The sequence below is a fragment of the Culex quinquefasciatus genome, chromosome 2, assembly GCF_015732765.1.
Source record: "Culex quinquefasciatus strain JHB chromosome 2, VPISU_Cqui_1.0_pri_paternal, whole genome shotgun sequence".
In the NCBI taxonomy this organism is placed as follows: Eukaryota; Metazoa; Arthropoda; class Insecta; order Diptera; family Culicidae; genus Culex; species Culex quinquefasciatus.
Genome location: NC_051862.1, coordinates 111,228,021 through 111,300,109, shown reverse-complemented (window position 1 = coordinate 111,300,109; position 72,089 = coordinate 111,228,021). Strand labels below are relative to the sequence as shown.

The 72,089-nt window shown below is 37.9% G+C and overlaps 1 protein-coding gene and 1 pseudogene across 1 annotated transcript; both read left to right on the top strand.

Annotated features, from left to right (window-relative positions):
* Nucleotides 1-2,477: 2,477 nt before the first annotated feature.
* On the top strand, nucleotides 2,478-3,182 carry LOC119766246 (annotated as a pseudogene).
* Nucleotides 3,183-36,977: 33,795 nt separating this feature from the next.
* On the top strand, nucleotides 36,978-37,566 carry LOC119767583. Its single transcript, XM_038256489.1, has 2 exons — nucleotides 36,978-37,046; nucleotides 37,105-37,566. Exons 1-2 carry the CDS (start codon nucleotides 37,011-37,013, stop codon nucleotides 37,423-37,425), a joined length of 357 nt encoding a protein of 118 aa, XP_038112417.1. The 5' UTR covers nucleotides 36,978-37,010; the 3' UTR covers nucleotides 37,426-37,566.
* The last annotated feature ends 34,523 nt before the right edge of the window (nucleotides 37,567-72,089 follow it).

The following is a 72,089-nucleotide window of genomic DNA, read 5'->3' as shown; positions in this document are numbered from 1 at the left end:
ACGGAACATACCCGCATAGCTTCAGTGAGTGTGGTAGACTACTTTGCTAATGTGTTAGGATGTCCTGGGTCATCCAAGGACTCCCTGAAGTTATGATCTGTAGGTCTACGGCTGTTACAAGGACTCCCTGGAATGGTCCAGAACATCCCAACATAACAGCAATACAGTCTGCCATACTCACTGAATCTTTGCGGTTATGATGCGCGGTTAAAAATCATCGACCTTTTTCTTGTTACAGTGACCCAAATATCTAAACTCCAGGGAGTCCTAGGATGACCAAAGACATCCCAACACATTAACAAAGCAGTCTACCATTCTGTCTGAAGCTATGCTTGTATGTTCCGGGGTCAAAAACCGTCGACCTCTTGCTTGTTACGGCTGTAGCTCCACAGATCATAACTCCAGGGATTCCTTGGATGACCCAATGCATCCTAACACATTAGCAAAGTAGTCTACCACACTCACTGAAGCTATGCGGGTATGTTCCGTTGTCAAAACCGGTCGACATTTGGATTGTTACGGTAGTAGACCCACAGATCTTTACTCCAGGGAGTCCTAGGAGAACCCAGGACACTCCAACATATCAGCATAGTAGTCTACCATACTCACTGAAGCCATGCGGGTATGATCCGTGGTCAAAAACCGCCGACATCTTGCTTGTTACGGCGGTAGACTCACCGGTCTTAACTCCAAGGAGTTCTCGGATGACTCAGACCATCCCAATAAATTGTTACAACATTGCACTGAAGCCTTCCATACTCACTGAAGCAGTCTGGGTCGGATGCGGTTTCAAAACCTTGAAGTTTCGACTTGTTTCTATGGGATGCCTCTTGCACAAACGGTTCAAACGGATAAAAAACAAGAGAAATCATGTTTCAATCATGCTAAGACATATCAGAACTCATAGTTTTTGCTGAAACGCGTCGAATGAAGTCAAGAAAATCGAAATCCATAATGAAACAGAGATTTTATGAATGATTTTAGAAATAGCAAAAATACGATTTTTTGTACATTTTAACCCAAATTGTTCAAACTTCAACAACTTGTAACTTTTGAACCCCGGGGTTTAGAGAGTTGGTCCAGAAGACTTTTTTTCATGTCTCGGCGAGATCTTTCGAAAAAAGTTGGTCTCGTTCGTGTACATCCTTGGACCAGCTCCCATACAAATTTGCCCATTCTCCTTTGATCTGTAAATGGCATAAATTTGCGTGCTTACTCGAGGCAGTGCTGTTGCAGATAAGTTTATAGCCTAAATAGTATTTTTGGAGCTTTAATCGAGCGTCAAACTCTCCATATGACGAAGATAGATGTTTGATTAGAAAGGGTATATTTCCCCTATCTTTCGGTACCACCCGAGATAGCTCGTGTACCCCAGGTTGAGAACCGCTGATCAGTGCTGAAAATGTCAGGGGTTTGAAAATTTTGAGATCCAGTCACTGAACCGCAAAACCGTGACATAAACAAACCCGGCGCAGTCGTGAGTGCCCTAGCTAATTGAGCAGCTGCAATGCGAGGCAGTAGTCGACCAACGCTCATTCGACGTTGCGCACACACATAAAGAAACAAGTTTTTTTCACAAAAAGTTCGTATTTATGCGTGGAAATGTAATTTTGAATTAAAGTTATGGTTGTTTTAAGTGTTTTGTACAGTCTACAACCATTCAATTGTTTGAAAATAGTCAAAATAGTGTTTAAAGAGGATTTTACGAGTCAGTCATATGACACGAATTGAGTGAGTGTAGCTAATTTTTTCACGTCTCGTATTCTCCACTAGCCGACCGGCACAATTCAGGCGGCATTGGTTGAATAGACACAGTAGGCTTGCAGTTACATGCTAGCAGCGAACCGGCCTTTTTGGTTTGCTTCATGTGTACGCTGGGTTGGAAACTTTTTGCAGGCCTGCCGCTGATATCTATATACAAAATTTCGACGGTATATAAAAAATTTCGACGGTTTTGTTCGAACGCGAATCAGTTCAATACGGAGAGTCGGATCGAGGTGGTCTTTGTTGCGTTGGGTTCGTATAAGCCCAAGGAAGGTTCTTACGCCAAAAAGTAACAACTTTGGCCACTCTGGAACCGATTCCGGAAGGTCTGCAGATTGTATGGGAAAAGTAACGTAAAATCAAATTTTGATCACAGGAGGCTGAATTAGCAAACAAGCATTAAACCATAGACTAATTAAAGACTAAACACTCAGAACATTTTTTTCTAAAAAATATGACTCATAAGCTGTGAACCGAGTGAACCACGTTGAACCGCATCGGCTCGCCCCCCGTATGACAGATTTTATTGGCCGCACTGTTACTTTCGATTTTGCTTTGCGCTGATCTGCGCGCGCGAAACGAGTTTGTTTATGTTTTGATTTTGGAAAATCTGTTGACGAGTGGAATTCCGTAAAATTATTTATCAGCATCACGATTTAAGCAATCTTTTTGAAACTGGTGCGGCTTGTTGGAGTTGGAGTGCACCAGGAGACATGACTGTGTCGTTCAGTGAGCTTCGCGGCTTTACATCCAGCAGTTTGAAACGGAAGTGCACCGGGTCCTGACTATTAAGAAAGTTGCGTCGCTGGAGTGAGGAGAGTAAGAACAGGTTCTTGGTGGAAATTTCTGTTGTTTTAAAAACAATTGTTACTTTTAGGTTCACCTTTTCTTCTTTCGCAAAAATCAAGTGTAACATTACTATCACAAGAGGTGGGTAAAAGGCCGCCGTCCGCAAGAAAAGGAAGTGCGATTTGGTACGCCCGGCCACCAAAACCAAGATTGGTGCAAATCGTATCGAACCGCTGTGGAAACAGGAAGTTCCGTGCGCTATGTCTGGACACCGGCAACTTTGCCTGGACTTCAGAGGGGTGCACCCGCTAGAGACGTCATAATCGATTCCGCGCCGTTTCGTCAGTGGTACGAGAGCCACTACCTGCAGCCGCTGGGCAAGAAGCATGACCTGAAGGCCAGCTAGGAGGATGTGTTGGTCAAAAAGCATCTGCTCAAGAAGTACTCTAAGCGTCAGAAGACTGACAAGATCGCTTCCGCCCAGGATCAGCAGTTCAACGCTAGACGTCAGGTGCCCGTCATCGCACCGACCTGGACAGAGTGATCGTGTCGATGGTCCTGCACTTCGTTATGGTATTGTCTTTCGGATCGTCGAACATGTGCAGGTGCCGTATGCGCCGGTTAGATAAAGATTAACACCAGGAACAGCTCAGAGAGGATTCTGAGCGTGGCGAATCCAACACAGTTCTAGTCATCGCCAAACTTGGTTGAGTTCCGTTCGCCTTGGTCTGGCGCGAAGGCTGCAGCTGGACCACCTGATGTAGCGCAGGTCGTTCCAGCAGAACGAGAAGTGCTGGTTGATTACCACGCATGAAAGTTTTGAAAATCTGGAGGACATCATCGGAACGGTCGGTTCTGGTTGGCGCGGGCGATTGATCAGCGAAGAGTAGCGGAAGGAAGACATCTTGCCGGTGTACACGGCGAGCAGGTTCGGGACCTCCGATCACTACAATCCGCTCACTAAACGAAACCCGAAAGCTACGATAAGATGTGTTAAGGAAAAGGATGTGTTGTAATGTATGAAATAAAATTTGAAAATAAACAATAGTTATTTTATTACAAAAATGAAAACATTAAATCTAATGTTGTTCCAACATTAAGATCAAATCTAGAGTTTTTTTAAAAGCCACTTAAACTTTTTTTTGCTTTTTTTGACTTGAGTCAGGGAAGGGGGGTATACACCCAAAAAGCAAAAAAAAAAAACAAATAAATTTTTTGTTCATTGGAACTTTTTTTTTCAAACTCCAGATTTATAACTTAAAGTTATTTAACAATTAGCATATTTTTATTGATGATCTGCTTCGGCTGCGGCAGTCCTACTCGTCAAAGCAAGCTGAGTTATCCGATGCCGGTGCCAGCTCGCTCGCACGCGGTTAGAGATGGCCACCACCGGTAATATTTAGTCGCGACTTTTCGAAGTCCAACTCGCTCGTCGATGTGTTGGTGGCTTTGGAGACAATTTGGAACTGTAGCTAACTACGACAAGCGTCTTGATCGGAATCGTCGGGGTCATTCCTTTCGTTCACCTCCGGGATTGCCCTAATTTATTTCGCCAGGTTTCTTTTCGGCGCTTATTCCGCCAGCCTGTCCTGATCTGTCCGAGTCGGTTAGGGTTTGCGTCTCGAGACTACAGAATCAACCCCAGCACCTGTCGGTTCAATAACGTGCGATTTAACCGACAGGTCACTCACGCCGTGCACCTGTGTACCATGCACCGGTACCGGAAGTTACCACGCTGACCGCCATCGCGGTCAGTCCTAACTTGATTCCTTTTGCAACCGGTAGTCGGAAAAATTCAAGAATCAAAACAAAAACAAAAAAAGAAACGTCAAAAAAACGCCAGTGGAGCCAGTTCCTGACTTTTGATCTGTCATTTTTGACAGTGAACCGGCCGTGCCGAGGGGTCATAAAAAGGTTGAGTCATGGTTCAGATCCTACTGTATAGTCTTTTATTAGTCTATGATTAAACGTCAGGAAAATTAAAAAGGGCAAGACGAAGTTTGCCGGGAAGAGCTTGTAGTTGATAAATTAAAAGGAAAAATCTTCTTCGTGGTACTTACCTTTTTAATTTGAACCATTCTAACGTTGGTGTAATGGGCAAACACATCCTCCTGCAAAAAAAAATATCATTGTTTGAGGAATCATTCAAACATTAGGTAACCAAGGGGTTCAGAGTACAGATTGTCGAGGGAAACAGATTGTTCGATGCAAAATAAATCGGCGCTGGCAACGTATGTTTTGCGCTTGCAACACTGCCAGTTTTACTGGGCGTAAAGGGCGGTTGGTGTCCAGCGCGTTTGGATCTGTCAAACATTGGCCAATCTGTTTCCCTTGACAATCTGTAATACAGAGTGGATTCGCTAATTTGAATGGAACTGCATTCGAATGAGCGAATCCGAATTCCCTAAATGGAACGACTGACAGCTGTCAAATGCTTGAAACCACGTACTACGAAATCGTCGAACAATGGGGTTAAAATTAGAGATCCTTAATAGGGAGACTGGTCGAAGTGAATTTGACGTACCCAAACAGACACGAGTTTGACGTATCCAAACGAGCATTTCCCTTTACGCCCAGCAAAACTTATCAGTGTTGCCAAGCTCAAAACATACGTTGCCAGATCGATTTAGCCAGCTTAGACCAGTCTCCCTATTTAGGGTCTCTAGTTAAAATGTCAACATTAGTGTGACGTGGATGCGCTCGTTCATCAAATGCTTGCATTTCAGTTATTCTTTTCGCTTCTTCTCCTTATCCGCCAAAACCGTCCCCGAATCTTCCATCTTCGGAATTAGCTTGTAACTTATGGTCAGTTACGCCTGCTCATTCGCAAGGACTCCTAGAAATATCCCAAGGTCGGGGATCCTGAGTGCCGCACTCGTCGGTGCTAGTTTTGGTTCAAACGAACGGTCTAGTTTTGCTCTCAGTTTTTATGCTTGTGTGCGTGCGTGGTGTTTTGTTTTGGTTCAAAAAACGTCAGTCAAAATGAGATCGTTGTGGATTGGACGTACCTCTGCGCTGGTGTTAATAGCGTATGTCGTATCCTGTCTCAGGAACGGTCAATGGAACCCGGAAAGCGGTTCTTTGCGCTTAACACGCCAGAGTTAGCGAACCTGGAGCTTATTAGAGAATGGTCATCTCAAACCAAAAGAACCAATCGAAGCAATTTTGAGGCAGTTTTTATCCAAGCATTTGTTGTATATCAAATATTTAAACTGCATTATATTTCCAAATATATTTACATATTAAAACATGAAATTTCAGAGATTTTTATATATTTTTTTAATTTTTAAAAATTTGAATTTCTGGTATTACAGCATTAATTGAATTTTAAATTAAAAGATTCCAGTTAAGTAAAATTCCTTAAATTGTTTAACCCTTTTCACAAAATTCAATTCATTCTAATAATTGAACCAAGTTCAATAATTCCTTAAATCATTTAAATTAAAAAAATCCTAAAATCCCAGAAAAAACAGAAATTTTTTAAAATTTCAATATTGCATAAGTTTTTAAAATTCCAAAAAAATCTTTTTTTTTTGAATCTCTTAATTCCTAAAAATATCAAAATACTAAAAACATTCAGAAACTTGTAAAATAAAAAAAACTACAGACGTTGTTCGAGCCTGACAGGATCAGCTCGAAGAAAATTTGGAGTGGTTTTGGCAGCCCTGCGCTTGCTGCGATGACAGTCGTAGCGACGATGGCTGCACAGGCTGCTTTGCTGTCAAAGACGACGGAGAGCGCGCGAAACGGCGTATGGGAGACAGCAAGTGAGCCGAAGCAAGCAACGGCGCGTCGTTGACGACGGCGCAACAGCGAGAAAGAGAAAGAACGACGCACGACGACGGTCGTGCGAGAAAATTTTGGCGCGCAACGAAGGAGAAGAGGACGAGGAGAAGCCTGCGCGTCGGAACAAGACAAGTTCATCGCAAGCAGCCGAACCGGTCGGACGTCAAGTCGAGCGCGTCGCGATCGTCGGAGGAGACACTAGTTTTATTCACTTAATTTAGTTATAGTTATCAAATAGAAAGTAGTGAGAGAAATTCTAGTGTTTTCTGTTGCCTGCGATACTTCCGATCCTCCCAAAACTGGTTCCCCAAGTCCGCCGAAAGTTTGTGTGAAAAAATACAGTCCGCTCCGAACAGACATTCCTAAAATTATTTTTATTACTGAATATCCCAAAAGTTTCAGAAATGTTCAAGAATCCTCAAATACCAGATTTTTTAAGTTCTCAATTCCCACAAATTCCATAATTTCTAAATTTCCTAAAATCGCTAAAATTCCTTAAACTATTAAAAACTCCACAAATTAAAAAAAATGTATATTTTTTTTCAATTCTTAAATACAATAAAGTTCCTTAAATCATTAAAAATAAAAAATAATAAACTCTTAAAATCCCAGAAAGTAAGATAATTTTTAAAATTTCAATATTGCATAAGTTTTTAAAATTCCTGAATTTTTTTTAATCTCTTAAATTCCTAAAAACCTCAAAATACTGAAAACATTCAGAAACTTGTAAAATAAAAAAAACTACAGACATTCCTAAAATTACTTTTATTACTGAATATCAAAAAAGTTTCAGAAATGTTAAAAAATCCTAAAATTCCAGATTTTTTAAGATCTCAATTCCCACAAATTCCATAATTTCTAAATATCCTCAAATCACTAAAATTCCTAAAACTATTAAAAATCCACAAATTTAAAAAAAATAATTCTAAAATTCCAGAATCCTGAAGTTCTTCAAATATTCTTAAAATAATAAAATTAAAAAATATTTTTTTAAATAATTGTTTTTGGAATTATTCAAGAAATAGTAGGATTTTTAAATAATCAGAAGCTTTAGGTTTTTTTAATTCAAGGAATTTTAAGAACTTCAAAATTTTAGATACTGTAGGAATTTTAAGAACCTTATTTAGGTTTGAGGATTTTTTCGATTTTTTGAAAATCATTGAATTTTAGGAATGTTAAGGAATTGAAATTTTGGAAATTTCTGCTGAATTAATTTTTTTTGAACAATTTTTGTTTTTTTTAAATTATTAAAGTTTTATAATATATTATTAAAGACATTTTAGATTTATTTATAGTATTTTTTTCTATTCTTGATTTCTTTAGTGTAAGCGGTATAAGCAGCACCGACGGTAAAGCGCAGGCTGATAACCCCTCGTCACAATACAGCTAAATCTTCAGCCCTGGAGCTGACAAGCCGAGTCATCGACGATCGAATCGGCTAGCGAACGTCAGATGTCAGAAGTAACATCACTCAAAGTAGAACCCGAATCGGCACCTGGTACATGTGGCTTTCTCCTTAAGGGATTTTTTGTTTAATTTGGTTACCTTTGCAGCAATTAGGATTAACCCAGACCAGCTCAGGTTACAATTAAGGCCAGCGTGTTTAAGCGGTATACGCACTTCGGAAGGAACCGGTCAAGAAAAAAATCAAATGGGCAGCAGCGTAAGCGCAAGCAAGTCAGAGAGGGTGAAGAAAAGCCCCAAGAAATCGCTCCTTCTCCTTTGTTCTGCTGTTCGTAAAGCTGTTTCTTGACCCCTTTCCTTCCGAACTCCATACTAGCCTTTACCGGGCAATTCGAGGCGCGGATAGAAGAACCGCTCGCACGATAGGGTAAACTTTCTTACTCCAAGTACCCTATAAGATTATACCGAGGGGCGTGACAATGGCCTTAATATATTAAATACTCGCATTTAATACATTAAGAAATTAAATACCTCTTGCCATTTGACATTTGACCGCGCCACACCTGCTTTGTTAAAAACTTTGTTTTTGCTTTTGCGCGCTACTGTCAAAATTTGTGTTTATTTTTGTTTCAAACCCAAATTCACTTCCAAAAATACTTTTATCTTTTCTGGAATCTGGCCACTAGAAAAGCAATCGCCTACCAAAGAATCAAACTCAAGCATCACCTACGAGTGCATACAAATTAAGTCGTAGGGATCCAACTCGCCGGCGGAAGCAGCCAACACCCAAAGAGCATCGATCACGCAAAATATTCGACCCGCTGGAAGCGTCTTCGGTTCAAGTCCACAAACGGGCCATTGCACTATGAATGGCCACCGCAGTTACTATCTCCTCCGAACCAGAGTCCGGCCCGTCCGCGGCGGAGGCCATCTCCACGGAACACAAACCGAAACAAGCCCTCACGGAACACGCGCAAGACCAAGAAGCCGACATCGAGTTTCCTTTTACGGAGGATGATGTCCCCAAGTACGGCGGGGAAAGTTTTCTCCGGTGCGTCCGGAACGCTGTTGGTGAGGGCTTCTTCAACCCGCAGTTTGCCGTGAGTGTTTTATAGTTATTAAACAAACACAGTCAGAAAATTATTGTTTATTTCAGATCAACCAGGGACGCGTGCGCTTCACGACTGATCCATAACCTCGGAACGAGTGCCGCCAAGACCAGTCGAGACGAAGATGGATTCACCTGCAAAAATCACGCTGAATTCACTGGAATTGTTTCGACTCGAAGACCCGATGGTGATTCCATTCTGTTCGCGTTTCAAGTACACAGCAAAAAATTGTGTAAATTTTGAAGCTGTAATTTTGAAAGGTTGAATATTACCTCTTTAATGATGTAATTTTACCTCAATTTAGACTGAAAAAGCGACATTACACCAGAATAGTGGTAAAATTACACATTTTCAGAGGTAAAATTACACATTTTTTCTGACATAAAAGATGTACTCCTTCCCAGATGTAATATTACCATGATTTTTTTTTCTGTGTACCGCGACAAAAGCCGTCCCGACAAGCATGCTCAATTTAATTTAAGTTGCCTATGCCCTTGGCAGTTGTTTATTGTTTTCAATTCATTTATTTATTTGATTAATTTATGATGGAATCCATTTAAATAAATAAATCAAATTTGCTTTTTAACTGTCTAACAAATGTTGCTGCACCGCCGGGCTCTAGGTCGTACCGGTGATGGTGGTCGTCACGGAGCCAAAAGACGTCACGGATTGAGCGGGCACGAGGTGTTGTACGGCTAGCTTGCTCGACGGTGGACCCGACTACTGTGGAGGTATGATGACCTTTTACTCATTTGGCGACAGGTACGGCCCGGTCTGAGATTGCTGCTGGTGTTGTTGTTGCATCTGTGGCTGCATATGGCCAATGCTTCTCGTTCGAGTTCCTCCAATCAGTTGACACTGCTGAGCAATTCTCTGAGATTTCGGTCATTCGATTTTTTTTTGTATTTTTTAATCCGGCTGAAACTTTTTTGGTGCCTTCGGTATGCCCAAAGAAGCCATTTTGCATCATTAGTTTGTCCATATAATTTTCCATACAAAATTGGCAGCTGTCCATACAAAAATGATATGTGAAAATTCAAAAATCAGTATCTTTTGAAGGAATTTTTTGATCGATTTGGTGCCTTCGGCAAAGTTGTAGGTATGAATATGGACTACACTGAAAAAAAATAATGCACAGTAAAAATTTTTTTGATGATTTTTTATTTAACTTTTTGTCACTAAAATTTGATTTGCAAAAAAACACTATTTTTAATTTTTTTTATTTTTGATATGTTTTAGAGGACATAAAATGCCAACTTTTCAGAAATTTCCAGAATGGGCAAAAAATCTTGGACCGAGTTATGATTTTTTGAATCAATACAGATTTTTTCAAAAAATCGAAATATTGGTCGCAAAAATTTTTCAACTTCATTTTTCGATGTAAAATCGAATTTGCAATCAAAAAGTTCTTTAGTGAATTTTTGATAAAATGCACCGTTTTCAAGTTATAACCATTTTTAGGTAACTTTATTGAAAATAGTCTCAGTTTTTGATTTTTTTAAATGAGTGCCCATGTTTGCCCACCTTTGAAAAAAATATTTTTGAAAAGCTGAGAAAATTCTCTATATTTTGCTTTATTGAACTTTGTGGATACGACCCATAGTTGCTGAGATATTGCCATGCAAAGGCTAAAAATCAAGAAAATTTATGTTTTCTAAGTCTCACCCAAACAACCCGCCATTTTCTAATGTCGATATCTCAGCAACTATAAATCCGATTTACAATGTTAAAACATGAAACATTCGTGAAATTCCGATCTTTTCGAAAAAAATATTTTCAAAAATTTAAAATCAAGACTTACATTTCAAATGGGCGTAATATGGAATGTTTGGCCCGTTTGAAATGTAAGTCTTGATTTTAAATTTTTGAAAATATTTTTTTCGAAAAGATCGGAAAATTTCTCGAATGTTTCATGTTTTAACATTGTAAATCGGATTTATAGTTGCTGAGATATCGACATTAGAAAATGGCGGGTTGTTTGGGTGAGACCGAGGGGCGCGACAATAGTAAGAAATTAAATAAATTAAATTAATTAACTGCCGGAATTAATTAATTAACGAGAAATTAATTTTGTTTACGATCAAAACATCGCCACCTCTTTTTACACCACATTGGTTCGATTGACAGTTTGACATCGCGCGTGTATGTTTTTGTTGTGTTGGGTGGAACTGTCGCAAAACAAAATATAAGCAGGAGAACGATCAGGTGTCGCAGGATATCAGAAAAAGTAGCTGACAAAGGAGATGCTGCTGGCCAGAGGATCGATCGGGGAAGAAAAGACCTTCGTCGTCGATGGCCGAGATGGCTTAGCTTTTAGGTTCAACTCCAACGTCCCGATCGGATCCGGCTCCCCCGATCGGACAACTAGTTTGCTGTTTGCTCGCGACAACATTACACCTTTACCCCCACTTCTTACGCGGCCGGGACTATTTTTTTTTTTATTACTTTATTACTTTATTGAATTCAATCTAATCTTTACATTCGGCTTACACTACCCTAATGAACTTTTGTTCTTTTAAAGGGGAGTGAGATTTCGACATCTGCCGCCGTGTCCAGGAGCAGCGTCGGTCCAATCGGCAGCGGAATGACCACTTCGTCCGCTTCTTCCTCTCATCAGTCGCTGCGGTCATCGCCCAGTAACCAGGAGTCCAAGATCAACAACAACCTTCACGTGAACGAGGCGGAGGAGTACTCGCTGTTTAACTATTCTTAGGGCAGCAACCAGTGGACGAGCTCGAGTGGTGGTGTTGGAGGCGACGGAAGTGGCGCCCAGAGTCATTACGGAGGATTCTATGTCACAATAAGTCACGGTGTGGTTGGTGGAGAGCTCCACGGAGGGCCGCCCCACCACTATCAAGCAACGCAAGTCGGAGGAGGTGGGAGTCTCGGACACGGTCCCGGCGGATCACATGGCGTTGCCGGAGCGTTTATGCTCGAGAACGAACCGCTGCATGTAGGATGAATGGTAGGATAGTGGTTAGGTAGAGTTTCACGAGTTAAGCGCTTCTTTTTTTCTCCTCCAGGTGGATGCCTCGAAGGCACCAGGTTACCGTGGGAATGCCATTTCATCGCCGGTCCGCTTCAAAGCATCGAGCAACTAGACGACACCACCTTCCAGAAGTTCGCATCTTAGTCGGCAGCAGCAGCAGTAGCCACAACCACAGCAGAGCAGTTCTCTACGGAATCGGTCTTTTTTCTTTAATTTTATTTTTTGTATTTTTTAATCCGGCTGAAACTTTTTTGGTGCCTTCGGTATGCCCAAAGAAGCCATTTTGCATCATTAGTTTGTCCATATAATTTTCCATACAAATTTGGCAGCTGTCCATACAAAAATGGTATGTGAAAATTCAAAAATCTGTATCTTTTGAAGGAATTTTTTGATCGATTTGGTGTCATCGGCAAAGTTGTAGGTATGGATATGGACAACACTGAAAAAAAATGATACACGGTAAAAATTTTTTTAGTGATTTTTAATTTAACTTTTTGTCACTAAAATTTGATTTGCAAAAAAAACTATTTTCAATTGCCAACTTTTCAGAAATTTCCAGAATGGGCAAAAAATCTTTGACCGAGTTATGATTTTTTGAATCAATACAGATTTTTTCAAAAAATCGAAATATTGGTCGCAAAAATTTTTCAACTTCATTTTTCGATGTAAAATCGAATTTGCAATCAAAAAGTACTTCAGTTAATTTTTGATAAAGTGCACTGTTTTCAAGTTATAACCATTTTTAGGTAACTTTTTTGAAAATAGTCTCAGTTTTTCATTTTTTTAAATTAGTGCCCATGTTGCCCACCTTTGAAAAAAATATTTTTGAAAAGCTGAGAAAATTCTCTATATTTTGCTTTATTGATCTTTGTTGATACGACCCATAGTTGCTTTTTTTTTTAATTTATATTTATTTTGATTTTCTCTTCCATGTACATTCATTCAGTTAAAATATTATTGAGTGTCCAATCACAATCGATGACTTTTCACCTCAATTTTAAATACTTGCAACTTTCATTTATTCATGAAATATTGTAGCTTTCGCTATTCAGTGATTTCAAATGTAGGAGGTCCTACATGTACAAAAGGGAGAAGGGATACCTTAAAACTAACTTATAAACTATATAAAGAGCGGATCAATGCAGCTGAAGACTGCAATGATTTTTGTCGAAATGCATCAATTATCTTATTGGACATAACATCCAAAGTGTCAACTTCGGCTAATTGATGAAGTTCACTGGTGCTGAACCAGGAGGAAGTTTCAGAATCATTTTCAGAATTTTGTTCTGAATCCTCTGAAGTTTTTTCTTCCTGGTTAAGCAACAGCTTGTCCAGATCGGCACAGCATAAAGCATGGCAGGTCTGAAAATTTGTTTATAAATTAACAGTTTATTCTTGAGACAAAGTCTAGAATTCCTGTTTATAAGTGGATACAAACATTTAATATATTTGTTACATTTAACCTGGATACTTTCAATGTGATCCTTGTAAGTAAGGTTTTTGTCAAAAGCAAGTCCAAGATATTTCACTTGATCCTCCCACTTTAAATTTACCTCATTCATCTTTATAATGTGATGAATTTTTGGTTTAAGAAAATCAGCCCTTGGTTTGTGAGGGAAAATAATAAGTTGAGTTTTTGCAGCATTTGGAGTAATTTTCCATTCTTTCAAATAAGAATTGAAAATATCCAAGCTTTTTTGTAATCTTCTTGTGATGACACGAAGGCTTCTACCTTTGGCGGAGATGCTTGTATCATCAGCAAAAAGTGATTTTTGACATCCTGGGGGCAAATCAGGCAAGTCAGAAGTAAAAATATTGTATAAAATTGGACCCAAAATGCTTCCTTGAGGGACGCCGGCACGTACAGGTAGTTGATCAGATTTGCTGTTCTGATAACATACCTGTGGAATCCTACATCCCAGCGAGAGAATCGCCCAGAACGGCGACTCCCTAGAACCGAGCTTCTTGCTCGGGACACTGACAGAAGCTGAATGACGCGCTCGTCGTAGCTGTCATTCTGTCGTGGAGAATTGTCGGTATAATCATTATGCCGAAAAGCACGCTGTAGCGTGTAACCTAGAGACCCTAGATAGGAAGACTAGCCAGACCACTTGCATCCAAAATATGCATACCACACATCCTCCCTCTACTCGAGAAAAGAAGAAAATAATAATAAAAAAAAACCTGTCAAATACGAAAAACTAAGCTATTCGTAAAAAAAAACCATAGGTCTTGGCGGTATCTGTTGCAAGATTGCTACTTGAACTTAGGAGTCCGAAGGTTTGGACAGGGAGAACACCAAAACCTCATTTTACACCTAGTTCTATTCTACTCCGGGATTCAAACTGACGACTTTTGGATTGCGAGTCCGACTGCCGACCAGCGAGTCTACCAAAGCAGGTTTGGTCTGGTACTTTTTTTCTGTGCCAGGGAACTAGGGAAATCCAGGGAGACGATTCCTCTAACTGAGATGACCTAACGACTTTACTTAACATTCAGGCAGGGACCAACATGTTCTTCCCCATCCGACGGAAGGCTTGATCTGCGGCCTCGCCCCTGGGTTGCGAGCCCAGAGTGAAAGAGTTACCAGCTGCGCATTTGAGAGATCTGATATCTAACCACAGTTATAGGCTCAAACTTGATACTCCAGATCGCGATGTTGGGAGAATTGATCAAATATCTTTTTTGTCCGCCACTTGGCCTAACACGGCGGGAAAATCTACCCTTGCCAATCCTCTCCATTTCAAAACAGTAATCTCAAGACGATCTACTTCATGCTACAAGGACCAATCATAACTGGGCAACGCATCGATCCTCCTGCGCGATCGAAACTCCGGACAGCATCTGCCGGAGCACGTGAACATCCGTTGCGTCTGGAAGCACCTGGTCGCTGATGTCCAAACTAAGGACACAGATTGCATAGAAAACCCCTGCTTTGGCTGATCACCTGCCCGACGAAAGTGATTTACGGACACTTCGTAAATGTGCGTAGTGGTCAACCCGTCAAACCCCGACATAACGACGGTTATGAAATCCTGGGAAAACATCGCTATTTGCGAGTAGCGAGCTCGATCGCCACATGGTGAGTGTGATCCATCCGATCTGTTGCCTCCACGGAACTCCAGGGACCTCGCACTTTGGCACCATCCGCGAATCGCACCACGCACGCATTAAAGCTCGACACACACGTGTACGAAAACCATCTTGTGACAAAAAAAACTCAACATTTTGCTGGAGCCCGCCAGGTCGCACTAATTCATTTTACCACGAGTTGCTCGTTAACTGTGACAAGATTACTACGAACTTTAATAAGACAGGGCCGTCGAGAATCGTACGGACGCTCCGGCCTCGTGGGACTCCATCTTTACCACGCGGTACAAACCGCATTCGTCATTTACGACCACGTAGCGGTTGAAGTGGTGAACTGGTACTGAAGTCTGTCGGGAAATGGTCGGTTGCATCTTGCTGACATCTCAGCTTGCTGGATTCTAGCTTTAATAATGGTGACATCCAATCTCGTTAGCATCCCATCGCATTAAGTCTTGCTGGTATCTTGCGGACATCCCATCTCGCTTAAGACTTGCTGGCATTTTGCGGACATTCCATCTCGCTTAAGGTGTAACGTGCCATCATCAAATATGGCGAAAAAACATGGTAGAAAAACTGTCCCGTTCCACCCTAAAAATGATGCTTTTTTGTTCCACCCTAAACAGTGGAAATATAGAACGTTTTAGAAATATTGAAAATTCTTCCCATAAGAAGCACGCAGCATGCATCATATTATAATCACTGTGTACGGAACATTTTCGACAATTCAAAATTTTGCTTTAATAGGTCAACAAATTTAAAATTTCCATAAATTTAGCCTTTATTCCAGCACATTGTTTGCGCCATACAAAATTTTCGCCACCAACAAACAGCTCCAAAATGCCGTTTTATTTAGCCTTACCTCAATAAAACTGCAATCCCTAGACGTGCTGCAGCCTGGAGAACCGGATGATTACCACCAATATTCACAACACTCGCGAAATCCGCGAAAATCGTGGTCCTAAAATTGCGAATCGAAGTTTTTCCCGAGCAAATTTTCGTTTGATTTCACACGTACTAACACCAGCATCAGTGACATTAGTGTTGGTAATCATCAAAGTTCGAATCATAGGTGTTGCCAGGAATTTCATTCAGGGACTTTGGCATTTATTATTTGAATTTGAGTTTTTCTATCTTTAAAATTGTTAAAATGGATTAAAAACGTTTGACTCTTGTTGTAATTTATTAAAAAGACTATTATCTGGAATAAAACCATAATAATCATTTAAAAAGAACTCATAACAAAAGTTTTTTCTCAAAATTCTAACGTGCTTGGCAACACTTTTCTTTGACACGCCACGCCATCTGACCATCTGACAGTTCGATTTGTTTGCGTTCTGTCAGCTGTGCTGCCGTGCAAAATACATCCCGTTTTATTTTGTTTACAAATTTGCTGTTTTTTTACGAAGGCGGAACTGCTACCAGAACCGACTCGGAAAATTAAAACCAAGCCACCGCTGGAACTGACCCTTCCAGATAAAAGCCACGGGCAACACACGATCCTACACTTTTGAAACCTCACATTTGGTCGTTACGGCAAGCCGTTGCACACCAAGTGCTGGCTCATCTGGTACAGTTTGGCAGCTGCGGCCGCCTTCTCGATGACCTTGAAATCATGCTTAATCTCTTCCAACGAAATCACGCGTTCCGTGGCAGTGAAGTGGACCGGGAATACTTCGTCGTCGGATCCGGAATCATCGTTATGAAACCAAAGCTCTCTTCGAAACTGGTCAAAAGATGTCAGTCTTGGAAAAAATACATAAAATAAAATCAGCTGACAGCGATTCTAATCACGAATAATGTTAAAATTTCTTGTTTCTGTCTGTGTTAGAATAAAGTTTGTATTTTCTAAGAAAATAAAACAGTTTAATAAGTTCAAATTGATGAGAAGAAATCGCAATCATGTTTTATTTAAGACGCGACGAAAGTTTCAATAAAAACTGTTTTTTGGTTGTTTACGATTGAGTTAAAATTATTTTACATTGCAATTGGTTTAAAGTTATGTTCAAATCATTGTTGGGGAAGATGACTAACAAATACAAAATAATCATTTTCTGGCTTGAATTGAATTATTTTTTTTAGAATGACATTTTTTTATTTGGACAGAAAAATATAAGAAAAAGGGAGAATTTTAACTATATATTGAGATAAGGAGATATACTGTTTTCGAATGTTAATTAAGGATTAATTAGGCAATTTTCGAATGTTTGGCAAGGTTGGCTGTCAATACCACCACTACTACACGATATCACTAATACAAATACATAAATGACGTCAACAATGATGATCATCAAACCAACACTATTGCATCGCACTAATACATTAACACTCAAATTGTCTTCACGTTTCACCTTAAAATCATGCTTGTATCTTGCGGATTTCCCATCTCACTTGAAATCATGCGGACATCCCATCTCGCTAAAGTCTTTCTGGAATCTTGCGAACATCCCATCTTGCCTGATATCTTGCGGACATCCCATCTCGCTTAAAATCTTGCTGGTATCTTGCGGACATCCCATCTCGCTTGAAATCATGCGGACATCCCATCTCGCTAGAGTCTTGCTGGCATTTTGCGGACATCCCATCTCGCCTAATAACTTGCTTGCATCTTGCGGACATCCCATCTCGCTTGATAACATGCGGACATTCCATCTCGCTAAAGTCTTGCTGGCATCTTGCGGACATCCCATCTCGCTTAAAATCTTACTGGTATCCTGTGGACATCCCATCTCGCTTGAAATCATGCGGACATCCCATCTCGCTAGAGTCTTGCTGGCATTTTGCGGACATCCCATCTCGCCAAAAACTTGCTTGTATCTTGCGGACATCCCATCTCGCTTGAAATCATGCGGACATCCCATCTCGCTAAAGTCTTTCTGGCATCTTGCGGACATCCCATCTCGCTTAAAATCATGCGGACATCCCATCTCGCTAGAGTCTTGCTGGCATTTTGCGGACATCCCATCTCGCCAAAAACTTGCTTGTATCTTGCGGACATCCCATCTCGCTTGAAATCATGCGGACATCCCATCTCGCTAAAGTCTTGCTGGCATCTTGCGGACATCCCATCTCGCTTAAATTCTTGCTGGTTCCTGCGGACATCCCATCTCGCTAAAGTCTTGCTCCGGCAACTGTCACAACAACCATATATTGAAGTGTTTACGTTCCGCTTCGAATGCGTAAGTTCAGGAGTACAACAAGCTGGTGATCAACCTCGTCGGACTATCACTAGCTGCAATTCTTTGAGTAGATGACCTAGATAAAGTAAAGTACAATGTAGTCCTTTGAATCCACTCTGCTCGATGCATATGCGTTATAAATACCCTTCAAAGCTGTAATTTATCTCAAGAACTGAGAATGAAATCATCTTAAAGAAAAAAAAAAAGAGAAAATGGAACACAAGAGGAAACATTTCAAATATCCTCTTGAAAACACTTTAAGAAGCCGAGCGTATGTTATGGGTGCTTGTGAACGAACCTTCAGCCTCTTGATCTGCCTCGGTACACCTCAGTCACGAAATATTCTAGCAGAGTTGGTTCTGCCAGAATCCTGCTAGAATGCTGTTAGAATATCCAGCTCTGTGAGAAACTCGTGACTGGGACTGCATCCTTTCATCACTAATACCGCTGAACACTTCCACAACTGCAGAATTCTGAAACGATTGCTGGCATCGTTCCTTTTCTTTGTGGAGCAAATGCTCGAGTTCCAGATTTACGGTGGCAAAAATGATGCCAATTTTGACCTCCAACGCCGTAGTGACCCAAACCTTCATTCCATTCATGACAAAGCCATCGCCATTATCCACAACCACAGTGTTCAACGTGCCCACGACCGACCCGGCGTCCGCCTCACTCAGCGTTATACACGAGTACTTTTTTTGGAGAATCGCTCCCTTTGTTCGCGACCTCCAACCCGGCCCAGCAAGTTTACACACATTTGTAAATCGAGACGATCGACCCTGTGATGCCACACTCCCGGGATACTTGCTCACTTACCAAATGAAAGCGCCAACATGCCCTGTCCGGGAAACCACTTGGACACTCCGGCGCAACAACCCGCACCTTCCCCCAGTCAGCAATCCGCCACGGGTGCGACCCTCACGATCCAGTCTGGCCGCAATCCGCCCGAGCTCAAAACAGTGAGGAACACCTACCGGAACCGAGCCAGCCCCGGCAGAATGCACACGAAAGTTGGGGGTGGACAGAACGGAACACTGCCTCAGACTGCCTCGATTCCCCGTGGAGCACATCATCCCTGTTTGAAAAATGTCGCACGTCGTACGAGTTGTCGCACGGTTTTGATTTTACCGTTTCGATATCGATTGGTCGAAAGGACGACAAACGTACGACAAACACTCGACATGCCCGACGTTGTTTTTTCCATCGATTTACCTTCAATTCGACGTCGATTATCGTCGACGCAAACAGTTTGACAGTTCTCTTCAGTTGAACTTGTTCGGACTTGATTGCAACCGAGTCGAACAAATTGTTGTTGGTTTTAGGCTTTGGGAGGATTTTGGCCAGTTTAAAGGTAAGTTGTGTTCTAGATTGAATTACTTTTTCTGCCGGAAAGTTCCGGCTGGAGTGGGCGACAACCGAATCAAATTGTCTTGTATTCCAGATTGCGGTCTTCGTGGCGGTATGGGAGGAAGAGGAGGACGGGAAATATGGATTACTCGGCGAGCCATTCCGGAAGGAACCAGTTTGCGATCGAGGAAGCCGTTAGTGTTTGGTGTTTTACTTTCCGCGGGAGGTTGCCTCCATATCTAATGGAACTGGTGAGTCATGTTTTAGAAACGATGGAGGAGGTGTGCTGGGAGTGCGATTGGACGATCGAAATTAAAAATTAGATGAACATCACAAATTCTTAACTTTTTAATTCAATAATGCTTAAAAAAAACTTCAACGCTGATTTGATTTGATAATTGTAAAATTAAATTATAAAGTTTTTCATTCTTAATTTAAAATTCTAGCATTCCAGAACTTAAGAATGCAAGAAATTGAAAATTCTAAATTCATTTAATTTCTTGATATTGTGCAAATTGTTAATATTCTTAAATTATACAATTCATTAATTTAAAATTCTCAAAGTCTTCAAATATTAAAAAAAAATAAACTCTAAAATATGAAAATTTCAAAATTGACAATAATTTAAATATTAAAATTCCCTTATTCTTAAATACAAAATTTTTCAATTCATAAATACTAAAAATCTAACATTATAAAGTTCATAAATTCCCAAAACGTTAGTCGCACGAGTTGAAATTTTGAATTCTAAAATTCTAAAAATTATATGTTCTAAAATTCCAAAATTGTAAATTCTAAAAATGCTAAAATTCAAATAATTTATATTTTTAAATAAAAATTATCAAAAATTCTATTTGTTATAAATTCTACGCATTTTAAAAATTAGTAAGTTTCTTAAAATTCTAAAAATTAAAAAAATCTCTTTTTTTTGCACATCTTAAATTTTTGAAAAAAAAATTCTAAAAATTAAAAAAATTCAAAAAAAAAAATACAAAATTTTTACAAAATATATTTTTTAAATTTTAAAAATGTTAAAGTTTTTATTTCTTTTAAATATTTTAAACTTTTAAAAATTCTTTTAAGAAATCTAAAAATTCTTAAATTTTAAAATTGGAATAATTTAAAATCTATTAACTTTTGAAATTTTTTTTGGTCTAATGAAAAATAGGAGTTAAAAATATCACGAATTGAAGTAAATGATTTTGGTATTGAGTTACTCTCCAATTTTAATATTCAGAAAATTTGAATTTTAGAATCTTAGAATTTTAGAATTTTAGAATTTTAGAATTTTAGAATTTTGGAATTTTAGAATTTTAGAATTTTAGAAATTTAGAATTTTAGAATTTTAGAATTTTAGAATTTTAGAATTTTAGAATTTTAGAATTTTAGAATTTTAGAATTTTAGAATTTTAGAATTTTAGAATTTTAGAATTTTAGAATTTTAGAATTTTAGAATTTTAGAATTTTAAATTTAGAATTTTAGAATTTTAGAATTTTAGAATTTTAGAATTTTAGAATTTTAGAATTTTAGAATTTTAGAATTTTAGAATTTTAGAATTTTAGAATTTTAGAATTTTAGAATTTTAGAATTTTAGAATTTTAGAATTTTAGAATTTTAGAATTTTAAATTTTAGAATTTTAGAATTTTAGAATTTTAGAATTTTAGAATTTTAGAATTTTAGAATTTTAGAATTTTAGAATTTTAGAATTTTAGAATTTTAGAATTTTAGAATTTTAGAATTTTAGAATTTTAGAATTTTAGAATTTTAGAATTTTAAATTTTAGAATTTTAGAATTTTAGAATTTTAGAATTTTAAATTTTAGAATTTTAGAATTTTAGAATTTTAGAATTTTAGAATTTTAGAATTTTAGAATTTTAGAATTTTAGAATTTTAGAATTTTAGAATTTTAGAATTTTAGAATTTTAGAATTTTAGAATTTTTAGAATTTTAGAATTTTAGAATTTTAGAATTTTAGAATTTTAGAATTTTAGAATTTTAGAATTTTAGAATTTTAGAATTTTAGAATTTTAGAATTTTAAAATTTTAGAATTTTAGAATTTTAGAATTTTAGAATTTTAGAATTTTAGAATTTTAGAATTTTAGAATTTTAGAATTTTAGAATTTTAGAATTTTAGAATTTTAGAATTTTAGAATTTTAGAATTTTAGAATTTTAGAATTTTAGAATTTTAGAATTTTAGAATTTGATGATGAGATGATGATGCTAAAATTTGTAAACGTTTGATCATTAAATATTTTTAGAATTCTCAAATTTGGTACAATTTTTAAATAATAATAATATTGTCGGATTTTTTTATTATTTGCAGTAATTTGAGTTTTATACGTTTTTAAATTTAAATTTTTAAGATGTCTTCAATTAGAATTCTTTTTAAAAAAAACCAATGCGCCATGGGTTTTCTATGTACATAGGACATTTTGTAAAAGTAAGCGAGAATAAATAAATTTAGTTTTTCTTTTATAGTTACAAAATATTTGAATATTACATATTTGAAATTGTATTGTTTTGAAATTTTATTATTATTATTATTGAATTCTGAATTTAATTTAGAAAATTCTTGCCAATTGTTGATTGATGTTATATTTTTTCAGGCAACAAACATATTCTGATCTGATCCTGCCGGAAACCATGCGTCCCCGTGTGGTCCCGCGTGGCTTCCGTAGAACCCAAGGAAGCAGCCTCTCGTACTCCGGTAAACATCAATCCGTCGGAGGTTCAAGATCGTCGCCAAGGTGTCGCATCCGGGTTTTGATCAGCGCGTCAAGGAGCAAAAGTCCAACACGGCCAAGATGCTGCCACGGCCGCCTCCAACATCCAAGCCGGAAGCTGCGGTCAAGGCAAATCGCGAAGCAAGCAAAGTTGGAGAAGAATCGGCGATCCACAAGTGAAATTAAGTGAACAAGTAAATATTTTTTTGAAATTTTGACAGTTGAAATAAAAAAAACAATAAAAACAAAACAACAGTTTTTTTCAACTGCAACATAACCTAAAAATCCGAAATGACAGCACACGACAATAGCACGACATTCTAAATAACAAAACCGTGCGACGTCGGTCGAATGTCGTTCGACAATGTCGTACAATTTCGATCATCGATCGCACGACAAATACGACATTTTGGTGCAAAAACGTATGACATTCGCGCGAAAGTCGCACGACATTGTCGAGCGACGTCGTACAATTGCACGGACGACAAACGACAGACGTCTGACGGACTTTTCAATCAGGGATTGCACTGCCCCACCAAGCACGATGCAAACAAAATAAAATTAGTTTGCCTTTTCGGAGATCAAACTTACCAATCAGAATGTTGACTTTTTCAGGCCGTCTGAGCGATTCTCTCGCTGAAATGTATGATCCAGGTTCGGGTAATTTTGCCCAGAAATAATATCCGGCAGGATCGCCAATGTGGAATCCTACATCCCAGCGAGAGAATCGCCCAGAACGGCGACTCCCTAGAACCGAGCTTCTTGCTCGGGACACTGACAGAAGCTGAATGACGCGCTCGTCGTAGCTGTCATTCTGTCGTGGAGAATTGTCGGTATAATCATTATGCCGAAAAGCACGCTGTAGCGTGTAACCTAGAGACCCTAGATAGGAAGACTAGCCAGACCACTTGCATCCAAAATATGCATACCACACAATACCTGCAGAGTACGATCCGTCAAATAATTTTGAATAATTTTCACGATATAAATCGGAAAATTAAACCTTTTCAATTTCGCAATCAAACCTTTATGCCAAACACTGTCAAATGCTTTTTCTATGTCTAGAAGAGCAGCGCCAGTAGAATAGCCCTCAGATTTGTTGCTTCGAATTAAATTTGAAACTCTCAACAACTGATGAGTAGTTGAATGCCCAAGGCGAAATCCAAACTGCTCATCAGCGAAAATTGAATTTTCATTAATGTGCGTCATCATTCTATTAAGAATTATTCTTTCGAATAATTTACTAATAGATGAAAGCAAACTAATGGGCCGATAGCTTGAGGCTTCAGCAGGATTTTTATCCGGTTTTAAAATCGGAACTACTTTGGCATTTTTCCAACTACTGGGAAAATATGCCAAATCAAAACATTTGTTGCAAATTTTGACCAAGCTACTTAAAGTTGCTTCAGGTAATTTTTTAATTAAAATGTAAAAAATGCCATCCTCACCAGGGGCTTTCATATTTTTAAACTTTTTGATAATAGATTTTATTTCATTCAGATCCGTATTAAAACATCATCTGATGAAAACTGTTGTTCAACAATATTCTGAAATTCTATTGAAATTTGATTTTCAATAGGACTCAGAACATTTAAGTTGACATTATGAGCACTCTCAAACTGCTGAGCAAGTTTTTGAACTTTCTCTCCAATTTCTCTCCATTAGTTAATAGAATATTATCACCAACTTTTAAAGAAGGGATTGGTTTCTGAGGTTTCTTAAGAACCTTTGAAAGTTTCCAAAAAGGTTTGGAATAAGGTTTAATTTGTTCGACATCTCTTGCGAACTTTTCATTTCGCAGGAGAGTGAATCTGTGGTCAATAACCTTTTGCAAATCTTTTTGAATTCGCTTCAGTGCAGGATCACGAGAAAGTTGATACTGTCTTCGGCGAACATTTTTCAGACGAATCAGAAGCTGAAGATCGTCATCAATAATGGGAGAATCAAATTTGACTTGGACTTTAGGAATAGCAATATTCCTAGCATCCAAAATTGCATTAGTTAAAGATTCCAAGGCTGAATCAATATCAGCTTTGGTTTCTAAAACAAAATCATGATTTAAATTGTTCTCAATATGATGCTGATACCTGTCCCAATTAGCTTTGTGGTAATTAAACACAGAACTATTGGGTCTGGTAACTGCTTCATGAGAAAGTGAAAAAGTTACTGGAAGGTGATCAGAATCAAAATCAGCATGAGTCACTAAAGGACCACAATACTGACTTTGATTTGTCAAAACCAAATCAATTGTTGATGGATTTCTAACAGAAGAAAAGCAAGTTGGCCCATTCGGGTGTAAAACCGAATAAAGACCAGAAGTGCAATCTCTGAATAGAATTTTACCATTGGAATTTACTTTTGAATTATTCCAAGATTGGTGTTTGGCATTAAAATCACCGATGATCAAAAATCGAGATCTATGCCGAGTAAGTTTATTCAAATCCCCTTTGAAATAATTTTTATTTTCCCCAGTGTATTGGAATGGTAAATATGCAGCTGCAATCATAATTTTCCCAAAAGAAGTTTCAAGTTCAATGCCCAAACTTTCAATAACTTTTAACTTAAAGTCACGTAAAGTGCTATAAGTCATACTACGGTGGATAACTATTGCAACTCCACCGCCATTTCGATTCATTCTGTTATTGGTTATAACTTTATAATCTGGATCACTTTTCAAATAAGTGCCAGTTTTTAAAAATGTTTCGGTTATACAGCAATTCCCCACGAAAACAGCATGATTCGAAAAAAAAGTTCTCCGATCGGGCTCAAATTTTTTTTGGGGGATCCTTGGCCAAAATAATTAGACCCGTATTTTTTTGTTTGGCCATTACGGTGACCTACGCCGTGTTAGGGTGGTCCGAAAAATGGCAATTTTCATCGATTTTCGCAAAAACTACTTTTTTTCAAAAAATCATATCTCCGCGCCATTTCATCCGATTTTAGCTGTCCTAGACGCAAAAGAAAGATGATTAGTTTGGCTGTTTGGGAAAAATAGTAAAAAGTTTCGAAAATCTAGCTTAACATTTGAAAAGGTCATATGAAAACTTAAAATGCTGTTTTGAAGGTCTCGGGACCAAAGAGCCTATGTCTGAAAATATTTTTATCGGATTCCTCGGACACATAACATATCAAAAATGGTGAAGTTATGTTTTCGATACTCTGAGATACGATTTTTTGAAAATAAAAACTGTGTTTTTCGACGCGCCACGCGCAAAAATTGGAAAATGACGAAAACGGGAAAAAATCGACTTTTTTCACTAAAACTGCGATAACTTTAAAATTTCAGCGATGACCTATACATGTTAGGGTACTAAATTTTTTGTAATTAAAAGACGCAACTTTTGGTACCATAACATCTATAGGTCATCGCTGAAATTTTAAAGTTATCGCAGTTTTAGTGAAAAAAAGCCGATTTTTCCCAGTTTTCGTCATTTTCCAATTTTTGCGCGTGGCGCGTCGAAAAACACAGTTTTTATTTTCAAAAAATCGTATCTCAGAGTATCGAAAACATAACTTCACCATTTTTGATATGTTATGTGAAATTTTCGAGGAATCCGATAAAATATTTTCAGACATAGGCTCTTTGGTCCCGAGACCTTCAAAACAGCATTTTAAGTTTTCATTCAACCTTTCTAATGTTAAGCTAGATTTTGAAACTTATTACTATTTTTCCCAAATAGCCCAACTAATCACCTTTCTTTGCGTCTAGGACAGCTAAAATCGGATGAAATGGCGCGAGATATGATTTTTGAAAAAGTGGTTTTGCGAAAATCGACGAAAATTGCCATTTTTCGGACCACCCTAACACGGCGTAGGTCACCCTAATGGCCAAACAAAAAAATACGGGTCTAATTATTTCGGCCAAGGATCCCCCAGAAAAATTTTGAGCCCGATCGGAGAACTTTTTTTTCGAATCATGCTGTTTTCGTGGGGAATTGCTGTATAACAGCAACATGCACGTTATGAACTCGTAAAAAGTTGAAAAATTCATTTTCTTTCGCTTTTAAAGAGCGAGCATTAAAATTCATAATATTGATGGAATTACTTAGATCCATGATTAAACTTCAGGGTAAGAACAACATCATTCGCAAATTTTAATCCAATCTGGATTGCTTCCATCATGGATGTAGCATTACTCATTGTTTGAATCAAACCAAACAGTGAGTTTTGCAAAAAGTCATTTTTCAAACGTAACATCGCCGAGATCAGAAGATCCCAAAGCGTTGCCAGCAGAAAAATTTTCAAATGAAATTTGAGGTACCTGCCCAATTTGAAAATTGGTAGAGGATTTAAAATTCGTGGATGAACCCGAACCCGAAACGACGTTGGCATAAGAAATGCCATTGCTGTTACCTAACTTTTCCACGGTAGGGGTATTGTTCGAGTGAGACAGCACGAACGTTTGATTTAAAGATGCAGGTACAACCTGACTTTGAGAAAATTTCGGTTTGGATTTCGGCTGATGCTTAGCACGAGAATCCAAAACCTTTTTTCTGATGGGGCAATCCCAGAAATTTGATTTGTGATTTCCACCACAATTTGCACATTTAAATTGGGTGATTTCTTTCACGGGACAATTGTCCTTGTCGTGAGAAGAATCCCCGCAAACCATGCATTTTGGAACCATGGCGCAATGATCAGTACCGTGACCGAATGCCTGACAACGCCGGCACTGGGTCAGATTCTGGCCATTACCGCCATGTTTCTTAAAATGCTCCCACTTTACCCGCACATGGAACAAAAACTGTACTTTGTCCAAAAGTTTCAAATTGTTGATTTCATTTCTGTTGAAATGAATTAGATAAAATTGTGAAGTCAAACCAAAGCGAGAAATATTCCCGTTTGATTTTTTCTTCATTGGTATTACTTGGGATGGGACAAAGCCAAGCAACACCTTAAGTTCGTTTTTGATCTCATCCACCGACAAGTCGTTGGAGAGACCTTTCAGGACCGCCTTGAATGGACGAGCATTCTTGGTCTCATACGTGTAGAAATTGTGTTTGTGGTTTTTCAAATAACCAACAAAAGTTTGGTGATCTTGTAAAGATTCCGTCAACAAGCGACATTCTCCTCTTCGACCAAGCTGGAACGAAACCTTCAAATTGCAAGTTTCCTTGCAATTCTTCAGTTGCGTTCGAAAGCTGGCCAAATCGGAGACGGAAGTCACTACAATTGGCGGAGCCTTTACTCGTTTCTCGACGGCAGAAGGCTCAGTACGAGGAGAAGGATCCTTGTCAACAGTTTCGGATAAAACACCGAAACTGTTTGCCAAAGGAATTGGAGGATTGACCTCACTTTCAGAATCAGAATCAGACCTCGGATGAGGCTGTTTTCTTTTTCTGTTTCCGTTAGCCGGTTTAGCGTTCAAACGCTTCACCGACGTAACGACCAAATCTTCAGAAGATTTGCGTTTACCTTTGTTTTGACGCATTTTGCAAGCAAAGTTCTCTTAAAAAGATGGCTTCGTTTGTAAAATACAACAAAATTTCAGGTGGGGTTAGTCTTGAAAAGACTGTTTAGAATTTAGGAAAATAACTCAGGTAGTCTTTAAAAAGACTGTGAATTTTTTTGAAATAACTCTGAGCTTAGGTAGTAAAAAAATACCGCAGCTCTAGTGTCCGTTCACCTCGAAGGTTCGCAAGACACTGACCCATAGTTGCTGAGATATTGCCATGCAAAGGCTAAAAAACAGGAAAATTGATGTTTTCGAAGTCTCACCCAAACAGCCCGCCATTTTCTAATGTCGATATCTCAGCAACTAATGGTCCGATTTACAATGTTAAAACATGAAATATTCGTGAAATTTTCAGATCTTTTCGAAAAAAATATTTTCGAAAATTTAAAATCAAGACCAACACTTCAAATGGGCGTAAAATTGAATGTTTGGCCCGTTTGAAATGTTAGTCTTGATTTTAAATTTTTGAAAATATTTTTTCAAAGAGATCGAAAATTTTACGAGTGTTTCATGTTTTAACATTGTAAATCGGACCATTAGTTGCTATCGACATTAGAAAATGGCGGGTTGTTTGGGTGAGACTTAGAAAACATCAATTTTCCTGTTTTTTAGCCTTTGCATGGCAATATCTCAGCAACTATGGGTCGTATCAACAAAGTTCAATAAAGCAAATCATAGAGAATTTTCTCAGCTTTTCAAAAATATTTTTTTCAAAGGTGGGCAAACATGGGCACTAATTTAAAAAAAAAACTGAGACTATTTTCAAAAAAGTTACCTAAAAATGGTTATAACTTACAAACGGTGCACTTTATCAAAAATTCACTAAAGTACTTTTTGATTGCAAATTCGATTTTGAAAAATGAAGTTCAAAAATTTTTGCGACCAATATTTCGATTTTTTGAAAAAATCTGTATTGATTCAAAAAATCATAACTCGGTCAAAGATTTTTTGCCCATTCTGGAAATTTCAGAAAAGTTGGCATTTTATGTAGAGATCCTAAATAGGGAGACTGGACGAAATGAATTTGACGTACCCAAACAGACGCGAGTTTGACGTATCCAAACGAGCATTTGCCTTCACGCCCAGCAAAACTTATCAGTGTTGCCAAGCTCAAATCATACGTTGCCAGATCGATTTAGCAAGCTTAGACCAGTCTCCCTATTTAGGGTTTTTAATTGTATGTCCTCTAAAACATATCTAAAAATAAAAAAAAATAAAAGTAGTGTTTTTTGCAAATCAAATTTTAGTGACAAAAAGTTAAATTAAAAATCACCAAAAAAATTTTTACCGTGTATCATTTTTTTCCGTGTAGTCCATATCCATACCTACAACTTTGCCGAAGACACCAAATCGATCAAAAAATTCCTTCAAAAGATACAGATTTTTGAATTTTTACATATCATTTTTGTATGGACAGCTGCCAAATTTGTATGGAAAATTATATGGACAAACTAATGATGCAAAATGGCTTCTTTGGGCATACCGAAGGCACCAAAAAAGTTTCAGCCGGATTAAAAAATACAAAAAATAAAATTAAAGAAAAAAAAACCGATTCCGTAGAGAACTGCTAATGTCAGAAAATAGGTGTAATTTTACCTCTGGAAATGTGTAATTTTACCACTTTTCTGGTGTAATGCCACTTTTTCAGTCTAAATTGAGGTAAAATTACATCATAAAAGAGGTAATATTCAACCTTCCAAAATTACAGCTTCCAAATTTACACAATTTTTTACTGTGTGATATTTTTCAATGATATTATCGCAGATTATGCGCGGATACGGGGACTGTGCGGACTCGTTGCGGGAATGATTTTGGTGGAGAAGATTGCGCCAGTTGCAAGAAATTATGCATGAAGCGATTGATCACTCAACAGACCGGCAGGCCAGTTCGGTGCTGCCGATAGGAGAGCTTAGAGTACATTATAATGAGGAATCCGTCGTGGGTTACTGAAGGGGGGGACCTTACTTTTGGGACAAAGTATTTGTAAAAAAGATAAAGGATCTTTACGCGACCGTTTTTTGGAGCAGGGAGGTTTGGGATCAAGTTTTTGATCGTATTTGGACGAGTCGGATGAGGTATCTGCCAAATAGAAAAAACGACAGAACCGGCGGGTTGTGCCAAAATTCTTCAAGGTTTTAGGAAACATTCTAGAATAAATTCTCAATTAACTGGGCTCTTGATCCGGAACCCGCGAGGCAAAAAGCTGCGGCGATTTAGTACCTATAGATAAAATTGTCACAGACCGAGGAATTGCCCTTTTCGGTATTTGAAAAAGGGGATATGCTGTCTGGCTATACAGCTGGGTGATCGAATGGTGGTTCTATTATGTGAACCATGTCGTTTTTATTCAATTTTCAGCTTTAAATCTATGATCAAACTAAAAAAAACTGCCACCTCTTGAAAATTTTAATGCTCAGCCTCGTGCTCAACGTAAACATAAAAACAGGCAAGCAAACGAACGAATTGAACTGTCAAAGCCAAGAAGCGTAACGTTAAGGTGGTCTCATGATTCGAATTTCGTTAGTATATTAACAAGTATATTAAAATAACGTAAGTATACTTAAATTGACTAATTATACTTGGAGTTTCCTGCCCCTTGCACCCAAAGAGCATCGATTACGCAAAATATTCGACCCGCTGGAAGCGTCTTCGGTTCAAGTCCACAAACGGGCCATTGTACTATGAATGGCCACCGCAGTTACTACCTCCTCCGAACCAGAGTCCGGCCCGTCCGCGGCGGAGGCCATCTCCACGGAACACGCGCAAGACCAAGAAGCCGACAACCCTGTCAACTAAGATAGAGACCAAACTTACGACAAATTGAGCATCGAGTTTCGGCGGGGAAAGTTTTCTCCGGTGCGTCCGGAACGCTGTTGCCCTCACTTCTTCAACCCGCAGTTTGCCGTGAGTGTTTTAAGTCAGAAAATTACTGTTTATTTCAGATCAACCAGGGACGCTTTGGCACCTTCGTTCGATTGTGCCACGTGTGCGCTTCACGACTGATCCAGAACCTCGGAACGAGTGCCGCCAAGACCAGTCGAGACGAAGTTGGATTCACCTGCGAAAATCACGTTGAATGGAATTGTTTCGACTCAAAACCCCGACGGTGATTCCATTCTGTTCGCGTTTCAAGTACCTACCGCGACAAAAGCAGCCCCGACAAGCATGCTCAATTTAATTTAAGTTGCCTGGGCCCTTGGCAGTTGTTTATTGTTTTTAATTCATTTATTTATTTGATTAATTTATGATGGAAACCATTTAAATAAATAAATCAAATTTGCTTTTTAACTGTCTAACAAATATTGCTGCACCGCCGGGCTCAAGGTCGTACCGGTGGTGGTGGTCGTCACGGAGCCAAAAGACGTCACGGATTGAGCGGGCACGAGGTGTTGTACGGCTAGCCTGCTTGACGGTGGACCCGACTTCTGTGGAGGTATGATGACCTTCTGCTCATTTGGCGACAGGTACGGCCCGGACTGATATTGCTGCTGGTGTTGTTGTTGCATATGTGGCTGCATATGGCCAATGCTTCTCGTTCGAGGTCCTCCAATCAGTTGACACTGTGGTTGTTGCTACTGATGCTGCTGCAGACTAAGATGCGAACTTCCGGAAGGTGGTGTCGTCTAGTTGCTCTATGCTTTGAAGCGGACCGGCGATGATATGGCATTCCCACGGTAACCTGGTGCCTTCTAGGCATCCACCTGGAGGAGAAACAAAAAAAGAAGCGTTTAACTCGTGAAACTCTACCTAACAACTATCCTACCACTCATCCTACATGTAGCGGTTCGTTCTCGAGCATAAACGCTCCGGCAACACCATGTGATCCGCCGGGACCGTGTCCAAGACTCCCACCTCCTCCGACTTCCGTCGCTTGCTAGTGGTGGTGCGGCCCTCCGTGGTGCCCTCCACCAATCACACCGTGACTAATTGTGACATAGAGGCCTCCGTAATAACTCTGGGCGCCACTTCCGCCGCCTCCAACACCACCACTCGAGCTCGTCCACTGGTTGCTGCCAAGAGTGTGCCACTTCAAGTTTTCCGCGCGGGTCTGGCTCGGTGCCAGAACTTTTGAGCTCCGAGCCAACTATTTTGCAAAATATGAGTACGTTTGTTGAGTGTGTAACATTTGACGTTTAGAAACGTCAGTCTCGTGGTTGACTGTTCTTCTTCATTAAAGTGATTTTGATGGATTCGGCCGTCGAAATAACCGTATTTAAAGAAATTTTACGTCGATTTTTGGCGGAAATTTGGAAATGTTATTTTTTACACCTTGCCTTTCAGACCTCAAACAAATCGTCCCCTGATGGCTCAGCTCCTGAAGGCGTGTGGCCAGCCATGTCTGTCTGTGTGCATCAGCTGAAACAAACCCTTTGGAATTACGGTCCCTTCCCGCCCTACCACCAGTCAGCTCTCCGGGAAGACATTGGTCCCATGATGGGCAGTGGCGGAATGTCCCAGCCCGGTTTCGTGCCAACAGCAGTTGTATTTCTTGTGGGGGATATTTACGGACCTGATGGCATCAAACACAACAACCCCGTGTACTGCGTAGCTAAGGCCTTGTCACGGCTACAGAAGGTTGTGATGCATGATCAGATTTCCGCATCACAAGCTGCCTTGCGCCATTACAATCAACCGCATCCGCAGGAGAGGCTGCTCGGTGCTGCCAACCACCGTAACGGCCCATCTGCGCCAGGAAACGTTTTGGTGATTCTTCCAAGATTCCAAGGAAACGGTGAAAGGTCTGTGGACTTGAGCAACACCAGGGCTCCCTCTTGCACGTTCTTGGTTGCGGTTCTCCACTTGGACCGCTTGTAGAGTTGGCTGATGTTATCCCTGGACCAAACCTTCCAGAAATCCTGAACGGACCGACGCGTTCCCTGCAGACGAGTGATTCGGTTGAGCGGGGCGCTGGGGTAATCGGGTTCCGGAATCGAGAACATGGGTTCCCCGATTAGGAAGTGACCAGGAGTTAGGACACCCAGGTCGTCCGGATGATCTGTGAAAGCGTGAGTTCAGGATGCTCTCGATGTGAACTACGGCGGTAGTCAACTCATCAACCGTGTCCTGCAGGACACCAGCGAAGCCTTGATGACCAAGATCTGCAACATCAGCAACTACGGATGTGCAATATGGAAGGATTCCGGAAATGACGTACCATTTGTCCCATTTGTCATCTTATTAAATGAAGAACAACAAAACAAACCCCAATAACCCCAACCCGCTTTATTCGGACAAGTGTTTAATCAGCGTTTCTTACAGCTCGTAGGCTCCTGGATTTGACGCACTACAGAATCGACGTTGGTTGTGATTCAGGGGTCGAAACTCATACCAACCAATACCATCTTGAGCTGGAACCAAACAATTGCGAAGATGTCGAGTGACAGCCGGCTGTAGCAGCGGAGTTTTAAAATGCGTCTTGAGGCCGTTTGATGTCTATCGGATTCCGACAAGAATATCGAACCGGTAGCAGGAGATCTCTTTCCGGTTCAGCTGGAAAACCTAAGAAAACAGCAGATAATTTAATACATATTGACTTCCGAAACACTTTTCCACGCCCGACTTACCACAGTAAAATATGGAATTGGCCATGACGGTCATCAGGTCCGTCATTGAGTGGTCAATTTCGCAATATTTGCTGCTCTCGTAGCGTTCACCCTTGATGGCATCGACCTCGCTCCAGAACCAGCTTGGCCTGGCTGGCGGCAAGATCGCACTCCGTTCCGCTCAGACGACGCTGAAGGGTCGTGACGCCTGTAAGTTCCATCAGGAGGTGTCTGTTTCGGGGAGGATTCGCTTCTTGTCCTCGATCCAAGAGATTGTCTCGCGGCATTTAATGTAGGCAGTGGTCAGATTTGAGGTCATCGCATTTGCCCTCAGCCTGCTCGCGCCGCTTCGAATAAGCCTGGTTCTGCTTTGTGATTTCCTCCGAGTTCGGGTGTTAGAATTCATCAGCCGGCGAGCAAGTTGGTTGACAACGGCAACACGCGACGCGTTGGCGTTCATCGACCCTCGATGTCCTTGGTCCATGGTCCATGGTCTTGAGCATGAATTCCTTTTCGCTGATCCATTGCTTGACGCCGTCGCTCTCGGAAATGAGCCAGTACAAGCTGAGCGCATCGTGCAGACGCTGCTTTCGCAGTTTGGTCAGTTCCATGAGCTTCTTGTAGCGGGCATCAATGGCGGCGAGACGTTAAATACTGGACCTTTTGCTGTTCCGGTTCGATCAGGGTTAGGTTCTTGGCTTGCGTGTGAAGCAGTTCGATTGTTTCGGCGTAGTTCTTCAGCTCATCGGCAACATGTTTGTGCATCTTCAGCAAAATCTGCACGATTTGCTCGTCACGGCCAACGTCTTCGGAAGACACGAGACGCAGTACATCCAGCATCTAGTTGCCGATATCATCAGCATCGGCAAACAGTTGGAAGTAGTCCTGGAGTCGCTCGTCGATGCGATCAGCTAGGGTCACCCTAGCGAACCAGCCCGTCACCGGCGGTTCTAGCAGATAGGACAGGGCGTTCTTTTGCGAGCGGCAATTCTTCGCGTAGCCGGAGAGATCAGACGGTTCGACTACTTGAAGCCACCACCGACACTGTTGTTGGCCGCTTCGAAAACGATTGATTGGGCGGTGCCAAACAACTTTTATTGCTGCTGGATAAAAATCAAGTATTTTAAACATTCTTTTTTATGAACAGAAATGCAAAATTACCGTAACAACCAGAAAAAAACCGTGTGCGAAAAATCGCACGAAAAAAACGTGTCTTTTGTTTTTGTTGATTGACAGTGACAACTGTTTTGCGTTGCACGCTAAACTGATTGGAAACAAAAATGCTAAATTTCAATCAAAGTTTCAAACAAAGTTCCAGCAAAGTTCCAGCTCGGTGCTGGCTCCGAGCTCGAGGTGCCAGACCCGACGAAACCGAAGTGTCACCCCCCTAGGTTGCTGCCCTAGGAATCGTTAAACAGCGAGTACTCCTCCGCTTCGTTCGCGTGAAGGTTGTTGTTGGTCTTGGACTCCTAGTTACTGGGCGATGACCGCAGCGACTGATGGGAGGAAGAAGTGGTCATTCCGCTGCCGATTGGACCGGCGCTGCTCCTGGAAACGGCGGCAGATGTCGATATAGTCCCGGCCGCGTAAGAAGAGGGGATGAAGGTGTAATGTTGTTGTCGCGAGCAAACAGTTGTCCGGTCGGGGTGATTGATCGACTTAGGCCGGATCCGATCGGGACGTTGGAGTTGAAGCTAAAAGCTAAACCATCTCGGCCATCGACGACGAAGGTCTTTTCTTCCCCGATCGATCCTCTGGCCTGCAGCATCTCCTGTAACAGCTACTTTTTCTGATCTCCTGCAACACCTGATCGTTCTCCTGCTTATATTTTATTTTGCGACAGTTCCACCCAACACAACAAAAACAAACACGCGCGTTGTCAAACGGTCAATCGAACCAATGTGGTGTAAAAAGAGGTGGCGATGTTTTGATCGTAAACAAAATTAATTTCTCGTTAATTAATTAATTCCGGCAGTAAATTAATTTAATTTATTAAATTCTTACTATTGTCGCGCCCCTCGCCCTAGTGTATAAATATAAGGTTTTTTTTTTAAAAAAAAAATCTAGATCTAAATCTGTAAATTTCACAGGAAGGCATTCAATCCAAGAAAACTCTTCTAACAAGTCCCCCCTGAAATCATCATCAACCATCAAGACCAAGAAAAATATACGCACGGCTCTGTGATGGCGCATGGCTGATTGAGCCAGTTAGGGAATTGGTAAAGACAGAGGACAAAGAATAAACTAAATAATACTTACATCTTCATCGAGGCATAGCGGAAATTGAGTTACAGGTTTCACTGCTAAATCATCTGCCGATGGTTTTCTCCTGTAAATTAAGAAAAATGTTTAAATAAATTGAGCATGAGCATGAGCATGAGCATGAAGAAAAATGTTTAAATAAATTGATAGTAAAAACAATCTAAAAAAGTTGCTTAAAATGAAAATGGTTAAAACGTAGACATGATTCCATTGGTAGAGGATTTAAAATTCGTGGATGAACCCGAACGAACGACGTTGGCATAAGAAATACCATTGTTGTTACCTAATTTTCCACGGTAGGGGTATAGACGTATCCAGTTTGAAATGGCCGCTAGGTGGCCAATGGTGTTAGAAATGACAGCTTCCATGTATTTGAATAAGGGAGCTCAGGAAAATTCAATTTTTAAGCAATAAAATGATTATTTATGATAAAAGTATTGATTGATTAGGTGCACAAAATGTGTCTAGAATATTATTAAAATAAAAACTGTTCGAAAAATTTGCAATTGAGATAAGTACACCATTCGATTCAGCAGGAATTTTGGGCACCAAAAATATATAGTTTTCATATGTTAAGTGTTTTATTTTAGAAGAAAATTAACAAAAAGTATGAAAATCGAGACATTTAGTATGGGAGCTGTCAAATCTCTCACCATCAAAAAGCAGCGTTGAGCTTTCGCTGGATTTGTCTATTTCTAGCATTGTTCGACTAAGACAGCACGAACGCTTGATTTAAAGATGCAGGTAGGGGAATTATACCCTTTCTCAGCCTATTTCTATTCACGGTGTATTTTTTAGAACAAACAAAAATCGAACCAAATTTACCAGTACCAGTCCTCTGCCACATAACACCATTACATTTTAAAACATTTTAGAATCAATCACATTGTAGAAAACAGTTTTCTGAACAAGTTCCATAAAAAAGTATCAGTATTGGTTCAATATAAGCAGAGATATGCCCAATTTTCTGAAATAAATAGTGCCTTTCTCCAAAATTTCTTAATTTAATTACCTTTCACACGATGTGCACTGCCTACTGAGTTTTGTAATGAATGCTATAGAATAATTTTCATGAATTTCGTCAAAACTTTTTATAGTGTTTATGTTTTAATAACATATTATCATCATAAAAAATATCTTTTGGATTGAAAAAATAATTTTTGGATCCTATTGGGTAATAAACAGCTTATAAAATAAATAATCTATGTTTTGCATTGTTTAATGCTCAAATTTGTATCCGGGCAATATTTTGCTTTTATTTCATGATAAATTGTACAAAGAAAAGATTTACTTTCGGTAGTATCGGGGTTTCCAGCTTGGATTTTGGGGTAATTTCAAAGAAAGCTAGAAACCCACTCTAACTTTTGGGGGGGGAGCGGGCGATTAGCGGGCTTCGCCAGGGCCAGTTCAGACCCCCTATCAAAGACTCAATCCACGAGAATGTTGATTTTTGAGTTGCACACGCACACCAATAAAATTCGTGCAGGCCGAAACGCACACTCTCTCATTTTTCATAACGCGCGAACTGTCAAACTTTTTCGTTTGAACTTTTCAGTTGGTCAGGAAAAAATGTGTGCAGGTGTGGTGTTGGTCGGCAGATTAAAGGTAAGTTTTTAACATTGCTTATTATTCTCACGTATTCCATCATCACTACCGCCTTCAGGACACGGTCATCGAGGAGGAGCAGGAGTGGATGGCCGCTGGATGGCAGCGGAACGGGGTCAACGTGAACAACCGAAATCGGCACCGGCAACAGTGTCGCCCAATCCAGATCGGGCTTCAGCAAGTGGTTCCGCAGTACAATAAGTCGAGCGGAACGAAATTTTGCCAGACCTTCCCGTCGAACAGCGACGCCTTCGGCAACAGTCGGTTCCCCCAGCAGCAAAACCAACGTCATCAATCTGAAGCGTTCGGCAACTGTGGATTCCACTCGTCGGGAACCTTTGATCCGCATCAACAAGGCCACGTCACGGTTTGGCTATGAGTCCAGCACGGTACTGGCCCAGCAGCACCTACTAACCAATAACCAACAACCGGACCGGCCCCGCAAGCGCTGCAGTTCGACACCCAGAGCATCATGCAGAACTTTCGCTGCGCAAAAAGCTTCAAGAACAGCGCAAGAAGCTGTACGGGCAGGCCGTCAAACCGTCTGCCGCCAACCCGGCCGTTTAGCAGTTTGTCCAGTCCGTCTGTCCCAACATCCAACGCAGTCTGTCGGTGCTACGCCTGCGGATCAACCGTGACCGAGTTGTTCAACTCGCTGCAGCAGATGATGCAACTCTCGCAACCCAAACGACGTCACGCCATCGGGGCCGGCCGAGGTCGCATCGGCAAGGATTCCGTCAGCTGGAACCTCAACTGACCAGCGTCGATTTGCTTAAGTGCTACGCATTTGTTCCTTTTTTGGTTTTTCCGAGAGAGAATTGACTTCTCGCACGCTTTTTGTTCCTCTTCTAGGCAGGAAAGTAGTTTATATTTTACTATTCAAAGTTCTCAGAAATTTTATCAAGTTTCATCTCATTTTGACAAAATTTACCTAATATTACTTATTGTCAACTATAGTTGAACTAAATTTTACAAATTCTTTAAACTAAATTTTACAAATTTCAACTATATGTACCGTCATCAGGGGCGACATTCTGATTTTTTGTATAACCCAATCTCACCCCAGACCCAATGTCACCCCTGATGACGGTAGCTAATGTTAATTCATTAAACTAATTAAAATCAAATTTAAGCTAATTTTTACTAATGTTTACTTATTTGGACTTATTGAAAACAATTTATTTTTTTATCTATCTATTGCACGCATAACCAAATTTACTAACTTAACCTAAATTTAACTAAATTTAACCAAAATTACATAAGTTTTAATAAATTTAACTAATATAGCTAAATTAAGTATTAATTATATTTAACTATAGTATTAATTATATTTAACTATTTTTAAATTTGACTAAATTTATTCTAATTCAACTAAATTTAATTATTTTTTTTAAAAATTTAACTAAATTCAACTTAACTAGCCAGATTTAGCCAATATTATCTAAGTTTCAATAAATTTAACATAATTTACCGTTATTTGACTAAATTGAATTAAATTTAACTAATTTTATTAAATTTATCAAGCTTTATTTAATTTTACTTAATTTATCTTAATTCATCTTAATTTAAAATGATTTAAAATAGTTTTATTTAACTTAATTTAACTAAATTTAATAAAAACTTAACTCAATTTAAAAAAAAAATGCTAAATGTACCTTTTACAAAATTTAACTGAATTTACCTCAATTTAACAAAAAATAGCTGAATTCACCTAAAATGTTTAACTAAATTTAACCGAATTTAACTAAATTTTACAAAACGTTACTAAATTTTAAAAAATTTAACTGAATATTACAAAATTTATCTGATTTTTTTTAAATTCAACTGAATTTAACCTAATTTAACTAAGTTTTACCGAAGTCAACCTTATTTAACTTAAATTAACTTAATGAACTTCATTTTACTAAATTTAACTTGATTTAAGTTAATTAAACTCAATTTAACTTAATTAAATTTATTTTAACTGAATTCAACATAAAATAAATTAATATAACTAAATTTAACATAATTTAACTGTAACAAAAATTAATCAAATGTTAAAAAATTTAACAGAAAATAACTACATTCATCTATTTTTCTCTAAATATAACTAAATTTAACCAAATTTAACATAGTTTACGTAATTTATCTTAGTTTAGCTTACTTTAACAACATTTTATAAAATTTTACTCAACATGACAAAAATTTCCTAAATTCTACTTGATTTAACTAAAGCTAACTACATTTTAATAAAGTTTATTAAATTTTACTAAATTCAGCTTAATAAAACGATTTTTTTTATTAATTTAACAAAATTTAACCTTTATTCAACTATTTTTAATCAAAATTTATTCACTTAATTTTATTTCAATAAATTTACTTGAATTTTAATAAACATAACTAAATTTTATTAAACTTTGATAAATTCAACTAAATAAAACATTTTTTTTTTATAAATTTATCTAACTTTCACTATTTCTTTTCTTTACTTAACATAATTTGATTAACTTAATTTAATTTATCTTATTTTAAATATGTTTTACTAAATATAAAGAAACTTAAATAAATTTTACAAAATAACACATTTTTTTCTATATATTTTGTAATAAATCAATCAAATGTAACTAAATTTAATGAATGTAATTAACATAATTTAATTCAACTAAGTTTATTTTAATAAATTTTACAAAATTTATCTAAATATAACTCAATTGAACAAAAATCAACTAAATTTAACTGAATTTACCTAAATTTAACTTTATAATACAAAAATAAACTGTATATAACTGAGTTAATAAATTATCACTAAATTTAACAATAGTTTTCTAAATCAAACAAAATTTAACTAAATTAAGCCCAATTCAACTACCTTTTACATTATTTTTAAACATTTAACTGAATAAAAATAAAATATCTTTGGATCTTCTATAACCTCCTGTTATTCTTAACATAAATTATCTTAACACAATTCAACTTATCTTAATTCAACTTAATATAACTCAATTTAACTAAATTTAACTAAATTTACCATAATTTATCTAAATTTAACTAAATGTAACTGTATTCGACTTTATATAACTAAATTTAACCAAATTTAATTAAATTCAGCCTACTTAACATAATTTTAACTGAATTTATCTTAATTCGATTTTTGTTTACTCAATTTATCTTAATTTCAATTAATTCAACGTAATTTGACGCAACTCAACTAAATTTGACTTATTTTAAATAAACTTAACCAAATTGAATGAAATTAAACTAAATTTACCTGATTTTACAAAATTTAACTTAATTTTACAAAATTAATCTGCAAATATCTAAACTAAACAAAAAATAAGTAAATTCAACTAAAGTTTACTAAATTTAACTTCATTTCACGAAATTTAACAAAAAATAAACGAATTCAACTAAACTTTACTATTTTTAACCAAGTTTAACCAAAATTAACCAAATTTAACTAAATTTAACTTAGTTTAACTAAATTTAATTTAGTTTAACTAAATTTAGCTCAATATAACATAAATTATCTTAATTCAATTTAACTTATCTAAATTCAACATAATTGAACTCCATTTGACTTTATAAAACTTTTTTTTTCTATATATTTTTTTAATAAAACAAACAAATGCAACTAAGTGTAATGAAATGTAATTAATATAATTTAGTTCAACTAAGTTTATCTTAATTTAACTTAATTTTACAAAATTTATCTAATTACTAATTACAAAATTAATCTAATTACTCAATTGAACAAAAATCAACTAAATTTAACCTAATTTACCTAAATTTAACTTATTATTACAAAAATTAACTGTATTTAACTGAGTTAACAAATTGCCACTAAATTTAACAAAAGTTTTCTTAATCAAACAAAATTTAATTAAATTAAGCCCAATTCTTTTTAAACATTTAACTGAATTTAAAAAAAATATCTCTGGATCTTCTATAAACTCCTGTTTTTTCTTGCTTGCTTTAACTTAATACATATTTTAATTAACTTAGTTTAAATTTAATCAAGCTTAATTGAACCTAATGTAACTAATTTCAATCAAATTGAACTAACTGTAACCAAAATTAACAAAATTTTACAAAATTCTACTAAATTTTACTGAATTTAAATTAATTTAACTAAATTTTAACGAATTGAACTACAATTGTCTTAAGTGAACTTAATTAAACTTCGTTTAATATAATTTAACTTAATTTAACAAAGTTCAACTTAATTTAACTTAATTTTGCTTAATTTAGCTAAATTTAACTTAAGTTAACTTAATTTAACTAAATTTTACTTTATTATACATAACAAATTTAATTTTAACTCAATTCATCTTTAAAATTAATATAACTGAATTTAACACAATTTAACTAACTGTAATAAAAATTTACTTAATTTTACAAAATTCAACTTAATTTAACAGGAAATATCCAAATTCAGCTTATAGTTTTCTAAATATAACTAAATTTAATCTAATTTAACTTAATTTATTTATAATTAACCTGATTTTACTTAAAACTTTATTAAGTTAAAATACACTAAATTAAACTTGGTTTTACTTAATTTTACTGCACTTAATTTCATATAAACTTACCGTAATTGATTTTTAACTCTTTATTATAGAGTTCCACTCTTTCCATAATTTAGCTTAGTTTAGCTTAATTTATCTGAATTTATCTAAATTCTAAAAAATAACTAAATTTAACTCAATATAACAAAAAAATACTAAATTCAACTACAACTACAAATTTTCTAAATTATACTAAAATTTCCAAAATTTTGATAAATTTTTCTAAATTTAACTAGATAAAACTATTTTTTTAATATATTTAATTAAATTCAACCAAGTTTTTTAACTTACCTTAACGCATATACTTAATTACCTAAATTTAATTTAATTTAGCTAAGATAAACAAAATTCTACTTAACTGAATTTAACTCAATTTAACAAAAAGTAACTAAATTCAACTGAAGTTTACAAAATTTGATGAAATTAAACTAATGTATCAGTTTTTCCTTAATTTTACAAAATTTAACTAAATTTTACAAAATTAATCTGAAATCATCTAAACTTAACAAAAAATAACTAAACTTTAATATATTTAAACAAGTTTAACAAAAAATAACCAAATTTAACTAAATTTAGCTCAATTTATTATAAATTATCTTAATTCAAATAAACTTGGGCATGAGTAAGGACCTCGACGCCGTTAGCAATGTTGGCTTTAAAATAAAATTTCGTGATAATATCACTTCCCCCCAGCCAACATTTTTGCCATGCGAAGCGGGCCTCGACGCTGTGTCTAGGTTTAATTCCTAGCTAGGAGCCATCAGTGTCTTAAGAGGTGGTCCCAAGGCCGAGTAGGAGTTCATGAAGCAAATTAGTCGTCTCCCACCCTTTTAAATTGAAAATGAACTCTGAAACCAGCGCTTACTCACAACAGAAACAGAGGCCTCTTCTAGGCATTGTAGGATAGAATAGATTTTGAAATTTATTTTAAAAAAATATTATTACGTAGCATTTTGATATGTCAAAATTTCCATAGAGTCTCGGTCAATCAATAGTGCGATGATATCGGACAAAATTCGTTAATCTGTTGAACTAACGGTTTTCGGATTATGGTTGTATCGACCATTGTTGCGAATCGAGGATCTACTGGAGGTTTGACGATCAAATAGAGCCTAACATTTCAAAAGGGCACATGGGTTTTGTAAACAGGAGTGTATCTCTCCCACTCAAATAACAGTTTACAAAAGGTATGATAGAGATGCACTCTTGTTTGCAAAGCTCTATGCCCTAATGAAATAAAAGGCATGAAATAGTCGTCTTAATTACTAGTGTTCAACTTATGAACTGTTCATTTATGTTTATTGGTTTTTGGAAGCGGCAAGACTGGTTTAAAAACAAGATCCTTTACCTTATTTGGCGTTATAATAAAACATTCGGGGATTTGAGATTAAATTTACTTTCCGACAGTTTAGTTTAGGTTGTTGATTAAAGTTAGATAGTTTTCCGTAGATGAATAATTGGACTGAAATGATTAGTTGATTTGAACGAAGTGTAACATTTCATTGGCAGATCTGTTTCTAGTTGTAATGTACGACAAGACTATTGACGGACGTGACAGGTCGGCAGTTAGTTTTCATCTTTTTTTCTCTAGTATTTTTTATTTCCTTTAAATTTGGAATACATCATAGGTTTCTTTTGTATAGATCTCCGATTAGTTACATTTTCTTATTTAATTAACTAATAATTTAATTTATTCCGGGCCTTTTTACTTTGTATCACAAATTCAGATTTTCTTTATTCAGTGTTAAACTTAAATTACGGTAACTGCTCAAATCATCCAAGTTCTTACTACTCACATCAACACTAATTTTCTTTCACCTCCCCCCTCCCGATCCCCTATATCTTCCGGTGGTGTTCATTTGGTATGCAATACTAGTTCGGCCACTACCCTTTTTTCCACAAGAAACCGGACTTGGACTGACTTGAGGCCGCGTCCCCCACCTTGCTCCGTAAAACGAAAACGAAAACGAAACGAAAGTTTAACAAAAAATAACCAAATTTAACTAAATTTAGCTCAATTTATTATAAATTATCTTAATTCAAATAAACTTATCTAAATTCAACTTTATTTAACTCTATTTAACTAAACTTCAATTATTTAAAACAACTAAATTCAACTTAATTTAACCAAATTTATTTAAATTTAACTAACTTAAATTAATATTAACTGAATTTATATTAATTCGACGTTAGTTCACTTAGTTTAACTAAAATTCAACTGTATTAGCCCAATGTTATAAAAAATAATATTATTCAACTAAACTTAACTAAACTTTACTTATTTTAAATAAATTTAACCAAATTTAATAATATTAAACAAAATTTACCTAGTCTTAACTTAATTTTACAAAATTTAACTGAATTTTACAAAATTAATCTGAAAATATCTAAACTTAACAAAAAGTTTGTAAATTCAACTAAATTTTACTAAATTTCACGAAATTTAGCAAAAAATAACTGAATTCAACTAAGCTTTGCTGTATTTAACCAAGTTTTAACAAAATTAACCAAATTTAACGAAATTTGACTAAATTTACCTAAATTTAACTTAATTTAGCCAAATTTAGCTCAATTTAACATAAACTATCTTAATTCAAATCAACTTATCTAAATTCAACTTAATGTAACTCAATTAAACTAAATTTTACTAAACTTCAATTATTTGTTACAACTAAATTTAACTTAATTGATCTAAATTCAACTAAATTTAATTGTATTCAACTTTATTTAACTAAATTGACCCAAATTTAATCAAATTCAACTATCTTAACTTTAATTTAATTTGACTTATGGCCTATCTACAATCACTTAGCTTAGAAAATTTCACTTAGCTTAGGAATTTGAATCAATGGAAATGAATCTGAGTTTCTACAATGGAAAAGTAATCAAATTAGAAACTGACGTTTGGTTTGGAAAATTTCAAAATCTACGGTAAGTTGACGTTTCCATATCAAAGGTAAACAAACAACTGCATAGCAACGTATATCAGCCCAGCAAGTTTTCTAAGTTGATTGTGGATGACGAACGTAAGTTGCAGACTTTCCTAAGTAACTACTTTACTTAGATGTTCTAAGCTAAGTGATTGTAGATAGGCCATTAGTTGAAATAAATTTAACTTGATTTAAATAAAATTTAACTGAATTAAACCCAATTTAATACAATATAGCTTTATTCAACTAAATTTGACTTATTTTAAATAAACTTAACCAAATTTAATCGAATTAAACTAAATTTACTTAGTATTTACCTGACTTTACAAAATTTAACTGAATTTTTTAAAATTAATCTGAGAATATCTAAACATACCAATAAATAAGTCAGTTCAACTAAAGATTACTAAATTTTACTTCATTTCATCAAATTTAGCAAAAAATAACTAAATTCAACTAAACTATATTTAACCAAGTTTAACCAGAATTAACCAAATTTAACTAAATTTGACTAAATTTACCTAAATTTAACTTAATTTAACTAAATTTAGCTCAATTTAACATAAATTATCTTAACTCAATTAAACTTATCTAAATTCAACTAAATTTAATTCAATTTAACTAAATTTAACTCGATTTAACTCAATTTAACTCAATTTAACTCAATTTAACTAAAATTAACTCAATTTAACTAAATTTAACTAAACTTCAATTATTTGATACAACTATGTTTAACTAAATTTAACTTAATTTATCTAAATTTAACTAAATGAAACTGTATTCAACTTTATTTTACTAAATTTAACCAAATTTAATTCAATTTAACTAACTTAACTTAATTTTAACTGAATTTATCTTAATCCGACATTAGTTGACTCAATTTAACTTAATTTCAATTAATTCAACGTAATTTAACTTAGTTGAATTAAATTTAACTTGATTTAACTAAAATTTAACTGAATTAAATTCGATTTAATAAAAAAAAAAACTTTATTCAACTAAACTCAACTAAATTTGGCTTATTTTAAATAAACTCAGCCAAATTTAACCAAATGAAACTTAACATAACTTAATTGAACCAAATTTAACTAAATTTAACTGATTTCAACTTAGTTTATCTTAATTTTATCAAATTTATTTATACCTCATTTTGTAAACTTATTTTAGCAAAATTAGCCATTAGAACCAATAAGACCTATTCAAAGTCATGTAATCCTACTAACCCAACTTATATTTATCTGAGCTAGTTATAATTAGGTTAAGTTTGTATTGTTGATGTAAGATTTAATTGAATAAAATTTTTAATTTGTTTTGTTTTTGTCACCCTAATTATATTGATCACCCTAACCGCCCTAAACTGAAACCGGAAATAATAAAGAAGAAGAAGAACCCCAAAATGCGCCCCGTTCCGCCACCCCTTTTGCCCGTCATCGTGGTCAAAACGGGCCTAAAATCGTGCCTCAGACGGGCGTAATGCATCGGCCAAAATGCGTAACGCCCGCCTAAATGTTGCATTCTGGCACGAAATGGGCCACAACGAGGGGAAAAAGCGTGCTGAAAATCGGGCCCGCTTTCAGGCAAAACGTCCCCGCTTTTTGGCCGTTTTCCGCCCATTTTTCTATGTGGGAATCTGGGAAATTTGGTTCGATTTTTTTTATTATTGGAGGTCAAATATTGGTGAAATATAGTTGGTTAGAGTCTCCAAAGCTTATTTATAAGAAGTTTGAGTGATATCAACATGAATGCACCGATTTTCTGTGACTTTTTTGAACAAATATCCCAGAAAATCGAAAAATAATCTTCAAAAAAAAAAGTTGCACTAGACCCCCCGACGAAATATTTCGGTATACCCCGCAAAATGTCGGGAAAGAGCCCTTCTTTCACGGTGCCAAATATCAGACATACCGATTTTTTTATCTTTGAGGTCTCGAAAAAATACACCGTGATCGGCCTATCAGCACTTTGATCATGAATTAAAGGCTTCATATAGTGTTTTTGACTGTTCCAAAGTAATAAATAGTTCAAAGAAAATTGAGCAAGCAACTCTCCATTGTTGATACATCTCAAAATGTTGATTTAATAGCGGAAAACGGCAAAAGTGATGAGAATTGGTCGATCGGCTTAGAGTAATTAAAATGGATATATTTCCCCTACAACCTGACTTTGAGAAAATTTCGGCTGATGCTTAGCACGAGAATCCAAAACCTTTTTTCTGATGGGGCAATCCCAGAAATTTGATTTGTGATTTCCACCACAATTTGCACATTTAAATTGGGTGACTTCTTTCACGGGACAATTGTCCTTGTCGTGAGAAGAATCCCCGCAAACCATGCATTTTGGAACCATGGCGCAATGATCAGTACCGTGACCGAATGCCTGGCAACGTCGGCACTGGGTCAGATTCTGACCATTACCGCCATGTTCCTTAAAATGCTCCCACTTTACCCGTACATGGAACAAAAACTGAACCTTGTCCAAATGTTTCAAATTGTTGATTTCATTTCTTTGACATGAATCAGATAGAATTGTGAAGTCAAACCAAAGCGAGGAATATTCCCGGTTTGTTTTTTCTTCATTGGTATTACTTGGGATGGGGCAAAGCCAAGCAACACCTTAAGTTCGTTTTTGATCTCATTAACCGACAAGTAGTTGGAGAGACCTTTCAGAACCGCCTTGAATGGACGAGCATTCTTGGTCTCATACGTGTAGAAATTATGTTTGTGGTTTTTCAAATAAACAACAAAAGTTTGGTGATCTTGTAACCACTCGTTACAAGTCCTTCATTCTTCAACATCAATAAACCAAAAATAAATGCGAACGTTCACGATTCTTAGCTATAGGGTTAGTAGGGAATTAGGGAATAAATAAAAAAAATGTAATTTAGTTAGTAGGGTTAGTAAAAAGGGGAAATTAATAAATAAAAACACAACTTGTGAACACACTATAACAACACACAAACTGTGGGACAAACCAACAACCAGCGACAGTATTGTCTTCGTCTTAAAACATCGCAAAGGGGGTGGTAGACAACGCCCAAAAGTGATGGGTGTCACGTGACGTAATGTCGTGTCACCGACCAAAAGGCTTGAAGGGACGAGAATTAGACCGCCAACGGTCACATTCTTCCAGGCAAGTGAGCGATCAAAAAAAAAAGTAGAGCGAAGGACTAGAAGTGAAAGTGGTGGAAATTTGTGCGATTGCACCTCCAGTCGTTCAGGTATGTTCTAAACCCCGTATTCGGCTATGCGGAAGGACGACTTAAGCTAAATTACCCTACCTAGTGGTACGGCTAAAAATTAATCACTTCTCCCCATTGTCCTCCAGGACCTTTTGTCCTTTGGCGTAAACGCCATTTTGCGAGTTAAGCACGCCGCTTGACCGCCAGATCGCTCGCTCTTCGGTCCAGTTTGCGTAAGCGCAGAGGAGCCGGCTTACTGTGTCTAATCGTCAAAGATCATCAGTTGCTCTGGTCCGTGGACCATAATTTCCAAGGAGCACGCTCGGGCCCTCGTGGCTCTCATTTCAAAGGAGCGTAAATTCCCCCTCTCGGTTTGGTCAACGTGGGCAGGTCCCCGATCGGCCGATCCAGTCAAGGAGGGAAGGCCTGGTCCCTAAGCCGTGCTCTACCTACCATCCACCCCCACCACGTCGAGAACCAGAACCAGCCGACCCTGCGATTACCGTGAGTCTGTGCTGTGACCAGCTAACCGTTGGCAAAAACTAATGTGGGTAAGTCCTAAAGAGTTTCAATCTTGTTAAGATTCCGTCAACAAGCGTTTGACCAAGCTGGAACGAAACCTTCAAATTGCAAGTTTCCTTGCAAATCTTCAGTTGCGTTGGAAAGCTGGCCAAATCGGAGACGGAAGTCACTACAATTGGCGGAGCCTTTACTCGTTTCTCGACGGCAGAAGGCTCAGTACGAGGAGAAGGATTCTTGTCAACAGTTTCGGATAAAACACCGAAACTAGGACCATTTTTGCAACAATGGCGTATATCTCGAGTAGATTAAGAGCTACAAATTTGGCGCCTTCGACAACCTTTCATGAAATTTTCTCCTCTGCAACTTTGCCCAAGACACCAAAGCCCTATAACGTATGTCAATAACTTCAAAAGATCAAGTACACACGCAGAAAAATGTTTTGTAGAATCAGCCTGTACGAGGTTTGAATCAACAAAATTTTTGTTGAATATAATCAACGCCGATTTTGCGTTGAAACAAAACTTGATTTTCTCAATTCCACAAAAGTCTTTTGTTGTTTTGAAAAAGCTGCTTTGACGTTTAGCGTTGATTCAACAAAAATAATGATTTTCAAATCAACAAAACGTTTTGTTGATTCAAATATGCCTTATTTTTCTGCGTGCAACAACTCTTCCCAAGACACCATTTGACTAGATCGTCATATAAAGGAGTTATCAATTTATTCCACTTAATTTTGCCATTCAGAACACTGTACATTCTTCATGGGCCTAACCATACCACAAGTTGCCGTTTAATTTTCCCAGACCTGTAGGAGCGTTTGATCAAAAAGTTCAATTTCCCATAGAAACTCTAATGTAAACTTTTACCCTGACCAAATGCGCTGATAGGCCCTATACCCGAGCATGGGTAAATAACAAGGGAAATGCGTAATAATACCTTTCCCTGGTATCAATACCAGATTTTGGTATTCCTGGACCCTTTAAAATTTGTCTTAAAGATTATGCAAGAGCAAAATGTGGTATCATACCAATTTAAGGTATTGTTTTGATATTGCAAAATTGCAGAATTTGCCAAGGTCGAACACCACATTTTGATATTCTTTTGGCATTACAGTGTTCAAATTCATCTGAAACTGTGGAAAAATTTTGACCAATTTTGACAAAATAATTAATTTTGCGCTAAAATGATGTCTCAAAGCGAATGCTTTCATTGAAAACCGGAAGTTTCAAACTTGATTTTAAACATTTTTGATAAACCCCCCAAAGAAATGACTTGAAATTGTGGAAAATTTTCTATGTCAGGATGGCACATTTTGGTATTATTTTGGTATTAAAGTGTTTTATCAAATTCCTCTGAAACTATGGGAAAATTTTGACCAATTTTGACAAAATAATTAATTTTGCGCTAAAATGATGTCTCAAAGCGAATGCTTTCATTGAAAACCGGAAATTTCAAACTTGATTTTAAACATTTTTGATATACCCCCTAAATGACTTGAAATTGTGGAAAACTTTCTAAGTCAGGATGGCACATTTTGGTATTATTTTGGTATTAAAGTGTTTTATCAAATTCCTCTGAAACTATGGGAAAATTTTGACCAATTTTGACAAAATAATTAATTTTGCGCTAAAATGATGTCTCAAAGCGAATGCTTTCATTGAAAACCGGAAATTTCAAACTTGATTTTAAACATTTTTGATAAACCCCCCAAAGAAATGACTTGAAATTGTGGAAAATTTTCTATGTCAGGATGGCACATTTTGGTATTATTTTGGTATTAAAGTGTTTTATCAAATTCCTCTGAAACTATGGGAAAATTTTGACCAATTTTGACAAAATAATTAATTTTGCGCTAAAATGATGTCTCAAAGCGAATGCTTTCATTGAAAACCGGAAATTTCAAACTTGATTTTAAACATTTTTGATATACCCCCTAAATGACTTGAAATTGTGGAAAATTTTCTAAGTCAGGATGGCACATTTTGGTATTATTTTGGTATTAAAGTGTTTTATCAAATTCCTCTGAAACTATGGGAAAATTTTGACCAATTTTGACAAAATAATTAATTTTGCGCTAAAATGATGTCTCAAAGCGAATGCTTTCATTGAAAACCGGAAATTTCAAACTTGATTTTAAACATTTTTGATATACCCCCTAAAAAAATGACTAGAAATTGTGGAAATTTTTCTAAGTCAGGATGGCACATTTTGGTATTATTTTGGTATTAAAGTGTTTTATCAAATTCCTCTGAAACTATGGGAAAATTTTGAACAATTTTGACAAAATAATTAATTTTGCGCTAAAATGATGTCTCAAAACGAATGCTTTCATTGCAAATCGGAAATTTCAAAATTGAAGAAAATTGAAGAAATGACTTGAAATTGTGGAAATTTTTCTAAGTCAGGATGGCACATTTTGGTATTATTTTGGTATTGAAAGGTTTCATAAAATTCCTCTGAAACTATGGGATTTTTTTTATAATATTTGACGAGATAATTAATTTTGCGCTAAAATGACTGGAAACCCAAAAACGTTAAAGCTGATTTTAATTTTTTTTAAAACGTTGAAATTTCTCTAAGTCGGGATAACCAAATACTTTGAAAAATAAAAAATATTGAAATTTGGTGAATTTCAATCCAGTTTCATTTTAATAACCTTTATTTTTCAATCTTGTTATTTTTCAGAATCTTCAAGAACTTCAAGCACAGGCCGTCAATGACAAATGCATTCGATGTGGTGAAGAATATCACTAAGAACAACATGGAATCATCAGGTGAGTAGATTTGGCGGTTGCATATGGATCATTTCCGTTTTTTCACTAACTGCAACTGCTGCACTAAAAATGGTATGAAAATACCATATTTTGGTATTACTTGTGCAAATACCAGCGACCAAAATGTGCCCTTGGTTGCTCAGGTATAGATGGTAAAATACCATGAAATCATACCAAAATCATGTATGTGGAAGACCACAGGAATACCAAAATCTGATTTTCCAAGGGCGCGGGAATACTTAAAAATAAAACCATGGCAATACCAAGTTTTAGTATTCAAGCAATGTTCAAAAATTTAGAAGACCTCAACTTGGTATTGAAATGATTTTATTTTGAGGTATTATTTTACCCTTGGAGTAACATGGTTTGGTATTGTTGTGCCCTTCCACATACAAGACTTTGGTATGATTTCATGGTATTTTACCTTTTATTACTGGGCAACCAAGGGCACATTTTGGTCCCTGTTATTTGCCCAAGTAATACCAAAATTTGGTATTCCCGTGTTATTTACCCCTGCTCGGGATAGGCATGCTCTACAAGGGGAACCATACTAAAACTTGAACGGAGAACGTTTTGAAACCCTATTTTTGAAAAAGGTACTCTTGGGGAGAATAACCTTTAATGAATTTACTCCCATTACTAATGTTTACCCCGATTGAGTTTTGTTTCGCTACGTCAAGTTAAGTTCCTCAAATGTTTATGAAGAAGTAGTATCTGAAATCTTGTTGTAAACGCGTACGATAACCAGAGCATTTAATCACTGACATCAGTGATACACCATGTAAAACACGTTTTGCTTACCTGATAATTACAAATTTTAATGATGTTCCTATAATACTTTTGAGAATAGTTGGTACATTGAGATGGGATCTTCCTTGCAAAACAATTCCATTAACCTGTAAAAAAATTAATTTGAATTTTATTTGTTGTAACAAAGTAATCATCATTATATTTAAAGTCCCAAGTAATCTGTTTAGTCCAATTTACTACAACGCTAAAAGAAATCTGACCACTTACCTCTACAATTTCATCTCCTATTTCAAGAGGAGTACTGGAGGCCATCCCTTTTGGATTTATTCCAGCTATAAAACATGCCATCTTAGTTCTATCTCGATGTCCTGCTAATGAAATTCCTAAATATCCGTTGTCTTTCCTTATGATAACATGCATAAAAACTTGTCCCATTGATCCATACTTCTTTTTTAATTTACCTATAAGATGTCAAAATTAACCTTAAAAACAGCGAGGCCATCAAGCTAGTATATATTTTTTAGTGTTTGTTCAAACGAGAAGGAGAATTCGTGCTTGATTTTCAATATGTTTAAGAAAAGATTATCACAAAAAACTATACACATTACTACAGTTTTGCTACACAGAAAAAATATGTAAATTTCCACGTCATGTGAAGTGTGTTTTTCATGTAAACTAACCATATTGAAACTGATGGCTTGGCCAGCGTAGCACGAGACTCGACTTGGGTAATCCCAGGGTCGGCAAACTACTAGGTGCTTCAAGGGAGATGGTGATCGAACAGAAAATCACGACGGATTCAATTTTCACTTTCAGCACTTTATTTTTGTTTTGTAAGTGTGGGTGTGGGTTTGTTTAGTGTGGGTTGTTGGGGGCTAACGTACCGTTACAAGCTCAGTCGATGATCGCGCTCCGGCGATGTTACGGGCCGGCAGAGGAGCTCCAGCTCCACTCTGCGGTGTCGGTCCCACTGAAAACTGGCTGGCTGACGGTTGCCTCTGCGACAGGCTGCTTGCTTCGTCGCCGGTGCAGCGGTTCTTCTCCGGTTTCCTTTGCCGGATGTTGTTCTGGACGACCAGCGGGCGTTGCTGGCTTCGTTCGGGCAGGCATCGTCCCTCCTTGACGAAACGGCACGCTCCGGAAGCGTGCCGAGAGGGGTCCCTCCTTGACGATGAAGGCCAGCGGCCTGATGGTTGTCGTCCTTTACGGTTATGGCGCGGGGAGGCGCCAGACGACGGGGTTGGTCCTACGACGATTAGACGTAGGCAGAGCGCGACGCGACTTACACTGCCTAGGCCGACCAATCCGGGTGAACGCGAGTTCACGGAACCTCCTGGTTCCGCACTTCCGCTTGAAGGCAATTGGCAACCTTCACTCCAACGAGCGCGAACTGTCCACTTGGACGCCTGTAGATTAAAAGAGGCCGATCCTCCCCAGATCGGCGCTTTTATTGTTGATCCCAAGTCCAGGATTTCCCCATCCATTTTCCCGCTCTGTCGCATGGGCGCTGCCATGCTGCCCCATCGGGAAATAGATGAATATCGGCTTCACTTACAGCGGCACGCTTCACCCCTTTCCAACTGTCAAGTGTGGTGAATGTGTAATAAAAATACTGAAGCGAAGCATGAATTCGTTAAGGATTGTGACCAACGGTTACACTATCCACTACCCCGGCGAAAAAATGTTAAGGCACGAAGTGAATGAACATTTTTAAGCGAAATGCATTTCCAAAATCGTCTTCAGCACTCCTCGGGTTCGCAGACTTGTGTAAGTAGTCACTTGTTTATGTACAAGCCTCATTGTAGGCACATTTCTGCGTGTCCTGGTGTTTATTGATGGCATAGCAAACAAATACAAATAAATAAATTAAAATTTAGACATGACGGCAAGGCCAGCAACGCAAATTAAATTTTGAACGGCAAGTTTTGAAAAACAGGGAATCCGGAGAAGGACCTGGTCACTGAGAACCGAGAGGATGCCGCCGGGAGCCTACTCTTCGCGTCCTCCTGCACCGAAACCCTCGGAACAATTACCTACCAGACGCAGATTGTGACAGGCAGATTGATAATTAGTTCCGGGAAAAGTGAATAAATTCGACATCCCGAGAAGTACATGGTGCCTGAGGACCGATGAACTGACGGCCCCGTCATAATCCTAACGGAGCATTTTAAAAATCAGATACTCACAAAAAGGCACCTTCTGCACTAGCTGGTCATTTGGCACTAAATCCTTGAGAAGCTTCGATTTGCTTTCCTACGTCACGCAGCCGGGTTTCCTTGTTAGATCGCTTCGAGGTCCCCTGGAATCTACTCTTCATGGAAAAAGATTCATTTGAAACTTGGGTGGTCTTCGACAAACTTGAATCGGTTCAACTTTTAAAGGGGGTTCGTTTGGTAATTGTGAAGAGATGAGAAAAACCTCTTGAGCACAGTGATTCTGCAAGAGTCGCTCAGTGGAAATGCCCATCGGTAGTTTGACCTATAGTGTTTAAGACCAGAAAACCGAACGAGGAGTTTTTATTTGTCAATCCGGTAGTTGTTTTGTCCGGTTGTTGTTTTTTCGAACGAGGAGTTTTTATTTGTCAATCCGGTAGTTGTTTTGTCTGTGACGGCCAATCCAAGTGGCTTGACGATGGCCGTGTCGATCAATGCCGGCAAATGGGCCGCGCCGGAGTAGAAACGTGTGCGACTGTACCAGAAAATGGACAATAAGAACGAGCAGATGAATCAACAGTCGCAGTACGTGGTCAAGCTAAAAGAGCCGATTACGAACGCGCCTTGACCAGCTTTGTAATCTTCTCCGGCATGTCCAAACGCTTCGGACTGACGTACCGCACGTCAACGTTGTATAGCGTCAACTGCCGCGCCTACGAGAGCACCGTCCTGTTATGCTTCAAATCTCCCACTATGATAATGGTCAGTCCGTTGACCGTTCCGATTTCCTCCCTGATGGTGAAGATGTCTAGCAGGGATTGCGTGGGATGTTCCCCGATTCCATCGCCGGCGTTGATCAGTGGCTTTCGGCAGTGGTGGGCCACTTTCGAGACAGCTCCCGGTTCCGGATGTCGCAGCACTACCACATCCGAGTAGCCATTACGAAGATGCTGACCTCGCCCTTCTTGGCGGAGGTGCTCGTTTCGTCCATGTAGATCAGTGATTCTCAACCTTCCTCTAGGCTGGTACCCCCTGCCATGTAAATCAAGTAGGCCTGGTACCCCCGTTGAGAATCGCTGATGTAGATTACGCGACCTCCGAGACATTGCATTGCCCCGTGACGCTGCAGCTGGTCCGCGCGCTGACCTCGTAGAAAACGGACGCCATGATCTTCGCGCAGCGGGTCGTCCAACGGTGATCTTTCGTTATAGAAGCTCGCATCTTTTGCGCAACGTTGAAGATCTCGTTGAGCTGCTTCTCGCTGAGCACGTGCTTACCAGCCATGGTTCGTTCCTTCGGAGTAAGGTTAGCGGCCTGAAGGAGGACGTCCTTGCCGTAGTAGCTGGTGGAGTCACAGCGGTTGCGAGGAAGTGGAGAAGTTGGGTTGTTTTAAGGGGCTTCCTCAAAGTGAACTCCGAGTTGGATACGTTGCCGGCGAGCAGCTTCGAGAACACGTCGTTGGTGTGGTCGTTTTCCCAGAAATAGAAACGGGTCGTGTTTTTCTCGCACGTTTTGGCCGTAGCCCGAATTAGCGTAAACAACCGCGGAGAACTACGAGGACCAGCGAGTTTTGTAGTGCGGCGGGACTTCCGGGATGATCCACTCTACGTTGAAGTCATCCTCGACGTAGGTGTTGGGTTGTTCCGGGAGGCCGAAATTCCGCTTGGGGTTCTTGTAGAACTTGGCGATAAGGTCTTCCAGCGATAGACGATTCTCGTTGAAGGTGGTCAACAGTAGCGGTAGAATCATTTCCAATCCTGGCGAAGGATTATCCGAATCCTTCTCCCGCTTCGAGCGAGAAGTACCACGTGAGTGCTGGCTGCTGATTTCGCAAAAAGAAGCGCGCTGCCGGAATGGTCGGAATCGATGCGTGACGACGGACTGTTCGCCGGAATGGCTAGCAGGAGATCCTATTCGATTTCGATTTAATTTAGAAATATATTAAAATAGAGTTCTACAAAAACAATAATGTTCAACTAAATTGAAAAAATTGGATTTTTGTGTTTGTAAACATTAATTGAGCAGTTCTCTAGGATTTCGGTCATTCGATTTTTTTTGTATTTTTTAATCCGGTATGCCCAAAGAAGCCATTTTGCATCATTAGTTTGTCCATATAATTTTCCATACAAATTTGGCAGCTGTCCATACAAAAATTATACAAAAATCTGTATCTTTTGAAGGAATTTTTTGATCGATTTGGTGTCTTCGGCAGGTATGGATACTAGGGGGGGTTATTTTTTTCGAAAGTGCCCAAGTCCGGCTGAAATAAGGTCCATCTTGTAGAGGGTACCCATAGGGACTCTCAAACCAAATATGAGCTCATTTGGTTGAAAACTGGCTTGTCGCTCGGGGGTTAAAGTTTACATGGAAATTACTATGGGAAATGTGTGATTTTACTTCAAACGCTCCTACAAGCAAAGCGACAAACTTTAGTCCACACTTACACTAGGTAGCCGTGTCGGGGGTGGCCCAAGGAACATTTTTCTCTAAGGGTTCATGGTCATCCGTCCAACCCTGAGCTTGCGTAAAGCCGAAACATCCGGCGACGCCGGAATCCTTTAAAATTTCAGTTTTGATGGTCAGCGCATACTACGAAACTAAGATTGCATCGTGTGACAGAATGAGAAACACGACGCCAAACGTCAACTCACTAAAATGGAAGCAATAAATGAGGGTGTTCGCTCTCCCAACAAAGTTTTTAATAAGCAAATTGAAAATAAAGTTCACCGGATCGGATGCCTGAAGAGAACATGGCCTCCGAACCCGAGTTCGTCGTTGAGCAGTTCTGGAGAAATTTGCGCGCGAGGAATGCGAGAAGCGGGCCAGCCGCGGCAAGCGATCTTCGGCGGACTCTAACTTAAACATGGATCGGGCCGGAGAAGAAGTTGATGAAGTGCCGCCAAAACGGCAGAGTCTGCCGAGAGCGACGAAAAGTTTAGCGCCATCGGGATGGACAGAACAGGGATGGATTGGCCTTAATGAAGCGGTTATCACCGGCTTACCTAAATAATATTCCATGTAGTAAAATACTAAAAAAGTATAGCTGTTTTTATTTATTTATTTTTTGGACCAATAAAAGTTATTTTCTTTAAGTTTCACGAATGTATTTAACATTGTATCACTTGTACTTCTACTGCACGCATTCCTCGCGCGCAGATTTCTCCAGAACTGCTCAACGACGAACTCGGGTTCGGAGGCCATGTTCTCTTCAGGCATCCGATCCGGTAAACTTTATTTTCAATTTGCTTAAACACTTTGTTGGGAGAGCGAACACCCTCATTTATTGCTTCCATTTTAGTGAGTTGACGTTTGGCGTCGTGTTTCTCATTCTGTCACACGATGCAATCTTAGTTTCGTAGTATGCGCTGACCATCAAAACTGAGATTTTAACCTGGCCATGGTCTTCGTTTTCTACATACACGAATGGTATTCCGGGTCTATAGGACCCAGAAATGTTTTCAGCTGCCAAAATTCGACATTGTAACCGATTTTGGATGTCTTGACCGCAAATGAAAGGCTAGGATGTCTACTTTCTGAACCCAACCGGCAGAACCGGTTTTGGACACCGTGGCCACCGGGAACCTGCTACAACCGAAAAAGTTCTTTTGAGGCCCCTACTTTGAGGACCTGTATCTCCGAAACGATTGCACATAGCAGGTTGCTTCCGGTTGCATTCGACAGATAATAACCTGAATTTTAAGCCCCAGAAAAATAATTGGTCCATAGTGGCCACCGGTTCCGGTAACCCGGAACTTCCGGACAACTTGATTTTTGCAGTTTTGACATAAAACCGTCACACAGACCAGTATTTTGAAACGGATTATTTTCCAAATCATTGCAGAAGGATACTACATACTACCCCTGACTGTTTGGTATCGGTTCTGGCCAACTCTGGCCAATCCGGAACCGGTTCCAGGGTACCACTAAAACGGTTCCAATAATTGTCACGCTAGAAACCCGTCATGTTGCATATAAAACTTCATGAAATTGCATGTTATGACCATCTGAGGTCATGCCGATGTCCTCTGACCCATCCTGGTCACTCCGGAACCGGTTACCGGTGGCCACTGGGGGACACTATCGGAATATGCAATGAACCCTATCATCCGACGTATCAAACTTCATGAAATTGAAAGTTATGACCATCTGAGGCCATGCCGATGTCCCCTGACCCAACCTGGTCACTCCGGAATCGGTTACCGGAGGCCACTGGGGGACACTATCGGAATATCCAATGAACCCTATCATCCGACGTATCAAATTTCCAGAAATTGAAAGTTATGACCATCTGAGGTCATGCCGATGTCCTCTGACCCATCCTGGTCACTCCGGAACCGGTTACCGGTGGCCACTGGGGGACACTATCGGAATATGCAATGAACCCTATCATCCGACGTATCAAACTTCATGAAATTGAAAGTTATGACCATCTGAGGCCATGCCGATGTCCTCTGACCCATCCTGGTCACTCCGGAACCGGTTACCGGTGGCCACTGGGGGACACTATCGGAATATGCAATGAACCCTATCATCCGACGTATCAAACTTCATGAAATTGAAAGTTATGACCATCTGAGATCCTGCCGATGTCTTCTGACTTAACCTGGCCCGGAACCGGTTTTCGATGGAACTGGTTACCGGTGGCCACTTGGGGACACTATCGGAATATGCAATGAACCCTATCATCCGACGTGTCAAACTTCATGAAATTGAAAGTTATGATCATCTGGGATCAAGACGATGTCCTCTGACCCAACCTGATCACTCCGGAACCGGTTACCTGTGGCCACTTGGTGACACTCTCTGATTATGTAATAAACCCTATCATCCGACGTATCAAACTTCATGAAATTGAACATTATTACCATCTGAGGTCATGCTAACGTCCTTTGAACTTATCTGGTCACTTCGGAATCGGTTTACGATGGCCACTGCGATTGTCCTCAATTCGTCACTTGTGTTATCTTGTAACACGTCTGCTGTAAAAGATAGGAGATAGATAGCACACAAGCGACGAATTAGTAATTTCTTGCTTCACGGCACGTTTTGAGATTCCAAGGAACGGCTCGGGATCCACGAATATGTTTGATAGGCCTAGTCTGGCAAGTTCATCAGCCATTTCAATGCCTTCAATACCGCAGTATCCTGGTACCCAAAACAACATGCCGAGTAGCAAGTTCCAAACATGTTTGGATTCGCATTTAGAGGATTTTAACGCCAATAGTGCAGCTTAGCTATCCGAGAAAATACCGATTTTTGCGTGTCTATAATTTCTAAAATATCAAAATCAAAGGTTAGATGAAAGAGTTTCTGCACCCAAATCTCGGCAACACTCGGTTTGAGAGAAAGACGGCCTCATGAAGTTTGATATGTGGGACGATAGGGTTTCTATTCCGCATATTCCACAAGTGTACACCAGTTGCCACCGGTAACCGATTCCAAAAGCCAGATAGAGTTAGGGGATGTTAGCGTAATTACCTTAGATATAATATTGTTCAATTTCATGTTGTTCGATATGCCGTCATTGCATATTACGATAATGTTCCCCAAAAGTCACTGGTAACCGGTCCCGGAGTGGCCCTCAGTGGCCATAGGTAACCGGTTCCAGATTGATCAGGTAAGGTTAGTTTAGGTCGGCATAACCTTGGATAGAAATAATTTTTCAATTCTATGAAGTTTGATATTTCGGATGATAGGGTTTCTAGCATATTCCACAAGTTTCCCAAGTGGCCATTGGAAACCGACTCCGAAGTGACCAGATAAGTTCAAAGAACGTTAGCATGACCTCAGATGGTCATAACTTTCAATTTCATGAAGTTTGATACGTCGGATGATAGGGTTTACTACATACTCAGAGAGTGTCACCAAGTGGCCAACGGTAACCGATTCTGGAGTGACCAGATAAGTTCAAAGGACGTTAGCATGACCTCAGATGGTAAGAATGTTCAATTTCATGAAGTTTGATACGTCGGATGACAGGGTTCATTGCATATTTCGATAGTGCCCCCAAGTGGCCACCGGCGACCGGTTCCGGAGTGATCAGGTTAGGTAATAAGACATCGGCATGACCTCAGATGGTCATAACTTGCAATTTCATGAAGTTTGATACGTCGGATGATAGGGTTCATTGCATATTTCGATAGTGTCCCTCAGTGGCCAGCGGTAACCGGTTCCGGAGTAACCAGGTTGTGTCATGGGACATCGGCATGACCTCAGATGGTCATAACTTTCAATTTCATGACGTTTGATACGTCGGATGATAGGGTTTATGCATATTCCGATAGTGTCCCCAGTGGCCACCGGTATCCGGTTCCGGAGTGACCAGGATGGGTCAGAAGACATCGGCATGACCTCAGATGGTCATAACTTTCAATTTCATGAAGTTTGATACGTCGGATGATAGGGTTTATGCATATTCCGATATGGTCCCCCAGTGGCCACCGGTATCCGGTTCCGGATTGACCAGGATGGGTCAGAGGACATCGGCATGACCTCAGATGGTCATAACTTTCAATTTCTGGAAATTTGATACGTCGGATGATAGGGTTCATTGCATATTCCGATAGTGTCCCTCAGTGGCCACCGGTAACCGGTTCCGGAGTGACCAGGATGGGTCAGAGGTCATCGGCATGACCTCAGATGGTCATAACTTTCAATTTCATGAAGTTTGATATGTCGGATGATAGGGTTCATTGCATATTCCGATAATGTCCCCCAGTGGCCACCGGTAACTGGTTCCGGAGTGACCAGGATGGGTCAGAGGACATCGGCATGACCTCAGATGGTCATAACTTTCAATTTCATGAAGTTTGATACGTCGGATGATAGGGTTCATTGCATATTCCGATAGTGTCCCCCAGTGGCCACCGGTAACCGGTTCCGGAGTGACCAGGATGGGTCAGAGGACATCGGCATGACCTCAGATGGTCATAACATGCAATTTCATGAAGTTTTATATGCAACATGACGGGTTTCTAGCGTGACAATTATTGGAACCGTTTTAGTGGTACCCTGGAACCGGTTCCGGATTGGCCAGAGTTGGCCAGAACCGATACCAAACAGTCAGGGGTAGTATGTAGTATCCTTCTGCAATGATTTGGAAAATAATCCGTTTCAAAATACTGGTCTGTGTGACGGTTTTATGTCAAAACTGCAAAATCAAGTTTTCCGGAAGTTCCGGGTTACCGGAACCGGTGGCCACTATGGACCAATTATTTTTCTGGGGCTTAAAATTCAGGTTATTATCTGTCGAATGCAACCGGAAGCAACCTGCTATGTGCAATCGTTTCGGAGATACAGGTCCTCAAAGTAGGGGCCTCAAAAAGAACTTTTTTCGGTTGTAGCAGGTTCCCGGTGGCCACGGTGTCCAAAACCGGTTCTGCCGGTTGGGTTCAGAAAGTAGACATCCTAGCCTTTCATTTGCGGTCAAGACATCCAAAATCGGTTACAATGTCGAATTTTGGCAGCTGAAAACATTTCTGGGTCCTATAGACCCGGAATACCATTGGTGTCAGTTTTTTTGGGCACTTCCGGTGGCCACCGGAAGTTCATTTTTGGCCAGAATGTGTGTCTTAGTAAGATACACAAAGTCACAAAATTTCAGATCTCTAGGTGTTTTTGGTCAAAAGTTACAATTACTTTTATAGTGCTACTGGGTCCTATAGACCCGAAGACCATGCCCGGGTTAAAGGATTCCGGCGTCGCCGGATGTTTCGAACCCTTAGAGAAAAATGTTCCTTGGGCCACCCCCGACACGGCTGCCTAGTGTAAGTGTGGTCTAAAGTTTATCGATTAGCCTGTAGAAGCGTTTGAAGTTAATGCACGCGTTTTCCATAGTAATTTTCATGTAAACTTTAACCCTCCAGCGACAAGCCAGTTTTCAACCAAATGAGCTCAAATTTGGTATGAGAGTCCCTATGGGTACCCTCTACAAGATGGACCTTATTTCAGCCGGATCCGAGCACTTTCGTAAAAAATGACCCACCCTAATGAATACGGACTACAATGGAAAAAAATGATACACGGTAAAAAAATTTGGTGATTTTTTTATTTAACTTTTTATCACTAAAACTTAATTTGCAAAAAAACTCTATTTTTAATTTTTTTTATTTTTTGATATGTTTTAGAGGACATAAAATGCCAACTTTTCATAAATTTCCAGGTTGTGCAAAAAATTATTGACCGAGTTATGAACTTTTTAATCTTTTTGAGTGACTTTTTCGATAAAAGTCGCAGTTTTTCATTTTTTTTTTTAATTAGTGCACATGTTTGCCCACTTTTGAAAAACATACTTTTGAAAAGCTGAGAAAATTCTCTATATTTTGCTTCTTCGGACTTTGTTGATACGACCTTTAGTTGCTGAGATATTGCAATGCAAAGGTTTAAAAACAGGAAAATTGATGTTTTCTAAGTCTCACCCAAACAGTCCACCATTTTTCAATGTTTATATCCAGCAATCCCGAGCAGGGGTAAATAACACGGGAATACCAAATTTTGGTATTACTTGGGCAAATAACAGCGACCAAAATGTGCCCTTGGTTGCCCAGTAATAGATGTTAAAATACCATGAAATCATACCAAAAGCTTGTATGTGGAAGGGCACAACAATACCATACCATGTTATTCCAAAGGTAAAATTCAAATTATTCGCTCTACAGCATTGCCTTGGCGGTCTCGATTGCGAGATTCCTACTCGAAACTAGGTGTTCGAAGGCTTGATTGTTGAGGCAATTGCAAGCCTCTTTTTACACCTTAGCTTCCATCCACCCCGGGATTCGAACTGACGACCTTTGGATTGTTAGTCCAACTGCCTACCAGCGACTCCACCGAGGCAGGACCCAGGGAGACGACTCCTACACCTGGACTGAGCTAACGACCTAACCTTTTAGGTTAGTCCGGGGCCAACATTTACTTCCCGTCCGATGGAAGGCGTGATCAGACAAATCTCGTCTCGAAAAATGCCACCGGGACCGTCTGGGATCGAACCCCCCGTGCAAAGGTAAAATAATACCACAAAATAAAATCATTTCAATACCAAGTTGAGGTCTTCTGGATTTTTGAACATTGCTTGAATACTAAAACTTGGTATTGTCATGGTTTTAATTTTAGGTATTCCCGCGCCCTTGGAAAATCATATTTTGGTATTCCTGTGGTCTTCCACAAACATGATATTGGTTTGATTTCATGGTATTTTACCATCTATTACTGGGCAACCAAGAGCACATTTTGGTCGCTGGTATTTGCACAAGTAATACCAAAATTTGCTATTTTCATACCATTTTTAGTGCAGCAGTTGCAGTTAGTGAAAAAACGTAAATGATCCTTATGCAACAACCAAATCTACTCACCTGATGATTCCATGTTGTTTTTAGTGATATTCTTCACCACACCGAATGCATTTGTCATTGATGAACGGCTGTACTTGAAGTTCTTGAAGCTTCTGAAAAATAACAAGATTGAAAAATAAGTATTATTAAATGAAACTGGATTGAAATTCACCAAAATTCAATAATCTGTTGATTGACTCGTTTTTCAAAGTATTTGGTTATCCCAACTTAGAAAAATTTCAACGTTTTTGAAAAAAATATTAGTGGGTATATCACAAAAAAAAATTTAAATCAGCTTTAACATTTTTGGGTTTCAAGTAATTTTAGCGCAAAATTAATTATCTCGTCAAAAATTTAAAAAAAATCCATAGTTTCAGAGAAAATCGATGAAACCTTTCAATAAGGCTTTCTAGTCAGAAATTTACCAACACATTCAAAGTATGTTTACATTACAGCTGGACGTTTGTTTGCATCAGGTTTCCTATCTCTTTCTAGCGAAAGTTTTTTGTCAGGCGACTTCTAGCTGGGTTTTTTGACTAACCGCCCGATATGTCAGCAAACATATTTCGCAGGGCTGAGACAGCTCGAGCTCGGTCTTTGTTTGCATCAGGACACTGCCCGGGCAGACGGTAATAACACAATTCATAATATTTCAATAACAAATCCTGTTAAAATAACAAACAGTGTTATTATTTTAACCTGAAGTTCAACTTCAAGAAGAAAAATTAATAACAGTTTCTGATAAAATAACAATATTTGGTATTGAAGTGATATTATATTGAAAATGTTTAATAACACGCCAATAAGAGGAAATGTTATACATTTCAAAAACTCTCCTAATAACAAAATTTGTTATTCGTTCGGTATACTGACTTAGAAATATTGTGGTTTCGGAAATAAATCGAATTTTCGCGGCGACTTATCTGACACTACGCTCCGCAAACTGATCAACTCTAATTTTGAGTGCAACGAGATGTTGTGTTGAACGCGAGGTTAAACGTCACTGAAAAACATTTTGTCGCTCTGGCACCAAACCGAAACGAGCGATTTCCTCGCCGCACTTTTTCTCTCCGCATTTTTTGTCTAACTAAATAGTATCAGTGCTTGCGTGTTGTTGTCGTAGGTTTTGGATGATGATGTTGGCCATTTATGCAAGTAAAAAAAGTACATATTTCCTTTCGTTTTTAATTAAATCAGCTAAAATCCATCGACATAAGTTTTCGCCAATCAAAACAAGATGGAGGAATCACAACAAACTTGGCCTACACACTGATCGAGTAATACCGAATCAGGCTAGACAGAAAAAGGCGGAGAGAAAAAGCGCGGTGAGAGTGGAAATCGCTCAGTTCGATTTAGTGCCAGAGCGACAATAAAATTACCACAAATCGCACAAATGGAAAAGTTTCTAAGTGTCCATAACACAATCTGTTATTATTTTTTCTTTTGTTAAATATGTTTAGATCTTTGGGATAATTTTGTCTAATTTCGTCGGGGTCAATATTTTGGCCATGAAATGGGGTCCTTAAGCTAAAATTATTCTAAAAGTTGAAATATTGGAAGTTGATTTTTTATTTGATATTATTTGATATACCCGTCTTAATGGGGGTCCTTAAGCTAAAATTATTCTAAAAGTTGAAATTTTGAAAGTTGATAATTATTTGATATACCCCTAAAGGACTTAGTTTAAAATGGTTAGAACTTGGGATTTTTGACCAATTTCGTCGGGGTCATTATTTTGGCCATGAAATGGGGTCCTTAAGCTAAAATTATTCTAAAAAGTTGAAATTTTGAAAGTGGATTTTTTTAATTATTTGATATACCCCCTAAAGGACTTAGTTTAAAATGGTTAGAACTATGGGATAATTTTTACCAATTTCGTCAGGGTCATTATTTTGGCCATGAAATGGGGTCCTTAAGCTAAAATTATTCTAAAAAGTTGAAATTTTGAAAGTTGATTTTTTTAATTATTTGATATACCCCTAAGGGACTTTGTTAAAATTGGCTAGAACTATGGGATAATTTTTACCAATTTCATCGGGATCATTATTTTGGTCATGAAATGGGGTCCTTAAGCTAAAATTATTCTAAAAAGTTGAAATTTTGAAAGTTGATTTTTTTAATTATTTGATATACCCCCTAAAGGACTTAGTTTAAAATGGTTAGAACTATGGGATAATTTTTACCAATTTCGTCAGGGTCATTATTTTGGCCATGAAATGGGGTCCTTAAGCTAAAATTATTCTAAAAAGTTGAAATTTTGAAAGTTGATTTTTTTAATTATTTGATATATCCCCTAAAGGACTTAGTTTAAAATGGTTAGAACTATGGGATAATTTTGACCAATTTCGTCAGGGTCATTATTTTGGCCATGAAATGGGGTCCTTAAGCTAAAATTATTATAAAAAGTTGAAATTTTGAAAGTTGATTTTTTTAATTATTTGATATACCCCCTAAGGGATTTTACTAAAATTGGCTAGAACTATGGGATAATTTTGACCAATTTCGTCGGGGTCATTATTTTGGCCATGAAATGGGGTCCTTAAGCTAAAATTATTATAAAAAGTTGAAATTTTGAAAGTTGATTTTTTTAATTATTTGATATATCCCCTAAAGGACTTAGTTTAAAATGGTTAGAACTATGGGATAATTTTGACCAATTTCGTCGGGGTCATTATTTTGGCCATGAAATGGGGTCCTTAAGCTAAAATTATTCTAAAAAGTTGAAATTTTGAAAGTTGATTTTTTTAATTATTTGATATACCCCCTAAGGGATTTTACTAAAATTGGCTAGAACTATGAAATAATTTTGACCAATTTCATCGGGGTCATTATTTCACCATGAAATGGGGTTTCAAGCTAAAATTAATCCGATAAATTAACTTTTGAGAGTTCTTTTTTTATTTTGTTATATTCGCTAACGGAATTGATTTATTTATTGAGAATTTTTGAAGTGTGAATAACAAAAACTGTTATTATTTTCACAGAGCCAGGAAGTCGGAGCTGACGTTGAAGTTCGAGCTGGAGTGTGACCTCGGAGACTGCATCGGATTCATCTAATTTTCAGCAACTTTTACTTGGAGTCGGAATCTGTGAAGTCGGGTATTTTTGGAGAGCTAAAGTCGTCGTTGACGTCATATCCTGCATCCAGTGTCGGAGTTGTCTTCAAAGTATGGATTCAAAGTCGCTTGGAGGTACCCGACTCTACAGCCCTGACTAGTACAGAGGAGTTATGGCAACTGCAGGTTTATTTGCAAATTATAAATAAACCAAAACAATAACTTTTTTTTGTTATGGAGACATACCAGTGCAATAACATTTTTTTGTTATTATGCTGCTCCACCTCTCCGCACAAAATAACAAATCTTGTTATTCCTTCATGATTCCTTCTGTGTTATTGGTTTGTTATTGCAATAACAACATAATAACAGTTTAAGTTATTCTTCGAACAAATCTTTGTTATTGATTTTTGTTATTTTAACAACTAATCCGATCATCCCAATAACATATTTCGATCTTCTCACAATATCAAAAACTGACCTTCCCAAGTTATTTCCGTCTGCTCGGGTGTGACGAAGAGTTCGTCATTTTTGGGTTAAACTATATTTTTTTCACTGGGGCTAGAAAGCCTTATACCAAAATAATACCAAAATGTGGCATCCTGACTTAGAAATTTTTCCACAATGTCAAGTCATTTCTGTAGGGGGTATATCAAAAATGTTTAAAATCAAGTTTGAAATTTCCGGTTTTCAATGAAAGCATTCGCTTTGAGACATCATTTTAGCGCAAAATTAATTATTTTGTCAAAATTGGTCAAAATTTTCCCATAGTTTCAGAGGAATTTGGTAAAACACTTTAATACAAAATAAAATGTGGTGTTCGACCATTGACAAATTCTGCAATTTTGTAATATCAAAACAATACCTTAAATTGGTATGATACCACATTTTGCTCTTGCATAATCCTTAAGACAAATTTTTAAGGGTCCAGGAATACCAAAATCTGGTATTGATACCAGAGAAAGGTATTATTACGCATTTCCCTTGTTATTTACCCATGCTCGGGAACTAATGGTCCGATTTTCAATGTTAAAATATGAAACATTTGTGAAATTTTCCGATCTTTTCGAAAACAATATTTTCAAAATTTTCAAATCAAGACTAACATTTCAAAAAGGCCAAACATTCAATATTGCGCCCTTTTAAAATGTTAGTCTTGATTTGAAAATTTTTAAAATATTGTTTTCGATTCAAAAAAGAAAGTGTATTCAGGTGAAAATTTACTCACAAGTTCGGTATAAATGTGTTGAAAATTGGCCGAAAAATCAACGAAAGGACAAGGTAAGTGTAATGCATTACAAACATAACGAAAATCAAAAATGTCTTGCGAACCTTCGAGGTGAACGGACACTAGAGCTGCGGTATTTTTTACTACCTAAGCTCAGAGTTATTTAAAAAAAATTCACAGTCTTTTTAAAGACTACCTGAGTTATTTTTCCAAATTCTAATCAGTCTTTTCAAGACTAACCCCACCTGAAATTTTGTTGTATTTTACAAACGAAGCCATCTTTTTAAGAGAACTTTGCTTGCAAAATGCGTCAAAACAAAGGTAAACGCAAATCTTCTGAAGATTTGGTCGTTACGTCGGTGAAGCGTTTGAACGCTAAACCGGCTAACGGAAACAGAAAAAGAAAACAGCCTCATCCGAGGTCTGATTCTGATTCTGAAAGTGAGGCCAATCCTCCAATTCCATTGGCAAACAGTTTCGGTGTTTTATCCGAAACTGTTGACAAGGATCCTTCTCCTCGTACTGAGCCTTCTGCCGTCGAGAAACGAGTAAAGGCTCCGCCAATTGTAGTGACTTCCGTCTCCGATTTAGCCAGCTTTCGAACGCAACTGAAGAATTGCAAGGAAACTTGCAATTTGAAGGTTTCGTTCCAGCTTGGTCGAAGAGGAGAATGTCGCTTGTTGACGGAATCTTTACAAGATCACCAAACTTTTGTTGGTTATTTGAAAACCACAAACACAATTTCTACACGTATGAGACCAAGATTGCTCGTCCATTCAAGGCGGTCCTGAAAGGTCTCTCCAACGACTTGTCGGTGGATGAGATCAAAAACGAACTTAAGGTGTTGCTTGGCTTTGTCCCATCCCAAGTAATACCAATGAAGAAAAATCAAACGGGAATATTTCTCGCTTTGGTTTGACTTCACAATTTTATCTGATTCATTTCAACAGAAATGAAATCAACAATTTGAAACTTTTGGACAAAGTTCAGTTTTTGTTCCATGTACGGGTAAAGTGGGAGCATTTTAAGAAACATGGCGGTAATGGCCAGAATCTGACCCAGTGCCGGCGTTGCCAGGCATTTGGTCACGGTACTGATCATTGCGCCATGGTTCCAAAATGCATGGTTTGCGGGGATTCTTCTCACGACAAGGACAATTGTCCCGTGAAAGAAGTCACCCAATTTAAATGTGCAAATTGTGGTGGAAATCACAAATCAAATTTCTGGGATTGCCCCATCAGAAAAAGGTTTTGGATTCTCGTGCTAAGCATCAGCCGAAATCCAAACCGAAATTTTCTCAAAGTCAGGTTGTACCTGCATCTTTAAATCAAACGTTCGTGCTGTCTCACTCGAACAATACCCCTACCGTAGAAAAGTTAGGTAACAGCAATGGCATTTCTTATGCCAACGTCGTTTCGGGTTCGGGTTCATCCACGACTTTTAAATCCTCTACCAATTTTGAAATTGGGCAGGTACCTCAAATTTCATTTGAAAATGTTTCTGCTGGCAACGTTTTGGGATCTTCTGATCTCGGCGATGTTACGTTTGAAAAAATGACTTTTTTGCAAAACTCACTGTTTGGTTTGATTCAAACAATGAGTAATGCTACATCCATGATGGAAGCAATCCAGATTGGATTAAAATTTGCGAATGATGTTGTTCTTACCCTGAAGTTTAATCATGGATCTAAGTAATTCCATCAATATTATAAATTTAAATGCTCGCTCTTTAAAAGCGAAAGAAAATGAATTTTTCAACTTTTTACGAGTTCATAACGTGCATGTTGCTGTTATAACCGAAACATTTTTAAAAACTGGCACTTATTTGAAAAGTGATCCAGATTATAAAGTTATAACCAATAACAGAATGAATCGAAATGGCGGTGGAGTTGCAATAGTTATCCACCGTAGTATGACTTATAGCACGTTACGTGACTTTAAGTTGAAAGTTATTGAAAGTTTGGGCATTGAACTTGAAACTTGTTTTGGGAAAATTATGATTGCAGCTGCATATTTGCCTTTCCAATGCACTGGGGAAAATAAAAATTATTTCAAAGGGGATTTGAATAAACTTACTCGGCATAGATCTCGATTTTTGATCATCGGTGATTTTAATGCCAAACACCAATCTTGGAATAATTCAAAAGTAAATTCCAATGGTAAAATTCTATTCAGAGATTGCACTTCTGGTCTTTATTCGGTTTTATATCCAAATGGGCCAACTTGCTTTTCTTCTGTTAGAAATCCATCAACAATTGATTTGGTTTTGACAAATCAAAGTCAGTATTGTGGTCCTTTAGTGACTCATGCTGATTTTGATTCTGATCACCTTCCAGTAACTTTTTCACTTTCTCATGAAGCAGTTACCAGACCCAATAGTTCTGTGTTTAATTACCACAAAGCTAATTGGGACAGGTATCAGCATCATATTGAGAATAATTTAAATCATGATTTTGTTTTAGAAACCAAAGCTGATATTGATTCAGCCTTGGAATCTTTAACTAATGCAATTTTGGATGCTAGGAATATTGCTATTCCTAAAGTCCAAGTCAAATTTGATTCTCCCATTATTGATGACGATCTTCAGCTTCTGATTCGTCTGAAAATGTTCGCCGAAGACAGTATCAACGTTCTCGTGATCCTGCACTGAAGCGAATTCAAAAGATTTGCAAAAGGTTATTGACCACAGGTTCACTCTCCTGCGAAATGAAAAGTTCGCAAGAGATGTCGAACAAATTAAACCTTATTCCAAACCTTTTTGGAAACTTTCAAAGGTTCTAAAGAAACCTCAAAAACCAATCCCTTCTTTAAAAGATGGTGATAATATTCTATTAACTAATGGAGAGAAAGTTCAAAAACTTGCTCAGCAGTTTGAGAGTGCTCATAATGTCAACTTAAATGTTCTGAGTCCTATTGAAAATCAAATTTCAATAGAATTTCAGAATATTGTTGAACAAGAATTTTCATCAGATGATGTTTTTAATACGGATCTGAATGAAATAAAATCTATTATCAAAAAATTTAAAAATATGAAAGCCCCTGGTGAGGATGGCATTTTTTACATTTTAATTAAAAAATTACCTGAAGCAACTTTAAGTAGCTTGGTCAAAATTTGCAACAAATGTTTTGATTTGGCATATTTTCCCAGTAGTTGAAAAAATGCCAAAGTAATTCCGATTTTGAAACCGGATAAAAATCCTGCTGAAGCCTCAAACTATCGGCCCATTAGTTTGCTTTCATCTATTAGTAAATTATTCGAAAGAATAATTCTTAATAGAATGATGACGCACATTAATGAAAATTCAATTTTCGCTGATGAGCAGTTTGGATTTCGCCTTGGGCATTCAACTACTCATCAGTTGTTGAGAGTTTCAAATTTAATTCGAAGCAACAAATCTGAGGGCTATTCTACTGGCGCTGCTCTTCTAGATATAGAAAAAGCATTTGACAGTGTTTGGCATAAAGGTTTGATTGCGAAATTGAAAAGGTTTAATTTTCCGATTTATATCGTGAAAATTATTCAAAATTATTTGACGGATCGTACTCTGCAGGTATGTTATCAGAACAGCAAATCTGATCAACTACCTGTACGTGCTGGCGTCCCTCAAGGAAGCATTTTGGGTCCAATTTTATACAATATTTTTACTTCTGACTTGCCTGATTTGCCCCCAGGATGATACAAGCATGAATGAAGGTAAAGATGAATGAGGTAAATTTAAAGTGGGAGGATCAAGTGAAATATCTTGGACTTGCTTTTGACAAAAACCTTACTTACAAGGATCACATTGAAAGTATCCAGGTTAAATGTAACAAATATATTAACCCACCGGAGGTCGCGTACGTGTACTTTGTACACAGTTTGTAAAGGCACTTGTAAGAAAGGCGAAAACACGCGACTTCCCGAAGGTTAAATGTTTGTATCCACTTATAAACAGGAATTCTAGACTTTGTCTCAAGAATAAACTGTTAATTTATAAACAAATTTTCAGACCTGCCATGCTTTATGCTGTGCCGATCTGGACAAGCTGTTGCTTAACCAGGAAGAAAAAACTTCAGAGGATTCAGAACAAAATTCTGAAAATGATTCTGAAACTTCCTCCCTGGTTCAGCACCAGTGAACTTCATCAATTAGCCGAAGTTGACACTTTGGATGTTATGTCCAATAAGATAATTGATGCATTTCGACAAAAATCTTTGCAGTCTTCAGCTGCATTGATCCGCTCTTTATATAGTTTATAAGTTAGTTTTAAGGTATCCCTTTTCCCTTTTGTACATGTAGGACCTACTACATTTGAAATCACTGAATAGCGAAAGCTACAATATTTCATGAATAAATGAAAGTTGCTAGTATTTAAAATTGAGGTGAAAAGTCATCGATTGTGATTGGACACTCAATAATATTTTAACTGAATTAATGTACATGGAAAAGAAAATCAAAATAAATATAAATTAAAAAAAAAAAAAACATAGCGAAAATCTTCCGAAAAAAAAAACGAAAACTATTGGCACTACGCCCCCCGGGGCATGGCCTTCCTCTAACGTGGGATTTCTGCTCCAGCGCCTCTGACGAGACAGGAGAAACC

Coding starts and splice junctions, on each gene's coding strand:
- LOC119767583 (XM_038256489.1), top strand. CDS start 37,011: ATGTGTGCAGGTGTGGTGTTGGTCGGCAGATTAAAG. Junction 37,047..37,104: donor TGTTGGTCGGCAGATTAAAG/GTAAGTTTTTAA, acceptor TACCGCCTTCAG/GACACGGTCATCGAGGAGGA.